Below are 72089 nucleotides of genomic sequence, written 5' to 3' on the forward strand. Positions count from 1 at the left end.
TGTACTCGAACTATAGTATTTCCAGTCAATATTTGGAAAGTTAAAGTCCCCCATAACAACTACCCTGTTACTCTCGCTCCTGTCGAGAATCATCTTCGCTATCCTTTCCTCGACATCTCTGGAACTATTCTGAGGTCTATAGAAAACTCCCAACAGGGTGACCTCACCTCTCCTGTTTCTAACCTCGGCCCATACTACCTCCGTGGAAGAGCACTAGCAAATCTCTCCCCCCCAGGATATTGGTACCCCTCTGGTTCAGGTGAAGACCATCCTGTTTGTAGAGGTCCCACCTACCCCAGAAAGAGCCCCAATTATCCAGGAAACCAAAACCCTCCCTCCTGCACCATCCCTGCAGCCACGTGTTCAACTCCTGTCTCTCCCTATTCCTCACTTCGCTATCACGTGGCACGGGCAACAACCCAGAGATAACAGCTCTGTTTGTTCTCGCTCTTAGCTTCAACCCTAGCTCCCTGAATTTCTGTCTTAAAACCCCATCTCTCTTCCTACCTATGTCGTTTGTGCCTGTGTGGACCACGACTTAGGGCTGTTCCCCCTCCCCCTTAAGGATCCCAAAAACACGATCCGAGACATCACGAACCCTGGCACCTGGGAGGCAACACACCGACCGTGAGTCTCTCTCGTTCCCACAGAACCTCCTATCTGTTCCCTTAACTATGGAGTCCCCAATGACTAATGCTCTGCTCCTCTTCCCCCTTCCCTTCTGAGCAAACAGGGACAGACTCTGTGCCAGAGACCTGTACCCCATTGCTTACCCCTGGTAAGTCGTCCCCCGCAACAGTATCCAAAACGGTATACCTGTTGTTGAAGGAAACGGCAGGGGATCCCTGCACTGCCTGCTGGTTCCCTTTCCTTCCCCTGACGGTAACCCATCTACCTACTTCTTTTACCTGAGGTGTGACTGCCTCCCTATAACTCCTCTCAATAATCCCCACCGCCTCCCGAATGATCCGAAGTTCATCCAGCTCCAGCTCCAGTTCCCTAACGCGGTTCACGAGGAACTGGAGTTGGGTGCACTTCCCGCAGATGCAGTCAGCAGGGACACTCTTGGCGACCCTTACCTCCCACATTCTGCAGGAGGAACATACAACTGCCTTAACCTCCATTCCCACTATTCTAAATTCCCAAAAATCTACTGAATAGGCAAAAAAAATGTCAAAACATGTTAGCTTTGCAATCTGACGGACAGAAGTTTTTCAATAAAAAGCTTACCTTATCAACACACCAGAGTCCTTTTTTTTTGGTTAGAGGAGGAGGATGGGTGGGAGACACTACCCGAGTAGTGTTTCGGGAAAAGCAACCACCCAAATATGTAACCTCACTTACCCAGCAGTCCCCTGGTCCGCCGAAACAAAAGGTAATTAACTTTAAACTGAAACTGACCTCCTCGCTGTTCGCTCGCTCGCACTATCAGCTCCCGAAAAAAGCTGCTGTACCAAAGGGTGAATGCAGAATTGAGAGAATCCATCAAGGAAGGCTGCAATTGTTATAGATAGGTGGGTGGCAGAGCACCTGAAGAACTCTTAAGTTTGGACTGTTTGGGGGGAGGGAGAACAGGCCGGAAGACTTGGGCGGGGCTGCCAAATCCAGTAGGGGGCCCCTGTATTTGTATTGGTGCTTGCACACAGGGAGCTCCGTTCCCACCCCAATTACCTGCTCGGGACAGCTGGAGTTGCCTGGGGAAGACTTTTTTTGTTAAAAGCAGAAGAGGAGAGTACCGGGCGGCTTCAGCCATCCCGGGCGAAGAAGCCTCCCCCAACTAGAAGACAACAAACAGTTTTGGAGTAATTGTTACAAAGGTGCTCCAACTGGCAGCTGGATCAAACATCCCTGTCAGCCTTTCTCTCCCTTCCTCCACTCAGTCGCCTCAGTAATCTATCCTCCCATTTTCTTTTACCTTCCTACCCCTATCCTCCTCAACTCCCACTCCACTTTGTTTACAGTTTGTTTGTTTATTGTTTCAATTGTAAATTTGCTTTGTTTCTTGGGAGTGGACGTGGCTCTTAGACCCCATGGCAAGCCCTCCTTCGCCGGTGGCGGGGCCTTCCCGTTCATATGCTGCTGCGGCTGCTGCAGCTGCACCTGTTGCCCCGTCACCGTTTGCTTTATTAACATCGAAACATGGGGTCAATAGCGACAGCCACCCGAACATGACTGTAGAGGCATGTGTGAAAGCAATGGCCGAGGTTGTCGGCCCTTCGGCCATTGTTGCAGCCTCCAAAATGTACGGGAAAGCAGTGTTATTCCTGAAGACCGAGCAGGCGGTGTCCCTGGCTCTGAGCAAGGGGCTCACCGTGGGCGGGACCTTCCTGCCAGTGGACCACCTGGAGGAAACTGTGCAAAGGCTCACTCCATCCAATGTCCCGCCCTTCATTCCTGGTGAGCTCCTCCTTCCCCACCTGCACCGTCTGGGGCAGGTAAAGACGGGGCTCACCCCAGACCTGCTCGGTCTTCGGCAGAACAGCCTCTGACACGTGTGCTCCTTCCGCCGCCAGTTATTCATGCAGCTCGCGTGGGAGGAGGTTACAGAGGGCCACTTTAATGTAGAGTTCCAGGGGACGGCCTACCGCGTCTTCTGGACCTTGGACGGGGTGCGGTGCCATGTCTGTAAAGGGGTGGGGCATGTTCGTAAGAACTGCCCCAACCTCCCTGCTGCCAACACCAAATCGGCGGCCCAGGGTGGCATCGCTGCACCTCCTCCCACCCCCCCCCCCTACTCCTCTACCAGATACCATACAGTCGGTACAGGAGGCTGTGGTTTTCACGGCCTCTGGCAGGGAGGGGGTGACCGTCCAAGTGGAAGGAAGGCGCGGAGGAGAAATCAACATCGAGAGGCACGTCCCCTGGACATAGAGACACTACCCGAGTCTGAGCTCAGCACAAAGCCCGATCTCGGGGAGTCAACTTGCCCCAGGGCTGGGCTCAAGCCCAGGGTGAATAAAAAAAAAGTGAGTGCGGAGGTGGAGGCCTCTGATAATATGGAGGTCTCTGAGCCTCCGCACCCAACTGGGAAAAAGAGGAGAAGGCAGCCTTCCACAGAGGTGACAAGGGGCCCTGAGGCGCAGGGCCCATCTGCTGAAGGTGAGCTGTCTCCGGTTTCGGGTCCACAGGTTTCCCCTAACGCCACCACCAAGGCCACAAAGTCTGGGCAGGAGATCCCTATTCCTCAGGATGGAGTGGAGGGGGAGACACCTGTACATGTGACCACTCCAGGGGAAGCCAGTGTAGCCCTGCTTGTGATGGAAGAGCCTGGGGACGCCACCCATTCTGCCACTGCCACTGGGTCGGGTGCCCTGAGTAAAGGGGAGGGCGGGGCCTCAAATTGTCGGCCCTCCCAGCCGGAGTCCACCACCAACCAGGATACACCCGAGCCGGTTGTAACCGAGAACGCTGCCCCATCCGCTGGGCCTGTGGGTGCTGGCAGAGGGGGAGATGGCCTCCTCCCTCCGCCTCCTGTGGTCTCGGCTCCGGCTGGATTTCTGGAGTCGGGAACGCCTGTCTCCCCTGGACCACTCATTGGCCTGGGGATGGAGGTGAAGGGGGGTCCTGAACTGCTGGCGCCCACAGGCTCCAGTTTCACAATAGAACCCAGAGAGGACTCCTCCGCCATCGATCCTGGGGGTGGGATCGTGATGGAAGCGGGATCAGCTGGCGCTGCCGGGACGTCCGCCCCACAGTGTGTGGTGGGTGTGTCGGCCAGTGGCGGTGATGACCCGGAGGAGGATGGGGATCCGGTGTGGGTCACGGAGGATGATCTTGATTCCATCGCCAGTGAGGTGGTGGAGTCCCTCGTGCCTCCCACTGAATCTCCTCTCATCCCCACGGCGGAACTCCGGGATTTCCTCGCGGTTTGCAGGGGTTGCCGCAATAAAGTTCAGCTGGCCCTCGGTCGTTGGTCGAATCTGGCGCTGATCATACAGTCCGTCCGTGCCGCCCTTAAGAAAGCAGGCAAGCGCGCGGGCGTGAAACTGCTTGAGAGGCGCCGTTTTAATGTGTTCCTCAATGGATTGCTGGGGGAGTGGAGGGCCAGGTGCACTTCCAGTCCCTCCTCACAGTGAGGTGTTGGTGACGGGTTTTTAGTACCTTTGACATGAAGATAACCATAGCCAGCCTCAACATCAACGGCAGCAGGGGGTCTCACCACAGATTTGCCAATCTCTCAGTCCTCAGGGAAGGGAGATACGCTGTGAGCTTTCTGCAGGAATCCCACACCGTTCCGGGAGACGAAGCAACCTGGCTCCTGGAGTGGCAGGGTGGGTTCTACATGAGTCACCTCACCCCTATTTCTAATGTGGTGGCTATCTTTTTGGCCCCAACTTTTCAGCCGGAGATCTTGGTGGTCAAGGAGCTAGTGCCTGGTTGGTTGCTCCACCACGCCGTTCGCCTGGGGACCGTGCTGCTCCACTATGTGAACGTGTACGCGCCCAGGCCCGGCGCGTTGCAAGCGCGCTTCTTTGAAGAAGTGTCTGCTCTCTTGAGCTCCATCGATAGCAGCGAGTGCATCATCATCGGGGGGGGGGTGGGATTTTAACTGCACCTTCGAGTTGAGGGATCAGTCAGGTCCCCAGCGCGGCCAAGCGTCGGTGGAGAAGTTGAGGGGCTGATCAGCTCCCTTAACTTGGTGGACGTCTGGCAGAAACTCCATCCCGACTCCAGCGCCTTCACGTGGAGGTCTGGAGGGGGAGGGTCGCGAAACGACCGCCTCTACTTTTCGCAGGCGTACGTCTCACGCGTCTCGGCGGCCTCCAGGTGGCTGGTGCCATGCTCCACCACCTGGTGTGGGCAGAGTTCTTTCCGCTCCGCACGCTGGCGGGATCTGCGTACTGGCACATTAACAACTGGCTGCTGGAGGACGAGCGGTTCCGGGACTCGTTCTGTCGATTCTGGGCCGACTGGAGAAGGAAGCAGGGGAGCTTCCCCTCCTTGAGGCTATGGTGGGATGTGGGCAAGACTCACATCCGCGTCTTCTGTCAGGAGTACGCGAAGGGGTCGACCAAGAGGCGGGAAGCCGAGATCGGGCACTTTGAGAGGCAGGTGCTCGACTTGGAGTCCCTCCTCGGTCATGCCATCATGGGCCTGGCCCTGTGACAGGCGTACAAAGAGAAGTAGGGCGCGCTGAGGGACCTGCAGCTCATAAGGTCCCGAGGCGCGTATGTGAGGTCGCGGATCCAGATCCTGGAAGATCTGAACCGCGCCTCACCCTTCTTCTACTCGCTGGAAAAATGGCGGGGGGTTGGTAAGCAGCTCGTCGAGCTGCTGGCCGACGGAGGATCCTCCATCACGGATCCGGAGAGAATGGGCCTCCTGGACCGTACTTATTGCAGTGCGTTGTTCTCTCCGGATCCGTCCAGCGAGGATGCACGCAGAGTTTTGTGGGAGGACCAGCCGCAAGTCAGCCCGGAGGGCGCCGAAGGATTGGAGGCTCCGCTCACGTTAGAAGAGCTGACCGGCGCCCTCCACCAGCTCTCGAGGGGCAAATCCCCAAGGTTGGATGTGTTGACCGTGGAGTTCCTCAGGGCGTTCTGGGACATCCTGGGGGACGATTATGCGCGGGTCCTGGGGGTAAGCCTGGCGACCGGGGAGATGCCCCGGCGGTCGTCGTCCTGCTGCCAAAGAGGGGCGATCTCCACCTGCTTAAAAACTGGCGTCCGGTCTCCCTCCTCAGCACGGATTATAATATCTTTGCCCGGGCTATGTCTACCCGCCTGGGCTCCATGGTGGCCCACATGATCCAACCCGACCTGTCCTACACGGTCCAGGGCCATTCCATCCAGGACAACTTCCACCTGTTCTGGGACCTGATCCATCTTTCCCAGAGGACTGGTCAGTTGGTCGCCTTACTCTCCCTCGAACAGGAGAAGGCGTTCGACAGGGTGGATCACAAAAAAACTTTTCGGGACTCTGCGCACTTTTGGACTTGGGCCGCATTTGCAGGAGGTTGACGGGATTGACTCTGCGTGAGCCGGCCAGAGGGTCGTCCTCTCAGCTTCCGCCGATGACGTGCTCCTCGTGGTCACAGATCCCGTTGACTTGCGGAGGATGCGTGACTGCCAGCAAACCTTTTCTGCTGTGTCCTCCGCGAGGAGAAATTGGGAGAAATGTTCCGGACTCCTGGTTGGTCAGTGGCGGGTGGACTCCCTGCCGGAGGAGATGACACCTTTTGCGTGGAGCACCACGCACCTCCTTTATCTGGGAGTCCACCTGAGCCCCGCTGAGGAAGCCTGGCGGGCAAACTGGCAGGAGTTGGAGGCGAAAGTCACCACACGGCTGGGGCGTTGGTCAGGACTGCTCCGAGTGCTTTCCTACAGGGGCCGAGCGTTGGTCATAAACCAACCTCCATGTTGTGGTACCGGTTGGTCACTTTGGCCCCGCCCCCTGTATTTGCCACCAAGATCCAGAAGAAACTCGTCGATTTCTTCTGGGGCAGGAGGCAACACTGGGTCTCTGCCGCGGTCCTGAGTCTCCCGAACGAGGAGGGCGGTCAGTCGCTGGTGTGCGTCCACACCCAGGCTGCAACTCTCCGCCTTCTGACCCTGCAGAGATACCTGTACGTCGAGCATCCTCCCAGATGGTGTGCGCTGGCGACGTATTTTTTCCACCAGTGTCACTGCCTTCAAGACGACACGCAGCTCCCGGTGGAGTCCGTTAGCCGCGCCTCTCTGAGGGATTTGCCTGTCTTTTACTGGGATCTATTCTGCGTCTGGAACATGGTCGCCTCCAGTCAGGGCGCTCCCCCGCCGGCGGAGGAGAGCGCCTCGGCTGTCCGGGCGGCCGACTCCGGGGACTGTCCGGCGGGCGGAGGAGTAGCCGAAACCCCCGGGACGCCCTTCACTGCGGGTGGCGAGGGGGCTTGGGAGTGCGGGGCGAGTCCGGCGGAGCTGACCCCCGCTCGGCCGGAACTGCTCATCGCATCCAGGCCCCGAAACCCTCCTCATGAGTCGGTCCCGCACAACCCGAGCCGCTTCTCGGAAATGCCCTCCGTGCCATTCCAATCGGCGCGGAGGGGTTTCCTGTACGGGATGCTCAAGCACACTCTCCACTTCCTCGCCCTCGTCAGCCGGCCGGACAAGCCCTGGCGGTCCACGTTGCCATCTGGCAGCGAGGGGAATCCCCGATTGACGTCTCTCTACGCGGGAGTCTTCCCCCTTTACATCAGGGACCTGGGGTGGAGGGTGCTGCACAGAGCAGTCCCGTGCAATAGACTTTTAAGTAGGTTCATGGACTCCCAGGCCGCCAGTACATTCTGCGGCCTGGACGAGTCCGTGTTCCATGTTTATACGGATACTGCGAGGTTGCAGCCCCTCTTTGAGTATCTGAAGGGGCTGCTCCTCAAATTCTGGCTGCACTTCAGTCCCACGCTCCTGATCTTTGGGCACCCAGTGCGGAGGGGCTTGGGCCGGGAGGAGGATCTCCTTGTCAGTCTGCTCCTGGGCCTGGCCAAGGTGGCAATTCACAGGTCCAGGTTGCGGGCCGTCGGGGGGTCCGTCCTCCCCGATTACCTGCCCCTCTTCCGTGGTTACGCTCACGCCCGGGTGTCTCTGGAGAAGGAGCATGTGGTGTCCGCCGGTACGCTTGAGGCCTTCCATGGTCCGTGGGCACCGCAGGGATTGGAGTGCATTGTCGACGCCGAAAATGGCATTTTAATTTGAGTTTTTGTTTATTTCTGTTTTTAATAAAGTTATTTTTAAAAATATAAGTGTGTATATAAAGGTGGCCTGAAGAATAAAGGCCCCCTCGACATAAAAGATATAAAAGGGGCCTGGGGTATAAAGGCCACCTTGGAAAAGAGAAAAAAAAAAACGGGGTTAGAAAAAAAAAACGGTGCTTAGATACAGAGTAAAGCTCCCTCAACACTGTCCCCTATCAAACATTCCAGGACAGGTACAGCAAGGGGGTTAGATACAGAGTAAAGCTTCCTCTACACTGTCCCCATCAAACGCTCCCAGGACAGGTCATCACGGGGGGTTAGATACAGAGTAAAGCTCCCTCGACACTTTGGGCACCCGGTGCGGAGAGGCTTAAGCCGGGAGGAGGATCTCCTCGTGGGTCTGCTCCTGGGCCTGGCAAAGGTGGCAATTCACAGGTCCAGGCTGCGGGTGGTCGGGGGGTCCGTCCTCCCCGATTGCCAGCCCCTCTTCTGCGGTTACGCTCGCGCCCGGGTGTCCCTGGAGAAGGAGCATGTAGTTTCCGCCGGTATGCTTGAGGCCTTCTGTGAACGGTGGGCACCACAGGGACTGGAGTGCATCATCGACGCCGCGAATGGCATTTTAATTTGAGATTTTGGTTTATTTATCTGTTTTAAATAAAGGTATTTAAAAAATGTAAATATGTATATAAAGCAGGCCTGAGGAATAAAGGCCCCCTCAATATGGGATATAGAAAAGGGGAAGAAAAATAAACAGGGTTAGATATAGAGTAAATCTCCCTCTACACTGTCCCCATCAAACACATACAGTGCAGGAATGGCACGGGTTTACAAACAGAGCAAATGTCCATCTATGTGTGCTATCGATGTTACAAGGTTAGTTTGGATAAGCTGGAGTTGTTCTCCCTGGAGTGTAGGAGATTGAGAGAGATTCGATAGAGGTTTACAAGATTATGACAGAAGTAGATAAGATAGACAAGGAAAAACTATTCCCATTTACTGATGAAACACGGACAAGGGGACACAGATGGAAGGTTTTGGGTAAGAGATACAGGGGGAATATGAGAAAGAACTTTTTTACACAGTGAATTGCAATGAGATGGAACTCACTGCCCAGGAGGGTGGTGGAAGATAAGACAATCAATGATTTCAAAAGGAAACTGGATGGGCACCTGAAGGAAATGAACTTGCAGGGATAGGGGGATTGAGAGGGGGAGTGGGAATGACTGGATTGTTCCAGATTGAGCTGGCATGGAGGGGTAAAATGGCCTCCTTTTAAGTCGGAAATTATTTTATGACTACATCGATTTGTACATCCCTACGTTAGATTTGTCTCATGCTCCTGCCTGTAAAAATCCAGATACATAGACGTTCAATGAAACTGTGACCTTAACAGCCACTGACAGCTCCGTCCTCACCCTGGTGTGAGGCTCCAGGTCGTGTTACAGGAGGTGACACAGCTCTGTGACCACATCCTTATTGAATCAGAGTCACCTCACACACTGCTCCTGGGTTAGGTGTAGGTAGGAAAAGTGCTCTTGCAAAACCGGGGTGGGTAAGGCAGAGCCCCCTCCTCTCCATCTTTACAGAGCTTCCCCTCTCTGCAGCCTCTGCTCCATTTGTTGGTCATGTGACAGACCCAGAAACACTGTAACTACAGTCCCCATACCTCGTCCAGAGTTGGTTCACCAAATCCTCTGCCGTCCCTGAATGTCTGCAGCAGCTCACCACACAACCTTGAGAAAACCATCCACAGCACCTCCACTAACTTTACAACAGCAAAAGTAAATCACAAGCCCCTCACCTGTACGTTGGATTCCTGGTCCTTTTAAATAACACCAGTGGAGGTCCTTCGTGCTGCTGAATGTATGTTCAGCTGAGAGTGACTAACACAGGCGGTCAGTCGACATACACAGATCAAGATTTAAAGACGTACATCAAAGCTGTCGGAATGGCAGATTGACGTCAATTCAAACCCTTCCTCACACTAACAGCACATGCACAGTATACCCAGGCTAGTTCCCTGCCCAGCACGGGGCACTGTGCTGGCCACACTAGAAGTGGCCGGCTGTGGAGTTCACATCATTTTACAGATCCAGGTTTCCATAGCGTTGGCACCAGTGCCATCATAGAGTGAAACGTCATAGAGTGAAAATCACAGCAGGGGAAGATATAGAGTGAAAACAGCTCACTTCTAAAAGGGAATTGGAAAAAGACTTGAAGGCATTAGATTGACAAGAATATGTGAAATGCAAAGGAAATGGGACTAATTTGAGGGGTGAGGCCATGGAGGGATTCAAGCACAAGAATGAGAATATTAAAATTTAGGTGCTGCTAGACCCGGAGCTAATGTCGATCAGTGAGCACAGAAGTAATGGGCGATCGGGATTTGGTCTGAGTTAGGATATAGGCAGAAGAGTTCTGGATGGGCTGTTGTTTATGCAGGTTGATATCTGGGAGGGTGACCAGGATAGAATTGGAATAGTTAAGTGTGGATTTAACAACGGCACAGATGAGGGTTTATTAGCAGATGGGCAGAGGTGGTGACGGGTGATATTACAGAGGTAGTAGCAGGTAGGGTTGGTGATAGGCGGAATATGGCAATGAACTCAGCTCAGGTATAAATATAACAAAGAGGTTCCAAATAGTCTGTTTCAGCCTCAGACATTGGGTAGTGAGGGGAATGCGGAAAGTGGATGCAGTGTGGAATGTGAGACGGAGACTGAAGACTGTGGCTTCAGTCTTCCCAAGATTTACATGACAAGAACACTAAATCAGTGAAATATGATTTATAGATCTAATAGTTGGATACAGAGAATTACCAGGGACACCAATGATAGCGAGGATGGGATAGCAAATCGTTTGAATCATCTTCAGAGCATAATAGATCCGCAAATCTAATGTTATCCAAAAATAATCTGCAGTAACGAGGCTAAACCAATAGGAGAAACTCTTGCTGTCCATTGTTTTAACATTCCAATCTATTGTTCCCAGATTCTGATCCATTGTTTTAACATTCCAATCTATTCTCCTCAGATTCTGACCCAGTGTTGTAACATTCCAATCTATTGTTCGCAGATTCAGATCTCTCCTCTCTCGCTCCCTGGAGCTGCTGATCTCTGTTAGTGCCAGGGGTGATGCTCCCACTGACACTATGAGCAAGCACATTGGAAGGAGTCCGTTATTAATAGAAGAGGGAAACCCTCCAGTGACACAATTCGGGCCCTTGGAGACTGACGTTAATTACAGTCAATGAACAAGAAGGTTCAGTTAACACCTTTCAATCCAACACTATTTACAACACAATAGTGTCGAAGATTTACCCAGTCCAGATGGGATATATGAGGTTTGTTGAGGGAAGGAATGTGGAAATAGTAGAGGCACTTGCCAGAAGCTTTCAATCGTCTTTGGATCTGGGAGTGATGACAAAGCTGTTACAAGCTGTTTAAATAAGGAGACATTCGATAAACCCGATAACTACTGACCAGTCAGTCTAATGTCGGTGGTTGGAAATTTCTGGAGGCCATGACCCACTACAAAAATATATCATTCTTGGAAAAACATGTGATATTAAATGATAAACAGTACGGATAGGTTAATGGAAAATCATGTCTGATAATCTTGATGAAGTTCGTTGATGATATAACTGTGAGAGTTGATGAGGACAGTGTGTTTCCTGTTATCTATCTGGACTATCAAAAGGCCTGTGATCAAATGACATTTCATAGACTTGTTATGAAAAATGAAACACATGGATTAATGTGAGAGTGATAGAGTGGATATGACACTGACTCAAGGACAGAAAGCAGAGAGAAGTGGTGAACAGACATTGTTCAGACTGGGGGAGGGGGAGAATACAGTGCTGTTTCTCAGGGGTCAGTATTAAAACCAGTGCTCTTCCTGACATATAGATAAATATACAAGTGACATAAACTTATATGTAAAACAACATAATTTAAACCCTTGCAGATGACATGACACTTATAAATAAGGGAGGCAAAGGCGCAGACCACAGAATTACCCAATCTCACAGATTTTGGTTTATTTTTAATTTATTCTGGACTCTAATCCGAATAGAAATTTAGTTCTCACTCTATAATTTATTTCTCTGTGATTTGCAGGTCTGTGTGTGTGTGCATCAATGTGTGTATGTTTATTATTTTATTTAGATTCAGTTTAGATTGTTAAGTATAATAAACTCACCTCTTGTTTAAACTCAAGAAAACTTGTCTGATTTGTTCTTTCACGATCACAACAACGGTAAAAGGTGGTCAGCATGTCCACTGCTAATCAGGAATAAGCCCCGCTGCAGTGAAATAAAAGATAGGACAAGAGGAGATCCTGGGACCCCTCCTCACCTGGCTGTAACAGAAATCTGGAGGTTCTAGTGATCCTAACGCAACAACAAATGAGAAATTGGATGTGTCACAGATACACAGAGTTTTACAGCACAGAAACAATCCCTTCGCCCCACTCTATCTGTGCCGGCCATCAAGCCTGTCCATTCTAATCCCCTTTTCCAGCACTTGGCCTGTAACCTTGTATGCTATGGCATTTCAAGTGCTCATCTAAATACTTCTTAAATGTTGTGAGGGTTCTTGCCTCTACCATCTTTTCAGGTAGTGTGCTCCAGATTCCAGCCACCATCCGAGTGAAATATTTTTTTCCCTCAAATCTCCTCGAAACCACTTGCCCCTTACCTTAAATCAATGCCCCCCTGTTATTGACACCTCTGCTAAGGGAAAAGTCTCTTCTTCTCTACCCTATCTATGGGCCTCATAATTTTTCCTGCTTTCTGTCTCCCTCCCTTTTTGAATAAAGGAGTTACATTGGCATAAAAGGAGTTACTTACAGAGAGAAGTAACTCGGTACAGTTTAGAATCCCTCTCTGTTGAAAAGTTGAGTAATGTAGCTGGACAGTTAGGGATTACTCTCCGCCCAAAAGCTAGGAAACCCAAAATTCTAAGACCTGTGGCCAATCATTTTTCACTTGAAGCTGAAGACTCAAGCAGAGTTAGAATCACTAACAGATAGAGTAATGTTAGCTAAGGTAAAACTAGAACAGAAGAGACAAGAATTAGAATTCCAGAGAGATCGAGAAAGAACAGAGTGAGCGTCAAGAAAGGGAAAACGTAAGAGTGTTCCAGAAGGAGAATGAGGAAAGGGAGTTAAGGTGGCTCAAATAACTAGAGGAAGACCCAGTACACCCAGTGAAGGCACAGCTAGTGAGGGAGCAGCCCATAGCTCAGGACCATGTGCTGAGCTCTTACAGTTATCCCAGTTCATTCTAAAGTTCAATGAGGAGCATGTGGAAGAATTTTTTGTCACTTCTGAAAAACTTGCAAAGCAGCTGAAATGGCCGGCAGAGAACTGGACACTGTTTTTATAAAGCAAAGTAACAGGAAAAGCTCATGAGGTGTATTCACTGTTGCCAGATGAAAGTTCATCAGATTCTGAGATGACTAAAAACGCTATCCAGGGTGCATATGAGATAGTATCAGAAGCGTACCACCAAAAATTCGGAACACTCCAAAAGTAGCCTGAGCGAACTTCCCTCCAGTTTGAAAGAGTTAAGCAGCTTCGGAACATAGGAGCAGGAGTAGGCCATTCAGCCCATCTAGTAGCCCCACCGTTCAATACGATTATGGTTTATCTTCTATTTCAATTCCTTTTTACCACACTATCCCCATATCCCTTTATGTCATTTGTATTTAGAAATCTGTCAATCTCTGCTTCAAACATACTGAATGACTGAGCTTCCACAGCCCTCTGGGGTAGAGAATTCCAAAGATTCACAACCCCCTAAGTAAAGAAATTTCGCCTCATCTCTGTCCTAAGTGACTTCCTCCTTATTTTAAAATTGTCTCTGCTGGTTCTAGACTCCCCAACCAGGGGAGACATCTTAGCTGTATCAACCCGTCTATCCATTTAATTATGTTGTAGGTTTCAATGAGATCACATCTCATTCTTCGAAATTCTGGAGAATCCAGGCCCAGTTTTCCTAATCTCTTCATAGGACAGTCCTGCCATCCCAGGAAGAAGTCTAGTGAATCTTCGTTCCTCTCCCCCTATGGCAATAATATACTTCCTAAAGTAAGGGGACAAAGCTGCACACAGTACTCCAGGTGTGTTCTCACAAGGTTCCATACAATTGAAGCAAGACTTCACTACTCCTGTACTCAAATTCTCTTGTGATAAAGGCTAACATACCATTAGCCTTCTTAAGTGCTTGCTGTCCCTGCATGTCAGCCTTCAGTGACTTATTGACAAGGACACCCAGATCCCTTTGTACATCTACACTTTCTAATTTCTTACCATTCAAGCAATACCCTGCACATCTATTCCACCTTCCAAAGTGGATAACCTCATATTTTCCACATTATATTCCATCCGCCACGTTCTTGCCCTCCCACGAAGTCTGTCCAAATTCCCTTGAAGCCGCTTTACACCTTCCTCACAACACATACATTCCCACATCTTTTTGTATCATCTGCAAACTTGGGAATATTACTCTGGTCCCCACATCTAAATCAATGATACATATTGTGAACAGATGGGGCCCAAGTACTTACCCAAATGTTTCCTTTTTACTTACCCCACTGGTCACAGCCTGCCAAAGCGAGAATATCCCATTTATTCCTACTCTCTGTTTTATGCTTGTTAACCAATCCTTAATCCATGCCAGTATATTACGTCCTATCCCATGTGCTTTAATTTTACTAACCAACCTCTTGTGGGGGACCTTATCAAAAATCCATCTGAAAATCCAAATATACTACATCCACCGACTCCACTTTATCAATTCTGTTACTAATATCCTCAAAAAACTACAACATGTTCATCAAACATGATTTCCCATTCATAAATCCATGTTGACTATGCACAATCAGATCATTATTATCCAATTATCCATTTATCACATCCTTTATGATAGATTCTACCATTTTCCCTACTATTGATGTCAGGGTAACAGATCTGTAATTCCCCGTTTTCTCTCTCCCTCCCTTCTTAAATTGTGGGGTGACATTTGCAGCCTTCCAATATGCTGGAACCGTTCCAGAAGGTGATCACCCATGCACTCACTGTCTCCATAGCTACCTCTGTCAACACTCTGGAATTTAGAATATCAGGTCCTGGGGACTTATCAACCTTCAACCCCATTAATTTCTCCAACACAAACTTCTTACTAATATTAATTTGCTTCGCTTCCTCATTCCCCCTAATCCCTTGGATCTCTAATTCTGGGATATTTCTTGTATCTTTCTGAGTGAAGACAGACACAAAGTGATCATTTAGCTTCTCTGCGATTTCTCGATTCCCCATTATAAATTGCCCTGACTCTGCCTGCAATGGACACATACACGTCTTACCCAAACGTTTCCATTTTACGTACCTATAGAAGATTTTACAGTCCGCTTTTATGTTTGCCTCTGACTAGTAGATACGGAAAATCAGGATACAGCCCACATATGTAAACCTCAGAGCGGTGATCCTTCTCGAGGAGTTCCAAAGCTCGCTCCCGCTCCCGCTCCCATTAAAACCCACACAGAGGAAAAAAAGGTTCAAAGAGCCAGGAAGGTTGCAATTCTGGATGATGATTTTTTTCCATGTACACAAGGCCTTAACCCCAAAGGGAATGCATTCCCGAGTCACCCCAAAGACCCGGGAATAAAAGGTGGGAGGGTGATAAGAGCCTGAGCAGCCACGGGCAAGGAGGAAAATCTGGACACCCAGGGGTCCACGCTCAGGCCAAATAGAGCGGTACTGAGAGCAGGAGTAATGGCCAATGATCTGTATGTTTCCACTGTAGCAAGGCAGGTCACCATCGAGTTGAATGTTGTAAGTGATGGGGAAAACCTGTAGGATTACTCAGGGTCCACCAGATCAGTGCAGGAAAACGGGCGCTGATGGAATTCACAGCAGGTCAGGCTGTGCCTTTAACTGCAACAGTCAGACACAGTAACCCTACCACAGAGAGTGGGGGAAAACTTAACAAAATCCTTGAGCGTTACTAGGATTTTGAATCCCAGGGAAAAGTGACCCTATACCCGATTAGTGAGGTAAGCAAGCCCTGGTCATACTCAATGATAAAGGGGCCACCCAATCCCTTCTGATGGTAATAGGCATGACCTTTCTCCGAGAGTGCAGTGAATGCTAGAGTGTTAGAGAATGGTATTGGAAGGCACTATATGTCCATACCTTTATATTGGGTGCACTTGGGGTGCGACCTATTTTCAGGACCAGTGGCCATGGGGACCTGCTCCTGGGTATTGATCTGGCAGGGAAAAGGTGGCAGCTTCCGCAAAGGTTCTGGAGAGACCACAAGAGATCAGGGACACAGAGCAGTTACAGGGGAAGGTCCCCGGCATTCTCCCTGATTCTGTGGTGACTCGGTCCATGGCTAAACAATCCCCATCAGAGGTGGCTGAACTGACACTGGAGACGGATGACCCTACTGTCTGGTTGGCTGAAACCTTCTTTGGGAAGGTAGAGAACACAAAGGATGTGTTAAACAGATCTTCCTTAGTTGAGGCTCAGCAACTCGACCCAGTGTTAAAATATAGCACAGACTGTCCAAACCAAAACTGAAGCAGAGGGAGTTGCAGAGTGCCACTATTTAAAGAATGAGGTGCTGGTGAGGAAGTGGAGACCCCCTCACAGACCTGCAGATGAAGATTGGACAGTGCTTCACCAGATAGTGGTGCCGCTGTGGACCCTTAAAGAAATATTAATGGCCCACGAACTTCCAATGACTGGACATGTTGATGGATGAAAATTTAAAGCCCACATAAGACAGTATTTTGACTGACCACAACTGCACAAAGATGTGGTGGAGTTCTGTAAAACTGGTCACACCTGCCACCTTTTGGGGAAGCTCCAACCTGCAATAAAACCTTCACCCTAATTCCCATACCAGATTTTGTAGAACCCTTCAGCAGACGGCTGGTAGATTATGTGGGACACCTGCTGAAAACAAAACGGGACAACCAGTATCTTCTCACCATTATGAATGTGGTGACCCGATTCCCAGAAGCCATTCCCCCGAAGAACTATCTAGGCCAAGGTAGTGGTGGAGGGGCGAACCCGTTTTGGGCTACCTGCTGAGATTCAGATGGATCCAGTATTTTTGAAAATGTCATGGGTATTCTAGACATAACCCAGCTAATGTCTGCCACCCACTGTCACAAGGGGCTTTGGAGCAGTACCACCAGACCCTAAAGACAATGATCAGGCCATACTGCTATGAGTTACCCCACGACTGGGACAAAGGGATGGGATTTCACCTGTTGGTTACCAGGAACATATCCACTGAGTCCACTGGCTTTAGTCTCTTTGAATTAGCTTATGGACACGAGGTGAGAGTTCCTCTTAAACTAATCAAGGAGAAGTTTTGGGACACAGGGTTGAGTCTTCCATGTTAGACTACATTGCCATGCTCCGGAAGTGGCTCACGACAGCGTGTGCAATTGCTCAAGAACACCTAAAGATCTCCCAGGCAGTTATGAAAAGGTAAGCAGGCAAAAATGCCAAGGCCAAAACATTTCAGGACAGAGACCATGTATTGTTACTACTCCCAATGCAGGGTGAACCCCTGAAATCCCGGTTCAGTGGTCCATATCGAGTGGCAAAAGGAATAGCGGGTCAATTATTTAATTGACACCCAGACCAATGGAAAAAAGCAAAGGCTGTGGAGGGAACAGACACGTACAGATCTGGCAGACTGTCAGGAGAGAAGGATTGAAAAGGACAGTGAGGAGAGGTTAGAGGAGGGCCAGGAGGATTCCCAACTGGAATCCCCTACTCTCCCATTTGCCAACCCTGAATTGTTAGATAAATTGGACCACACACTGTCCTTCTTAAATGCAAGTCAATGAGGCAACCTAAAAAGTCAGCTAACAGCATTTACAGAAATATGCAAAGACAAAGGAAAGTTCCCAAAAAGGCAAGCCAATAGTGAGGGCGATGCTTCACCGAGTCGAGGTGCCGGAGGAGAGTGCAGTGAAAGATGGACAGCCACCTGCGAGCCATAAAATCCCAGAGCACATGGGGCTGGTTAGAAAAATGATGCTCCCCATAGTAGAGGGAAAAGGGAAGGGAAAATACCCTAAAGTAAACAGCACTTGTGTACCTCACCAGAAAGCTAAAAGTAAGGTCAGTGTGGATCTACCCACTGAAGAACACAATGATCAGGTCCCAAACACAAAGCTAATCAAACCCAACAATTGCAAAGCCAAACTCAGCAATAACAAAGGCCCAGAGGAAATCCCAGACACCTCACAGGGTCTAAAAAGACAATTTATTACACACTGTCGGTTTAGGGAGAATGATTATCAAGGTGAAGGAACCTGAATGGTTAAAGATTCATTGCAGGTGATAAGAAAAATCAATGTAATCGCTGATGCAATGTCCAGGGTCGAACCCGACACATAACCATCCCAGACAAAACACCAAAACATTAAATCAGTCCAACTGTAACAGACAATGTCAGCTGCAGTAATTCTAAGATTAATATGTCAGTTTGGGAAGTGATTATTGAGAATGAATGAGTGCTTTCTTCTTTTTATTCCCACAATTCTGCAATGAAATGTTCTTGTTATCACATTTTTTCCCCGTGTGCTGTGGCAGTGTCAAGATAACACAATATGCCAAATTATGAAATTTAATTCATCGTTTGGAAACTTACAGTAAACGTTTAATAGAAAAAAAATCTTGCAGCTATCCTTGAAAAAAACTGGCAGCCAAGATGGCCACCGCAATTGGCATCTGAAACACCTTTTCACATTCTAAATCCGACAACAGGAGACATATGTCTGATGAGCCTGGACCCAAATCATTGGCTTGCTCCAGTGATTGAATTACCTAAGATTACATTCATTAACACGGCATACAAGGCCATCCTGACACATTGACTTTGAAAGAACAAACTCCTCCGAGAGTGAATACTGGTATCCTGAGCCCTGGACAGATAGAAGTTCCAAACCTTGAATCTCATTGTTAAGGGTCCAGCGAATGCACTGAGGCAGTCAGGAGACTGTCTATCTCTGTGAAAACTGAGAGTTTCCCCTGGACAAAAACAGACAAGTCAGTGATTCAAAATGTGCTGAAGCAGAAGGGCTTTGTTCCCCCCACACCCCTCCCTCTCTCTGTGTCTCTCTCTCCAGATAACATCACAAATTTGTAAACCACATGCGACTGTGGGCCCTCCAAGCCTCCAGATTGCTACAGAAAGAGTAACCAGGGGAAGAAAGCCTGCTACATGTCTGCCTCAAAGAAATCCCTGAGCCATGTGGACCATGTGACAAACTGCACTTTGACCAGAAAAGGACTTCAAGGTTACAACTTCAGCAGGAAGACCACGGAATAGTCAAACCTCACAGAATGAGTTTTTTTAAAAAATATTTCTTCTGGACTCCAATCCAACCACAAATTTACTTCTCACTCTGTAATCTATTTCTGGGTGATTCTCGTGTGAGTGAGTGCATAAATGTGTTCTATTTATTTTAATGATTTTATTTAGATCGGTTTTATATTGTTAAGTATAATAAACTCACCTCTTTCATGTTTAAACTCAAGAGAACCAGTCTAATCGGTCCCTCCACCATCACACCAAAGGTAAAATGTAAAACACTCACTCAGATGTTCAGCATATTCACTGTTTATAAAGGACAAACACAGTTGTGGTCAAATAAAGACGATCGACTTTGACCCCTCCTCACCTGGCCATAACAATAGGCAGGGCTGGGGATGGAGAGAATATGGGGATGAACTCAGCTCAGCATTAAACAGATACCAGAGGTTGTAAACTTCCTGGTTCAGCCTCAGACAACGGCCAGTGAGGGGATGCAGATCATGGACCGGGAATGGAGTTTGTGACAGAAACTGAAGATAATGGTTTCAGTCTTCTCACGATTTAAATGACAAGAACACTAAATCAGTGAAATATGGTTTATGAATCTAATAGTTGGATACAGAGACTTACCAGGGACACCAATAATAGCGAGGATGGGATAGTAAATACATTGAATCATCTTCAGAGCATAATAGAGCCGGTATTCTAATGGTATCCAATAATAATCTGCAGTAACCAGGCCAAACCAATTGGATAAACTCCTGTCCATTGTAGTAACATTCCAATCTATTGTTCTCAGATTCTGACCCATTGTTGTAACATTCCAATCTATTGTTCTCAGATTCTGACCCATTGTTGTAACATTCCAATCTATTGTTTTCAGATTCTGACCCATTGTTGTAACATTCCAATCTATTGTTCAGATTCTGATCTATCCTCTCCCTCTCTCTGCAGCCGCTGATCCCTGTTAGTGCCGGGCTTGATGCTCCCGCTGACACTATAGGATAACACATTGAAAGGAGTCCTTCTTAATAGAAGAGGGAAACCCTCCAGTGACACCATTAAGGTCCATGGAGACTGACATTAATTACAGTCACTGAACAAACAGGTTCAGTTAACACCTTTCAATCCATCACATTTTGTGCCGCAGTAAAGTAGACCATTTATCCAGTCTGGATGGGATGTATGATAGTTACTGAGGGAAGGAATGGTGGAAATAACAGAGGCACTGGACAGAATCTTTCAATCCTCCTTGGATATGGGATTGATGCCAGAGGACTGCAGGGTTGTAAATGTTACACTGTTTAAAAAAGTAGAGGTTGGATAAACCCTGTAACTATCAGTCTAACGTTGGTGGTTGGAAACTTCTAGAGGTCATAACCCAGCACAAAAATATATCTGGCTTGCAAAAACATGGGTTAATCAATGACAAGTAGCATGGATAGGTTAATGGAAACTCATTCCTGATAATCTTGATCGAGTTCGTTCAGGACGTAACTGTGAGTGTTAATGAGGATAGCATATTTCATGTAATATACTCATAGAATGTTTAAGACAGAGAAAGAGGCCACTTGGCCCATTGTGTCTGTGCCGGCCGATAAATGATCCATCTATTCTAATCCCACCTTCCAGCATTTGGTCCATAGCCCTGAAGATTATGGCACTTGAGGTGAACATGCAGACTCCTTTTGAATGAGTGCAGGGATTCTGCCTCAACGATCCTTACAGGCAGTAAGTTCTAGACCCTCACGAAAAACAGGGGACCCAGGACTGCACACTGTGGAATGCCAAAGGAAGCAGTCCTCCAGTCACTAAAATACCCCTCAACAATTACAGTTTCATAAAAACAAGAAATGCTGGAAATACTCAGCAGGTCTGGCAGCATCTGTGGAGAGAGAAGCAGAGTTAGCATTACAGGTCAGTGACCCTTCTTCACTGACCTGAAACATTATCTCTGCTTCTCCCTCCACATATGCTGCCAGACCTGCTGAGTATTTCCAGCATTTCTTGTTTTTACTTCAGATTTCCAGCATCCGCAGCATTTTGCTTTTATTATAACTAACCCTTTGTTTCCTGTCACTGAGCGAATTCTGTATTTTTGGGTGAACAAGTTTCTCCTCAATTCCCCGCTAGTCCTTCTACCAAGCACTTTAAGTCACTGCCCCCTATTCACTGATCTCTCTGCTAAGGTGAATAGACGCTTCACCTCCACTCTATCCAGGCCCCACGAAATTATGTCCATTTCAATCAGGTCTCCCTTCAGCCTTCTCTGTTCCAAGCAGAGCAACCCCAGCCTATCTAATCTTTCTTCACAGCTGCATTTTTCCAGTCCTGGCAACATCCTTGTAAATCTCCTCTGTACCCTCTCTTGTGAAATTACGTCCTTTGTGTAATGAGGTGACCAGAACTGCACACAATAACCAATGGTTTATACAGTTCCAGCATAACCTTCCTGCTCTTGTATTCTGTACCTCAGCTAATAAAGGAACGGAGTTCATATGCCTTCTTAACCACCTTATCGACCTGTCCTGCTACCTTCAGGGATCAGTGGATATTGCCTCCAAGGTCCCTCACTTCCTCTACACTTCTCAGTATTTTCCTTTTAATCGTCTATCCCTTTGCCTTGTCTGACCTCCTCAATTGCATCACCTTAGACTTATCCAGGTTGAATTCCATTTGACACTTTTCTGCCATCAATATCTTCCTGCAGCTCACAGCTATCCTCCTCGCTATCAACCGCACGACCAATCTGTGTACCATCTGCACAAATCTTGATCATGCCCCCTACATTTACGTTCAAATCGTTAATATATACTACAAAAAATCAGGAAGTCCAGTACTGAGCCCTGTGGAACGTCACTGGAAACAGACCTCAAGTCAGTAAATCACCCATCAACAAACAGCCTTTGTTTCCTGTCACTGAGCCAATTTTGCATCCAGCTTGTTGAATTTCCCTGGATTCCATGGGATTTTATTTTTTTAACCAGTATGCCACATGGGACCTTGACAAAAGCCTTGTCAAAATCCATGCAGACCATATCAACTGCACTACCCTCATCCTTGCTACTTCTTCGAAAAATTCAGTCAACTTGGTCAAACAATATCTTCCCTTATCAAATCCATGCTCAATATCCGTGATTAACCTGTGCCTTTCTAAGTGACACTTTATCCTGTCTTTCAGAATAGATTCCAATAATGTGCCCACTACTGAGGTTAGACTGACTGGCCTGCAATTATTCGGTCTATCCCTTGCTCCCTTTTTAAAGAGGTACAATGTTAACACTTCACCAATCCTCCGGCACTACACCTGTATCCAGTGAGGATTGGAAAAGGATGGTCAGACCCTCTGCTATTTCCTCTCTCACCTCTTTTGACAGCCTAGGATACATTTCAACTGGCCCTGGTGATGGATCAACTTTCAAGGATGCTAATCCCATTAATACTTCCTCTCTCCCTATGTATATCACATCCAATAATTCACACTCCTCCTCTTTAACCACAATATCTGCATCGTCCCCCCCTTTTGTTAAGACAGATCCAAAGTATTCATGAAGAACCATACCAACATGTTCCGCCCCTACTCGTGTATATCAATTTGGGTATATAGACTTTCAAAAGGCCTGTAAACAAATAACATTTCATAGACTTGTTATGAGAAACGGAAGACATGGGTTAATGTGACAGTGATGGTGTGGATATGACAGTGACTCAGGGACAGAAAGCAGAGAGAAGTGGTGAAAAGTCATTGTTCAGACTGGAAGTGGAGGGGAGTATACAGTACTGTTTCTCAGGGTTTGATTCACTCCGCGTGATATCAAGATATGACAGAGGGCACTGTATACTGCAATGGCTATGAGCCCTGACAATATTCCAGCAATAGTACTGAAGACCTGTGCTCTAGAACTTGCCGCACCCCTAGCCAAGCAGTTCCAGTAGAGCTACAACACTGGCATCAACCCGGCAATGTGGAAGGTTGCCCAGGTATGTCCTGTAGACAAAAAGCAGGACAAGTCCAACCCGGCCAATTACCGCCCCATCAGCCTACTCTCAATCATCAGGAAAGTGATGTAAGGTGTCATCAGCAGAGCTACCAAACAGCACTTGCTTAGCAATACCCTGCTCAGTGACGCTCAGTTTAGGTTCTGCTAGAGCGACTCAGCTCCTGATCTCATTACCTCATTATCTCAAACCCTCCACTGGCTGGAGTCATACCTAGTGCAAAGGAAGATGGTTGTGGTTGTTGGAGGTCAATCATCTGAGCTCCAGGACATCACTGCAGGAGTTCCTCAGGGTGGTGTCCTAGGCCCAAGCATTTTCCGCTGCTTCATCAATGACCAGCCTTCAATAATAATGTCAGAAGTGGGGATGTTCGCTGATGATTGCACAATGTTCAGCACCATTCCTGACTCCTCAGATACTGAAGCAGTCCGTGCAGAAATGCAGCAAGACCTGAGCAATATCCAGCCTTTGGCTGATAAGTGGCAAGTAACATTCGTGCCACACAAGTGCCAGGCAATGACCATCTCCAACAAGAGAGAATCTAACCATCTCCCCTTGATATTCAATGGCATACCATCGCTGAATCCCCCACTATCAACATTATGTGGGCTACTATTGACCAGAAACTGAACTGGAGTAGCCATATAAATACCGTGGCTACAAGAGCAGGTCAGAGGCGAGGAATCTTGAGGCGAGTAACTCACCTCCTGACTCCCCAAAGCCTGTCCACCATCTACAAGGCACAAGTCAGGAGTGTGATGTCTGGAGTACTCTCCACTTGCCTGGATGGGTGCAGCTCCAACAACACTCAAGAAGCTCGATACCATTGAGGAAAAAGCAGCCCACTTCATTAGCACCCCATCTACAAACATTCACTCCCTCCACCACCGACACACAGTGGCAGCAGCATGTACCATCTACACGATGCACTGCAGAAATGCACCAAGGCCCCTTCGACAGCACCTTCCAAACGCACGACCTCTACCAACTAGAAGGACAAGGGGAGAAAATACATAAGAAAATCACCACCTTCAAGTTCCCGTTCAAGTCACACACCATCCTGACTTGGAACTATGTCGCCGTTCCTTCACTGTCGCTGGGTCAAAATCCCTTCCAAACAGCACTGTGGTCTATCTACTCCAAATGGACTGAAGCGGTTGAAGAAGGCAGCTCACCATCACCTTCTCAAGGGCAACAAGGACAATAAATGCTGGCCAAGCCAGTGATGCCCAAATCCCATGAATGAATATAAAAAAGAGAGAGGGTGTGGAACTAACTGGTAGATCTTCGAAAGGGCCAGCACTGACATGTTGGACCAAATTGCCTTCTTCAGTGCAATGCTATTCTATGTTTCCATGATTGTTCTTGCCTCGACTTTCCTGATATTCCTATCCTTTAAACAGGGGTCTGATAAAGTACCACATAACAGCCATGTTACCAAGTTAGAAACACATGGGATTAAAGGACCAATGTCAGCAGTGGCTCAGTTTGTAGCTCTTCCCCTTTCAGTCACAAGCTTCTAGGATCAAGTGTCATTTGATCGCAAGAAACAAGTAACAGGACTTGATCACAAGATTCAAGGCTGACACTGCAGTGACATTACTGTGGGAGTGTTGCACTGTCAGATGTACCGTCTATCGAATTAAACATTAAACAAACATTTGCCCTCTCAGGTGGATATTAAAGATCTGATCATTATCACATTGCTGCTTGTGGGAGATTGCTGTGTGGAAATCTTCTGCCATCTTTCCTACATTACTCTAGTGACTAGGGTTTAATAAGTACTCATTGATTGTAAATCGCTTTGGGACATGCAGTGATCATGAAGGCGCTACATAAATCGAAGTTTTTTTAAAAATTTACAATGACAGCATGCAGGAAATTAGCTCAGTGACAGAAAGCAGAGAGTAGTGGAGAATGGTTGTTGTTCAGTCTGGAGGGAAGTACATTGGGGTTTACCCAGGGTCACTGTTGGGATCACTGTTGCTGTATGTTAATGCAATGGGCTTGTGTACAGAGAGGATAATGTCAAAGTTTTCAGATGGCAGGAAACTCAGAAATGTTAACAAACAATGAGAAGGATAGTAACAGACTTCAGGAGGACAGAGACTGACTGGTGAAATGGGCAGGAACATGGCAGATGTAATTTAACACAGTGAAGTCTGAAGTGAGACATTTGGGTAGGAAGTATGTGGAGAAACAATATAAACTTAATGGTACCATTATAAAGTGGGTGCAGGATTGGAGAGACCTGGGCTGTGCACACACAGATCTTTGAAGGTAACATGTAGTGTCCTTGGTGTGTGAGAGAGAGGCACAGAGTAAAAAAATATCAGGAGGAAATGCTGATCTTTATACATCATTGGTTAGATCCCAGCTGGCGAATTGTGTCCAATTCTGATCACCACACTTTGGTAAGGATGTCAAGGACTTAGTGAAGATACTGAGGTGATTTTCTGGAATGGTACCAGGGATCTGGGTACCAGTTACGTGGAGAGATTGGAAAAGCTGGGGTTGCAATGAAGGGTAAGAGGAGATTTAATATAGAATTCAAAATCATGAAGGGTTTTGATGGGATAATTAATGTGAAACGGTTTCCAGTGTCAGAAAGTTCAGTATTAAGAAGACACAGATTGAAAAATAACCAGAGGTGAAATGAAAAGAATTTTCTTATACAGCGAGTTGTTGGGATCTGGCATTCACTGCCTGAAAAGATGGTGGAAGCAGATTCAATAATATATTTCAAAAGGAAATTTAACAAATACTTGAACAGGAGAAAAACGCAGTAGTCTGGGGAAAGAGGAGGGGAGAGGAACTAATTAGATAGCTTTAGTTTAGTTTAGAGATAAGCAATGAAACAGGCCCTTTGGCCCACCGTGTCTGTGCCGACCATCAACCACCCATTTATACTAATCCTACACTAATTCCATATCCCTACCACATCCCCACCTATCCCTATATTTCCCTACCACCTACCTATACTGGTAGCAATTTATAATGGTCAATTAACCTATCAACCTGTTAGTCTTTGGCATGTGGGTGGAGATCGGAGCACCCGGGGGAAAGCCACGCAGAGACAGGGAGAATTTGCAAACTCCACGCAGGCAGTAACCTGGGTGGCTGGAGCTGTGAGGCTGCGGTGCGAACCACTGCACCACTGTCCTGCCCCTGCGCCACTGTGCCGATTAATACCAGCTGGAGTGGTACTGAGTCTCACTCACACACCAGGAAAGAGCCAATTCAAACCAGACCTCTATTAATAGCAGCTGGAGTGGAACCGAGTCCCACTCAAGCACCAGGAAAGAGACAATTCAATCTAGGCCTCTATTAATACTAATTAGATAGCTCTTTCAAAGAGACAGTACTGACACAATGGGCCGACAGACCTCCTTCTGAGCTGCATCAATCTCGGATTCTATGAGCAATAAACAGAGAGTGAAGAGAGAGAGAGAGAGAGGGGAAAGTGTGAATGACGGAAAGGGAAATAGCAAGAACGAGAAAATCGGGTTTGCATCGCTTTGTCGGCAGAGGGATCATGATCCGCACATGTCCGCTCCTGTTGAGGCAGGTGACACATAAAGCTCCTGCTATGTCCTCATTTCCATGAAAAATTCGTGTCGCCCATGGTGACCCGCGCAGCTATTTGCCTGCACATTTAACAGGAGCCTAACTGTGTGTGAGACTGGCGCGTCTTTCATCTAGCATTCAGCTCTTAAAGACAGTCTGTTCCTCTTGAAGGGAAGCTGCACTGAATCACAGGAGGCTGCTGCTGCTGACTGTGAATGCTGCAATTGGAGACAAGGTAAATGGAATACTGGGACAGAGAGAGGGCTCTGCGGCTAACGAATGAGGTGCTGGAGGCCTTAGTCATGGAGAGTAACAGGAGAAGAGAGCCCATGTTTCTGTAGGGTGGTGTGGAGACCCTCAAGAAACACCCTTCGAAGGGAATGGGAGCAAGTGGCCACGGAGGTGAATGCAAGATGTATGGCCCCGATGACCTGGCAGCAGAGCCAGAAGAAGTTTAATGAGCTCACACGGGTGGTAAATGTCAGTGACCTCATCACCACATGGCATCTCCTACCCTCAACACCACCAACCTCTCACACTGCTCAATATAACACACCCCTATCACTCACCCATCAGCGGTACCTAACACTCAGGACTCACACCTAACATGCACATTCTCCACCTTACCCTCACACGCCTTCCACTGATAACCAGCCTCACACCCATCTCTCACTGCCTCCACATATCTCCAGCTATTCAGCTATGGAAGGCACAGCACCCAAACACAGTGCAACACAGTCACTGACATTCTGCCCTCTCTCTTACAAGGCAAGGTGGCCCATAATCATAGAGAGCAGCAGTGACCCGGCGGGGACCAGGCATACCTTAATCCCCTGAGCCTGAGGGAGGAGGTGGTTCTCCACATCATGGGACCGGCTGTGACAGAGCCCGTAGCATGCGGCATCACCGAGAGCATTCAGGATGATGCAATGTTCCTGCCTTATGTCCCTTCTTAACTCCCACCTCCCCCTCATCCTGCTGTCTGGGATGATGTACAAGCTGCAGATGGCGGGACCATGGACCTCTTGCTTTCCATCCCACCCTCAATCCCTGACCGAACCCTCCCTTTTATACTTTCTCATAATAACCCAAAACTGCCAGTTTCCCAGTCACAGCAGATCCAGGAGACAGAGGGAGAGCAGCAGCACAGCACTGATGGTGAAGCCCCATCACTTGGTCTGATACTCACAGTCACCAGATCAAATACTTGCATTGTGTCAACCTTAGTGGCTGGTATAGAGACACAATCTGCACTGGGTGAGACGCCGAGCACAAGTGAGCTGCAGACAGGCCGGGGGAAAAGGATAGTTCATGTGTCAGCTCACCAGAGGGCGAGGTCACAAACGAGTTATAATAAGGAGGACTCAGATGTGAACATTGCTGGAACAGCATGCAGGAGAATGCTGACGGACATGTACACTGAGATACTTGGTCCATTGACAGGCCTGTCAGACATTCTGTTGTCACTGTCAAGGAACACGGAGGAGTCCAGCTCCAACATGGCACAGGGCATTTCACAGAGCTTGAAGCCCATTCTTTCCCCTGTGGAAGTGGTCACTAACTCCATGACAGCACTAGTGGACCCAGCCGTGATACAGTGTCTGATACCATTGTCTCAGCTTCCACTGCAGCACAGACGGCAGACACCCAAAGTCTCAGTGCTGCAGTGGAAGCTCAGATTGAGGACATGAGATCCATGTTTGCTGCCAGGCAGGATCAGACTGCTGTCATCATGGCTGTGGATCTCAGTGTTCAAAGGGGTTTGCAGGCTCTCACAGCATTCCAGCAAACTGTGATCCAGTAGATTACCAGGATTGCTGAGGTGTCGCCCCTTGGCAGTGACAGTGTCTCTGTGGAGCATGAACTTGCTGTCCTCTGCAGGATGACAGTATTTGTCCTCCATTCACTGTCACTCCACCAGTGTCCTTGCTATTCCCCACCAGCCAGTCCAGGCTGCTGCTGCCCATGTCGAGGAGGTGCAATCCGACTACGAACCCGCAAAGCCCTGTGCTGCTCGAGGACGTCCTGCAAGGCCATCTGCAGTCTCCCCACTGAAAGTCAGCAGCCTTCCACCAGCCATGCTGCAGTCACTGGGGAAACACTGTGTCGGAGCACTAGACAAGTCAAGGGAACCCACAAGACAGGCACTAAGGGAATACACAAGGGTGAATGGTTCAGTTTTGTTTGTATAATTGGATGTGTTGTTGGATAAAGATGTTAATGAAAAGGTTTTTGCTGGTGGTTTTTATTGCAGGATGGTGACCAAGGGGACACTGTGATGGGGCGTCACAGATGGGTGTAATGGGGGAGAATGGGGGATCCATGTTGGGAAATGGAAGTTGTCCTATGGAACCAGAATCTTAGCAGGGACTCTCCGACAGCCTGTCCGGGTCGATGGCATCCAGGAAATATCCTCCCGGTCTCCTCCTCCTCCTCCTCCTGAGGTGTCCTCCGGATTCCTGTTGCCAATGCCTGTGTCCTCATGATAGTGATGATATGAAGGGTGCAGCAGAACACCATGAACTTGGACAACTGCTAAAGTGTGTACTGGAGGGCTCCCCCCGAGCGGTTCAGACATCGGAAGCATTGCTTCATCACACCGATGATCTGTTCCACCATGTTCCTGGTGACTCCATTGCTCACGTTATACACATGTTAATTGTGTGAGGTTGGTTGGCGGTGGGAGGTGGTTTGGGGATGTAGGAACATGAGCTGTGTCTAGAGAATGGAATCTTTCATCTCCGAGGAGCCACATTCTGGTTCTGCATGGCGGACAAAGTGTTGGAACCGGGTGACTGCATCAGAATGAATGTATGGTGGCTGCTGCCAGGATAGTGGACATTCGCCAACATGATGTACTGGGCATGCTCACACACCAACTGTACATTCATGGAGAGAGAATTTTTCCAGTTCCTGTACCTCTCCCCCTTGACAACGGGGGCCCCGCAGAGACACCCACACCATCAGGAATCCCTCTATCCTGACAAAGCCACGGGATCTCTCATCCTGCTTCCCCTTGCTGAGGGAGAAAATGATAACATCGATGGTCACCGTCACCTCCCAGAATTATCAATGGACAACACACAGACGAGTAACTACTGGTCAGTTAGTTTAACATCAGTGGCGAGTAAGGTTTTAGAAACAATAATCAGTGAAAAAGGACAACACACACTTGGAGAGGTTTGAGTTAATTACGGATTGTCAGCACGGATTTCTAAAAGACAGATTATGCTTGATGAACTAATTGAATTGATTTCGATGATCAGAGAAGGTTGATGAAGGGAATGTGGTGGATGTTGTCTCCCTGGATTTTATTAAAGTATTTGATGAAGAACCACACAAAGCTTGGTTAACAAAATTGAAGCTCATGGAATAGCATCCAAATGGATCAAAAATTGTCCAAAGGACAGCAAAACGAGTCTTGTGTTAAATGGCTGTTTTTCAGACGGGAGGATGGTAGATTTTGATGTTCCCCAAGGGTCAGTGCTAGGAACGCTGATTTTTTTTCCTTGCTATATATAAATGACATGCACCTTGGAATGCAAAGTAGAATTTCAAAATTTTCCGATGATACCAATCTTGTAGGTGTGATAAACAGGGAGGATGATACAAACCATCCGCAACAGAACATAGATAGGCTGGCAGAACGGACAGAGAAGTGGCAGGTAGAATTTATTACAGAGCAGTGTGCGGTGATGTATTTCGTCAGAAGGAATAGGAAGGCAATGTAGACTTAATGACACATTACTAAAGATTGTGCAGGAACAGAAGGACCTGGGCCTCCATATGCACTGATCTTTGCAGGTGGCAGGACATATTAGGAGAGTGTTTAGCAAATCATATCAGATCTTGGGCTTCATAATGACAGACAAAGATACAAAGGCAGGGAAGTTATGCTGAAACGTTATAAAGCTTTGGTTAGGCCTCAACTGGAGAACTGTGTCCAGTTCTGGTCACCACACTTTGGGAAGGATGTGAAGGTCCTTGGGAGGGTGCAGAGGAGATTTACCAAAATGGTTTCAGGGATGGGGGTTGCGCGACAAGGTTAGTTTGGAGAAGATGGAGTTGTTCTCCCTGGAGTAAAGGAGATTTAGAGAGCTTTGGTAGAGGTGTACAAGATTATGATAAGCTTAGATAAGACAGACAAGGAAAAACTGTTCCCATTAACTGATGAAACACGGACTTGGGGACACAGATGGAAGGTTTGGGTAAGAGATGCAGGGGGAATATGAGGAGGAACATTTTTACACAGTGGATGGTAATAAGCTGGAACTCACTGCCCATGAGGGTGGTGGACGCTGAGGCAATTAATGATTTCAAAAGGAAACTGGATGGACACCAGAAGGAAATGAACTTGCAGGGATACGGGGACTGAGCGGGGGATTGGGACTGACTGGATTGTTCCAGGGAGAGCTGGCATGGAGGGGCCGAATGACCACCTTCAGTGCTGCAAATGACTAATTCACTCTCTGTGACTCTATGTTGGATATGTCTCCTGCTCCTGTCTGGAAAGATCTCGATACACAGAAGTTCAATGAAACTGTGACTTTAATGGCCACTGACAGCTCCTTCCTCACCCTGCTGTGAGGCTCCAGGTCGTGTTACAGGAGGTGACACTGCTATGTGACCACATCCTTATTGAATCAGAGCCACCTCACGCACTGCTCCTGGGTTAGGTGTAGGTAGGAAAAGCGCTCTTGGAAAACCCGGGGTGGGTAGGGCAAAGCCCCCTCCTCCTCCCTCTTTACAGAGCTTCCCCTCTCTGCAGCCTCTGCTCCATTTGTTGGTCATGTCATAGACCCAAAGACACTGTAAATATAGTCCCCATTCCTTGTCCAGATTTGGGTCACCAAATCTTCTGTCCTCCCTGAATATCTGCAGCAGCTCACAACACAACCTCCAGAAAACCATCGACAGCATCTCCACTAAGTTTACAATAGCAGAAGTAAGTCAAAAGCCCGTCACCTGTAAGCTGGATGCCTGGCCCTTTTAAATATCATTAGAGGGGATTCATTGTGATGCGAAATGTATGTTCAGCTGACATTGACTAACACAGGTGGTCAGTGAACATGCACAGACCAACTTTCAAAGAAGGACATCAAAGCTGCTGGTATGGTACATTGACATCACTTTCAAATCCACCCTCAAAAGAACAACACATACAAGGTACAATTAAGCTAGAGCTCTGCCCAGCATGTGATATTGTGCAGGCCACAGTAGAAGTGGCCGGCTGTGAAGACCATGCTGACAGCACATAGATGATACGACTGGGCTGGAGCCCCGCTCAGCATGGGATATTGTGCAGACCGCACCGTAAGTGGCCAGCTGTGCGATTCACATCTCTTTATGGATCCCAATTCTGTACTGTCAGCTGCAGAGTCTAAAATCGTGGCTCGGGACAGATGCAGAGGGAAATAAATTCACTTTACAAGGAGAAATGAAAAAAGATTGAAGTCGAAAGATTTGCAGGAATATGTGAAATGGACAGGGGAAAGTGAATAAATGGAGGGGTGAGGCCATGGAGAGATTCAAACACAAGAAAGAGAATATTAAAAATAAGGTGCTGCCAGTCCGGGAGCCAATGTAGATCAGTGAGCACAGGGGTGATGGGTGATCGGGATTTGGTGTGAGATAGGATACAGGCAGCAGAGTTCTGGATGGGCTGTGGTTTATGGAAGTTTATAACTGGGAGGGTGACCAAGATGGAATTGGAATAGTCAGCTGTGTATCTAACAGTGATGCAGATAAGTGTTTACGCAGTAGATGGGCTGAGGCAGTGGTGGCGAGGGGTGATATCACAGAGGTGGTATTAGGCAGGGTTGGTGATGAAAAGAATATGAAGATGAACTTAGCTTAGGTTGAAATATAACACAGAAGTTGCAAAATGTCTGGTTGAGCCTCGGATATTGGGCAGGGTGGAGTATGTGCTTCCCAGATAGGGGATGGAGTTTGTGATGGAGACCAATGACACTGGCTTCAGTCTTTCCAAAATTTACATAACAGAACAGTATTTCAGTGAAACAGGGTTTACAGATCTCCTGGCCTGAAATAGAGACAGCAACAGGAGCAACGATGAGCGAGTATATGACAAGAACTGTAATACAGCTGACAATGGTTTATAGAGCTCATGGCTGAAGATATTCACCAGGAATACAAATGCAGCAAGAAGGGCAGAGTAAATTACAGGAGCAGTAATGCAGTTAAACATGGTTTAAAGAATTAATAGCTAGATAGAGAGACTTACCAGGGACACCAATAATAGCCAGGATGGGATAGTAAATGTATTGAATAATCTTCAGTGCGAGATAGATACGAGAGTTTAATGAGTACCAATTATAATATGTAGAAAGAGAGTAAATAACCGAGGATAAACTCCTGTCCATTGTTGTAACATTCCAATCTATTGTTCTCAGATTCTGACCCATTGTTGTAACATTCCAGTCTTTTGTTCTCAGATTCTGACCCATTGTTGTAACATTCCAGTCTTTTGGTCTCAGATTCTAACCTATCCTCTCTCTATCTCTCTGGAGCAGCTGATCTCTGAAAGTGCCAGGGCTGATGTTCCCACTGACACTATGGAATAACACATTGAAAGAAGCCCCTTATTAATAGGAGATGGAAAACGTCCAGTGACACAATTAGGGTCCATGGAGACTGACATTAATTACAGTCACGGAACAAACAGATTCAGTTAACCCTTTTCAATCCAACACTTTTGTACCACAACAAAGTTGAACATTTATCCAGTCTGGATGGGATGTATGAGGGTTGCTGAGGGAAGGAATGGGGGAAATAGCAGAGGCGCTGGCCAGAACCTTCCAATCTCCCTTGGATATGGGCGTGATGACAGGTTTCCACAGGCTCACCATTCTCTGGGTGAAGAAACGTCTCCTCATCTCAGTCCTGAAAGTTTTCCCCCATATCCTGTGGTTCAGGAGTCCCCCACCATCGGGAACATCCTTCCTGCATCTACCCTGTAAAGTCATGTTAGAATTTTATAGGATTCGATGAGATCCCTCCTCACTCTTCTGAATTCCAGTGAATACAGTCCTAACCGACTCAATCTCTCCTCATACGGCAGTCCCGCCATCCCAGGAATGAGACTGGTAAAACTCTACTGCACTCCCTCTTGCAAGACCATCCTTCCTCAGATAAGGAGACCAAAACTGCACACAACATTCCAAATGCGGCCTCACCAAGGCCCTGTATAATTGCAGTAAAACATCCCTGCTCCTGTGCTCGAATCCTGTCTCTATAAAGGTCATCATAACATTCACCTTTTCCTACCGCCTGTTGCACCTGCATGCTTACCTTCAGTGACTGGTGTACGAGAACACCCAGGTCTCGCTGCATATGCCCCTCTCTCAGTTTATAGCCGTTCAGATAATAATCTGCCTTCCTGTTTTTGCTAGTAAAGTGGATAACTTCACATTTATCCACATTATACTGCATCTGCCATGCATTTGCCCACTCACTCAACTTGCCCAAATCACCCTGAAGCCTCTCTGCATCCTCCTCACAACTTATCCTCACACTCAATTTTGTATCATCTGCAAACTTGGAGATATTACATTTAGTTTCCTCATCTAAATCATTAACATATATATTGTGAACAGCTGGGGTCCTAGCACCGATCCCTGCGGTACCCCACTAGTCATTGCCTGCCATTCACAAAAAGATCCGTATGTTCCAATGCTTTGTTTCCTGTCTGCCAACCAATTTTCTATCTATTGCAATACACTACCCCCAGTCTCGTGCACTTTAATTTTACATGCTAAACCCTTACGTGGAACGTTGTCGAGAGCCTTCTAAAAATGCAAATAAACCACACCCACTGGCCCCCTCTCATCCACTCTACTAGTTACATCCTGGAAGAATGCTTGTAGATTTATCAAGCATGATTTCCCTTTCATAAATCCATGCTGACTCTGTCCGATTCTACCACTATTCTCCAAGTGCTCTGCTGCAAAATATTTGATAATGGACTCCAGGATTTTCCCCACGACCGATGTCAGGCTGACTGGTCTACAATTTCCTGCTTTCTCTCTACCTCCCTTTTTTAATAGTGGGATAACATTAGCTATATTCCAATCTGAAGGAACTGTTCCAGAGTCCATAGAATCTTGGAAGATGACCACCAATCCATCCATTATTTCTAGGGCCACTTCCTTAAGTACTCTGGGATGTAGATTACCAGGCCCTGGGGATTTATCGGCCTTCAATGCCATCAACTTCCCCAACACCATTTCTCTACTAATACTGATTTCTTTCAGTTCCACTCTCTCACTAAATCCTGTATTCACCAACATTTCTGGTATGATATTTGTGTCCTCCTTTGTGAAGACAGAACTAAAGGATGCATTTAGTTGGTCAGCCGTTTCTTTGTTTCCCATAATAAATTTCCCTGTTTCTGACTGCAACCGACCTGTATTTGTCTTCGCCAATCTTTTCCGCTTCACATAACTATAGATTCGTGTACAGTCAGTTTTTATGTTCCCCGCAAGCTTACTCTCGTACTCCATTTTCCCCTTCTTAATCAATCCCTTGGTGCTCCTTTGCTGAATTTTAAACTGCTCCCAATCCTCAGGTCTGTTGTTTTTTCCTGGCGAAGTTATATGCCTCATCCTTGGATCTAATGCTATCTCGAACTTTCCTTGTAAGCCATGATTTGGGTACCTTTTCCGTTCTACTTTTGCGCCAGACAGGAGTAAACAATTGCTGCAGTTCATCCATGCGCTCTTTGAATGTTTGCCATTGCCTATCCAGGGTCATCTCTTTAAGTAACGTTACCCAATGTATCATCGACAACTTATGCCTCATACCTTCGTAGCTTACTTTATTAAGATTCACGACCCGAGTCTCAGAATCAACTAGGTCATGAAGAATTCTATCATATTATGGTCGTTCATCCCCAAGGGATCTGGCACAACTAGATTGTCAATTATTCCTCTCTCATTACACAATAACCAGTCTAGGATAGCCTGTTCTTCAGTTGGTTCCTCAAAGAATTGGCCCTGAAAACCATCCCGTATATTCTCCAGGAATTCCTCCACAATGTATTGTGACCAATTTAATTTGCCCAATCTATATGCAGATTCAAGAAACCCATAATTACAGATGTTCCTTTATCGCATGCGTCTCTAATTTCCTGTTCAATGCCATTCCCAAATTCAGCACTACAGTCTGGGGGTCTATATACAACCCCCACTAACGTTTTCTGCCCCTGAGTGTTTCTCAGCTCGACCCATACATATTCGACATCGTCAGAGCTAATATCCTGCCTCACCATTGCGTTAATTTCCTCTTTAACCAGCAAGCAACTCCACCAAGGGTGGAAATCGGCCGTTTTACTGATGGTGAGAAAATTCGGTAGGAAGCTCATCTCAAGGGATCTCAAGGTTAGCTATGTAAACAAGTTTGTGAACCGTTTTACTTAGTCTCAAACATTCACAAAGGAGAGGGATAGAGTGTGTAACTAGGAAATGTTTGGAGCAGAGACAGAAAACAATGGCTTCAATCTTCTCAATATTTAATTAGCATTGCAGATGTGTGAGGTAATACATTTTGAAAGGATGAATGAAGAGGGACAATACAAGTTAGATGGTACAACCATAAAGGTCGTGAAATAACAGAGACACATGGGGTGTTTATATACAAATCTTTGAAGGTGGCAGGAAAGGTTAACTGGACAGTTAATAAAAATATGGGATCCTTGGGTTTATAAATAGAGGCAAAAAGAACAAAAGCAAGGACATTATGTGAAACATATATAAAATACTAGTTCAGCTGCACCTGGAGTCTTGTGTCGAATACTGGGAACCACACTTTAGGAAGGACATGAAGCCTTCAGAGAGGGCACAGAACTGTTTTACTAGAATTTGTCAGGGCATGAGGGATTACAGTTATGTAGCTGGGGTTGTTCTGCTTAGAGCAGAGAACTTTCAGAGGAGATTTGATTGAGGTGTTTAACATTCGAAGGATTTAGATAAATTAAATAAAGAGAAACTATTTCCAATGTCCAAGAGACACAGATTTCAGGCATTTGGTAAAAGAAGCAGACATGAGGATTTTTGTTTCTGAGTGGTTTGGATTTGGAATACACTGTCTGATAGGCTGATGGATACAGATTCAATAGTAGATCCCAAAAGGGAATTGGATAAATATCTGAAGGAGAAAAAATGCAAGGATATAGTGAAAAAGCCTGGGAGTGGGACTGACTGGATTTCTCTTTGAAAGGGGCAGCACAGACATGATGGGCCGAATGACCTCATTCAGTTTGTGCCATTCTATTATTTCTCCTGCCTGTACTTTCACAATATCCCTATCCTTTCCACAGGCATTTGAGAAAGTACCACATAACAACCGTGTTACCGAATTAGAAACACATGGGATTAAAGGGTTAATGTCAGCCGTGGCTCAGTTTGCAGCTCTCTCCCCTTTCAGTCACCAGCTTCCAGGATCAAGTGTCACTGCAGGACTTGATCACAAGAATCAATGCTGACATTGCAGTGCAGTACTGAAGGTGTGCTGCACTGTCAGAGGTGCAGTCTATCGAATGAAACTTTAAACCAAGTTGCAGTCTGCCCTCTCAGGTGGATGTTAAAGATCCCATCGCACTATGTAGAAGCACAGCAGGGGAATTATTTCCGGTGTCCTTGTCAATATTTATCCTTCAATCAACATCACAAAAACAGATCTGATCATCATCACATTGCTGCTTGTGGGAGCTTGCTGTGCAGAAATAGTCTGCCTGTTTCCTACATTACAAGAAGGACTTCGCTTTAAGAAGTATTCATTGGTTGTAAATCACTTTGGAACATGCAGTGGTCATGAAAGGCGTTTCATAAATGTAAGTCTGTTCTTTTATTTTCAATGAAAGCATGCGGGAAATTAGCGCAGTGACAGAAAGTAGAGAATAGTGGAGAATGGTTATTCTTCAGTCTGGAGGGAAGTACTCAATGGGGTCCCCAGGGTCACTGTTGGGATCACTATTGTTGTATGTTAATGCAATGGGCTTGTGTACAGTGGGGATAATGTCAAAGTTTTCGGATGGCAGGAAAGTCAGAAATGTTAATAAACAGTGAGAAGGATAGCAGCAGACTTCAGGATGATGGAGAGTGACTGGTGAAATGGACAGGAACATGGCAGATGTAATTTAACACAGTGAAGTATGAAGCGAGACATTTGGGTAAGAAGTGTAAGGGAAGACAACAGAAACAAATGGGTAATATAAAAGCAAAATACTGCGGATGCTGGAAATCTGAAACAAAAACAAGAAATGCTGGATTCACTCAGCAGGTCTGGCAGCATCTGTGGAAAGAGAAGCAGAGTTAACGTTTCGGGTCAGTGACCCTTCTTCGGAACTCTTCGGAACCCGAAGAAGGGTCACTGACCCGAAACGTTAACTCTGCTTCTCTTTCCACAGATGCTGCCAGACCTGCTGAGTGAATCCAGCATTTCTTGTTTTTGTTTCAGAAACAAATTGGTATTGTTTAAATGAGGAGACAGGAACAGAGAGACTTGGTGTGCATTCAGACAGATCTTTGAAGGCCGCACGAAAGGTTGACAAGTTTATGCCTGATATAACAGACATCAGGTAGAAAATACTATTGAGAAGCAGGCTGAATACAGAAGGTCCAGAGGGGAAGTGAAAAAGCAAATAAGAGAAGCAAAGAGTGAGCATGAAAAGAGGCGAGCATTAAAGGAAATCCCAAAGTTTTCTATTGGCATCTAAATACTAATAGGGTAGTAAAAGGAACAATGGGGCCGACTCAGGACCATAAAGGGGATTTGCACATGGAGGCAGAGAATATAGCTGAGGTAGTAAATGAATAATTTCCACCTGTCTTTACCAAGGAAGAAGATATGGAATCCTTTCCTTTATTAGCCGAGGTATAGAATATACGGCCAGGGAGGTCATGCTAGAATTCTATAACTCATTGGTAAGCACACAACTTGAGTACTGTGTGCAGCTCTGCTCACCTCATTACAGAAAAGATGTAATTGCACCAGAGAGGGTGCAGAGGAGATTTATGAGGATGTGGCGAGGACTGGAAAAATGCAGCTATGAGGAAAGATTGGACAGGCAGGGACTGTTCTCCTTGGAATAGAGAAGGCTGAGGGTAAATCTGATTGAAATGTACAAAACTGAGAGGGGCCTGGGTAGAGTGGAGCTGAAGGGTCCATTCACCTTAGCAAAGAGGTCAGTGACGAGGGGGCATGGACTTAAAGTGATTGGTAGAAAGATTAAAAGGGAGCTGCGGATTTTATTTTTCAGCCAGCGGGTGGTCAGAGTCTGGAACTCACTGTCCGAAATGGTCGTTGAGGCAGAAACCAACAACTCATTCAAAAGGTGTCTGGATATGCACCTCAAGTGCTGTAATCTATCAAATGCTGGAATATAGGATTAGAATGGATGGATCGTTTTTTGGACAGCATAGACACGATGGGCCAAGTGGCCTCTCTCTGTGCCATAAACTGTCTATGATTCCAAGATGCAACCCAGGCAATGTTGAAAGAGGAGGTAAGTCAGACACTAGTGGGGTTTAAAATTGATAAAGAGGAAGTATTAGATAGGCTGTCTGGACTTAAATTGAATAAAGCACCAGGAAAAGATGAGATGCATCCAAGGATACTGAGGGAAGTGAGGGTGGAAATTGCAGAGGCACTGGCCATAATTTTTCCGTCTTCCTTAGACTTGAGGGTGATGCAAGAGGACTGGAGAATTGTAAACGTTACACCCTTGTTCAAAAAGGGTGTAAAGATAAGGCCAGCAACTACAGGCCTGTCAGTTTAACTTCGGTGGTGGGAAAACTTCTAGAAATAAATAATCTTGGACAAAGCAAATAGTCACATGGACAAATGCGAGTTAATTAAACAAGCCAGCATGGATTTCTTGAGAGTACATCATGTTTAACTAATTTGCTGGAGATGTTTGAGGTGGTATCAGAGAGAGTTGATGAGGGCAATTCTGTTGATGTGGTGTACATTGACTTTCATATAACGGTCTATTCAGTTTCAAATGAACCTGCCTCCACCATTCTCAAGCAGTGCATTCCAGACATTTAACTATTCCCTGCATGCAAAAACCTTTTGATACAAAGCCACACAACAGACCTGTGAGCAAACCTGTAGCTCATGGAATAAAAGGGACGGTAGCAACATGGATACGAAATTAGCTAAGTGACAGGAAACAAACATTAATGATTAATGCAACAAAAACAAGAAATGCTGGAGTCACTCAACAGGTCTGGCAGCATCTGTGGAAAGAGAAGCAGAGTTAACGTTTCGGGTCAGTGACCCTTCTTCGGAACTAATTAATGGATGTTTTACAGGCTGGAGGAAGGTTTATTGTGGAGTTCCCCAGACATCCTTGCTTTTCCTGATATATATTAAGGACCTAAACCTGGGTATGCAGGCACAATTTCAAAGTTTGCAGCTGATACGAAAGTTGGAAGAATTGTGAACTGTGGGGGGGGGATAGTGTAGAACTTCAAAAGTACACACACAAGTTGGTGGAATGGGCAGGCAGGTGACAGATGAAGTTCAATACAGAGAAATGTGAAGTGATTCATGTTGATAGGAAGAACATGGGGAGACAATATACAATAAAGGGTTCAATTTTCTAGGGTGTGCAGGAGCACACCTGTGTGTATATGTGCAGAAGTCATCGAAGGTGGCAGGACAGGTTGAGAAAGTGTTGAATAAAGCATACAGTATCCTGGGCTTTATTAATCGGGGCATAGAGTACAAGAGCAAGGAAGTTATGTTGAACTTATATAAGACACTATTTCAGCCTCAGCTGTGGCATTGCGTCCAGTTCTGGGTGCCACACTTGAGGAAAGACGTGAGGGCATTGGAGAGAGTACAGAAAATATTCACGTGAATGATTCCCGGGATGAGGATTTTCAGTTATGAAGATAGGCTGGAGAAGTTAGGACTGTTTTCCTCGGAGAAGGCTGAGAGGTGCTTTCGTAGAGGTTTCAAAAATCATGAGGTGTCTGGACAGAGTAGATAGAGAGAAACAGTTCCCACTGAAAGGATCGAGAACGAAAGGGCACAGATTTAAAGTCATGGGTAAAAGAAGCAAAGACGACCTGAGGAAAATATTTTTTCACACAGTGAGTGGTTAGAGTCTGGAATGCACTGCCTGAGAGTATGGTGGAGGCAGGTTCAATTGAAGCTGAATAGACTGTTATATGAGAAGGAAGAATGTGCAGGGTTGCAGGGAGAATGCAGGGAACGGCATTCGGTGAATTGATCATTCGGAGAGCCAGTGCAGACACGAAAGGCTGAATTGGTCCTTCTGTGCTGTAATAATTCTCTGATGTTTTTATTACAGGATGATGACCAAGGTGACACTGTGATGGGGCGTCTCAGATGGGTGTAATGGTGGAGAATGGGGGATCCATGGTGGGAAAGGGAAGTTGTCCTATGGGAACTGGAATCTTAGCAGGGACTCTCCGACAGCCTGTCCGGGTCGAAGGCATCCAGGAAATATCTTCCCTCCCACCACCTCCTGAGGTGGCCTCCGGATTCCTGCTGCCAATGCCTGTGTCCACATGCTGCTGATGATATGAAGCGTGCAGCAGAACACCATGAGCTCAGACACCTTCTCCAATGTGTACTGAAGGGCTCTCCCCGAGCGGTTCAGACATCGGAAGCATTCCTTCATCACACCGATGGTCTGTTCCACCATGTTCCTGGTGACTCCATTGCTCACATAACACACGTTAATTGCGTAACTAACAGTTGACGGTGGGAGGTGGTTTGCGGGTGTAGAAACATGAGCTGTGTCTAGAGGGGGTTCATTTGTCTCCAAGGAGCCACATTCTGGTTCTGCATGGAGACCCGCAGTGTTGGGACCGGCTGACTGCTTCAGAATAAATGTATGGTGTCTGCTACCAGGATAGTGGACATTCACCAGCATGATGTACTGGGCATGCTCACACACCAACTGTACATTAATGGAGTGAGAGTTCTTCCAGTTCCTGTACCTCAACCCATTGACATGGGGGCCCCGCAGATCAACCGAAACCATCAGGAATCCCGCTATCCTGACAAAGCCACGGGATCTCTCATCCTGCTTTTCCCTGCTGAGGGAGAAATTGATGACATAGATGGTCACACTCACTTCCCAGAATTATCAATGGACAACACACAGGCCTCGCAACTATTGGCCGGTTAGTTTAACATCAGTGGCGAGTAAGGTTTTAGAAACAATAATCAGGGCAAAAGGACAACACACACTTGGAGAGATTGAGTTAATTAAGGATTGTCAGCACGGATTTCTGAAAGGCAGATCATGCATGATGAACTAATTGAATTTATTCGGAAAATGAGAGAAGGTTGATGAAGGGAATGTGGTGGATGTTGTCTACGTGGATTTTATGAAATTATTTGATGATGAACAACACAGAAGCTTGGTTAACAAAATTGAACCTCATGGAATAGCATCCAATTGGAAAAAAATTGTCCAGATGACAAGAAAAAGAGAAATGTGTTAAATGGTTGTTTTTCAGACCGGAGGATGGTAGACAGTGATGTTCCCCAAGGTTCAGTGCTTAGGACCACTGTTTTTCTTTTGCTATATATAAATGGCATGGCTCTTGGAATACAGAGTAGAATTTCAAAAATTTCCGATGATACCAATCTTGGAGGTGTGGTAAACAGTGAGGATGTTACAAACCACCTGAAACAGGATACAGATAGGCTAGCAGAATGGACAGAGAAGTGGCAGGTGGAATTTCATACAGAGGAGTGTGAGGTGATGTATCTTGTCAGAAGGAATAGGAAGGTAATATAGACTTAATGACACAGTTCTCAAGATTGTGCACGAACAGAGGGACCTGGGGCTGCATATGCATTGATCTTTGAAGTTGGCAGGACATATTAGGAGAGTGTTTAGAGAAGCATGTCAGATCTTGGGCTTCATCATTAGAGGCAATGACTTCAAAAGGATACTGGATGGACACCCGAAGGAGATGATCTTGCAGGGATACGGGTACTGACTGGGAGAATGGGACTGACTGGATTGTTCCACAGGGAGCGGGCACCGAGGTGCCGAATGGCCTTCTTCTATGTAATAAATGTATCCATCACTCTCTATGACTCTATGTTGGATATGTCTCCTGCTGCTGCCTGGAAAGATTCAGATACAGAGAAGATCAATGAAACTGTGACCTTAACAGCCACTGACAACTCCTTCCTCACCCTGGTGTGAGGATCCAGGTTGTGTTACAGGAGGTGATGCAGCTCTGTGACCACCTCCTTATTGAATCAGAGTTACCTCACACACTGCTCCTGGGTTAGGTGCAGATCGGAAAAGTGCTCCTGGAAAACCCGGGGTGGGTAGGGCAGAGCCCACTCCTCCTCCCTCTTTACAGAGCTTCCCTTCTCTGCAGCCTCTGCACCATGTGTTGGTCATGTTACAGACCCAGAGACACTGTAACTACAGTCCCCGTACCTCGTCCAGAGTTGGGTCACCAAATCCTCTATCCTCCCTGAATGTCTGCAGCAGCTCACAACACAACCTCCAGAAAACCATCCACAGAACCTCCACCAACTTTGCAATAGCAGAGGTAAGTCAAAAGCCCCTCACCTGTAAGTTGAATGCCTGGTACTTTTAAATAACACTGCAGGGAGTTCCTCGTGCTGCTGAATGTATATCAGCTGAGAGTGACTAACACAGGCGGTCAGTGGACATGCACAGACCAAGTATCAAAGACGTACATCAAAGTTCCCGGTATGGTACATTGACATCACTTTCAACTCCATCCTCAAAGGAACAACACATATCCGGTACGATTGAGCTAGAGCCCTGCCCAGATTGGGACACTGGGCAGGCCACACTAGAAGTGGCCAGCTGTGAAGACCACACGAATGGAACATAGATGATCCGAGTTTGCTGGAGCCCTGCCCAGCATGGGGTATTGTGCACTAGCAGTGGTCGGCTCTGCGGTTCTCATCATTTTATGGATCCCAGCTTCTGTAACGTCAGCACCAGTAGTGCTGCAGAGTCGAAAATCGGGGCTCGGGACAGATACAGAGGGAAATAAATTCACTTTATCAGGAGAACTGAAAAAAGATTGAAGTCAAAAGAGTTGCAGGAATATGGGAAATGGACAGGGAAATAGGACTAACTGGAGGGGTGGGACATGGAGAGATTCAAACACAGGAATGAGAATATTAAAATTAAGGTGCTGCCAGACCGGGAGCCAATGTAGATCAGTGAGCACAGGTGTGATGGGTGATCAGGATTTGGTGTGAGTTCGAATACAGGCAGCAGAGTACTGGATGAACTGTGGTTTATGGGGGTTTATAACTGGGAGGGTGACCAGGATAGAATTGGAATAGTCAACTGTGGATCTAACAGTGACATGGATGAGGGTTTATGCAGCAGATGGGCTGAGGCAGGAGTGGAGATGGGTGATATTACAAAGGTGTTAGTAGGCAGGGTTGGTGATGGAAAGAATATGGAGATGACCTCAGCTCAGGTTTAAATATAAGCGGGCAGAACCCGCTCCTCCTCCCTCTTTACAGAGCTTCCCCTTTCTGCAGCCTCTGCTCCATTTGTTGATCACGTTACAGACCCAGGGACATTGTAACTACAGTCAAGAACAAAGAACAAAGAACAGTACAGCACAGGAACAGGCCATTCGGCCCTCCAAGCCTGCGCCGATCTTGATGCCTGCCGAAACTAACACCTCCTTCACTTCTGGGGCCCATATCCCTCTATTCCCTTCCTATTCATGTATTTGTCAAGATGTCTCTTAAACGTCGCTATCGTATCTGCTTCCACCACCTCCCCCGGCAGCAAGTTCCAGGCACTCACCACCCTCTGTGTAAAAAACCTGCCTCGCACATCCCCTCTAAATTTTACCCCTCGCACCTTAAACCTATGTCCCCTAGTAACTGACTCTTCCACCCTGGGAAAAAGCTTCTGACTATCCACTCTGTCCATGCCGCTCATAACTTTGTAAACCTCTATCATGTCACCCCTCCACCTCCGTCGTTCCAGTGAAAACAATCCGAGTTTTTCCAACCTCACCTCATAGCTAATGCCCTCCAGACCAGGCAACATCCTGGTAAACCTCCTCTGCACCCTCTCCAAAGCCTCCACATCCTTCTGGTAGTGTGGCGACCAGAATTGCATGCAATATTCCAAGTGTGGCCTAACTAAGGTTCTGTACAGCTGCAACATGACTTGCCAATTTTTATACTCTACGCTCCGGCCCATGAAGATAAGCATGCCGTATGCCTTCTTGACTACCTTATCCACCTGCGTTGCCACTTTCAGTGACCTGTGGACCTGTACGCCCAGATCTCTCTGCCTGTCAATACTCCTAAGGGTTCTGCCATTTACTGTATACCTCCCACCTGCAATCGACCTTCCAAAATGCATTACCTCACATTTTTCCGGATTAAACTCCATCTGCTATTTCTCCACCCAAGTCTCCACCTGAACTATATCCTGCTGTATCTTCTGACAATCCTCATCATTATCCGCAACTCCACCAACCTTTGTGTCGTTCGCAAACTTACTAATCAGAGCAGCTACATTTTCCTCCAAATCATTTATATATACTACAAACAGCAAAGGTCCCAGCACTGATCCCTGTGGAACACCACTAGTCACATCCCTCCATTCAGAAAAACACCCTTCCACTGTTACCCTCTGTCTTCTATGACAGAGCCAGTTCTGTATCCATCTTGCCAGCTCACCTCTGACCCCGTGTGACTTCACCTTTTGTACCAGTCTGCCATGCGGGACCTTGTCAAAGGCTTTAGTAAAGTCCATATAGACAACATCCACTGCCCTTTCTTCATCAATCATCTTCGTCAATTCCTCAAAAAACTCAATCAAATTAGTAAGACACGACCTCCCCTTCACAAAACCATGCTGCCTCTCGCTAATGAGTTCGTTTGTTTCCAAATGGGAGTAAATCCTGTACGGAAGAATCCTCTCGAATAGTTTCCCTACCACTGGCATAAGGCTCACCAGCCTATAATTTCCTGGATTATCATTGCCACCCTTCTTAAACAAAGGAACAACATTGGCTATTCTCCAGTCCTCTGGGACCTCACCTGTAGCCAATGAGGATGCAAAGATTTCTGTCAAGGCGCCAGCAATTTCTTCCCTTGCCTCCCTCAGTATTCTAGGGTCGATCCCATCAGGCCCTGGGGACTTATCTACCTTAATGCTTTGCAAGACGCCCAACACCACCTCCTTATTGATAATGAAATGACTGAGACTATCTGCACTCCCTTCTCTAGGCTCACCATCCACCAAGTCCTTCTCTTTGATGAATACTGATGCAAAGTACGCATTGAGCACCTCGCCCACTTCCTCTGGCTCCACACATAGATTCCCATCTCTGTCCTTGAGTGGGCCAACCGTTTCCCTGGTTACACTCTTGCTCTTGATATAGGTATAAAAATCCTTGGGATGTTCCTTAATCCTGTTTGCCAATGACTTTTCATGACCCCTTTCAGCCCTCCTAACTCCTTGCTTAAGTTCGTTCCTACTGTCTTTATATTCCTCAAGTGCTTCGTCTGTTCCTAGCCTTCCAGCCCTTACAAATGCTTCCTTTTTCTTTTTGACTAGGCTCACAATATCCCGTGTTATCCATGCTTCCCGAAACTTGCCAAACTTGTCTTTCTTCCAGAACATGCTGGTCCTGGATTCTAATCAGCTGACGTTTGAAAGACTCCCATATGTCAGATGTTGATTTACCCTCAAACATCCGCCCCCAATCTAAATTCTTCAGTTCCTGCCTAATATTGTTGTAATTAGCCTTCCCCTAATTTAGCACCTTCACCCGAGGACTACTCTTATCCTTATCCACAAGTACCTTAAAACTTATGGAATTATGGTTACTGTTCCCGAAATGATCCCCCACGGCAACTTCGACCACCTTGCCGGGCTCATTCCACAATACCAGGTCCAGAATGGCCCCATCCCTAGTTGGACTATCGACATACTGTTTCAAGAAGCCCTCCTGGATGCTCCTCAGAAATTCTGCCCCATCCAAGCCGCACAAAGCGAATCCCAGTCAATATTGGGGAAGTTAACATCACCCACCACCACAACCCTGTTACCTTTACATCTTTCCAAAATCTGTCTACATATCTGCTCCTCTCCCTCCCGCTGGCTGTTGGGAGGCCTGTAGTAAACCCCCAACTTCCTATTCCTTTGCTCCACCCATATTGCCTCGCTGCATGACCCATCTGAGGTGTCCTCCCGCAGTACAACTGTGATATTCTCCTTAAACAGTAATGCAGCTCCCCCACCCCTTTTACATTCCCCTCTATCCCGCCTGAAGCTTCTAAAACCAGCATCATTTAGCTGCCAATCCTGCCCTTCCCTCAACCAAGTCTCTGTAATAGCAACAACATCATATTTCCAAGTACTAATCCAAGTTCTAAGTTCATCTGCCTTACCTGTTATACTTCTCGCATTGAAACAAATGCACTTCAGACCACCAGTCCCGCTGTACTCAGCAACATCTCAGTTCCTGCTCTTCCTCTTCGTCCTACTGGCCTTATTTACTATGTCCTCCTCATTTATTTCACTAGCTGTCCTCCTGCTCTGGTTCCCACCCCCCTGCCACAGTAGTTTAAACCCTTCCGAGTGACGCTAGCAAACCTTGCAGCCAGGATATTAGTGCCCTTCCAGTTTAGATGCAACAAGTCCTTCTTGTACAGGTCCCATCTGTCCCTGAAGAGAGCCCAATGGTCCAGATATCTGAAACCGTGCCTCCTAAACCAGCTGCTCAGCCACGTGTTTAGCTGCACTATCTTCCTATTTCTAGCCTCACTGGCACGTGGCACACGGAGGAATCCAGCGATTACAACCCTCGAGGTCTTGTTTTGTAACTTACTCCCTAACTTCCTAAACTCCCCCTGCAGGACCTCATCACTCTTCCTGCCTATGTCATTGCTACCGATGTGTACCACAACCTCTGGCTGTTCACCCTCCCCCTTCAAAATGCCTCCTGTCCGTTCAGAGACGTCCTTGACCCTGGCACCAGGGAGGTAACAAACCACCCTGGAGTCTCGTTCACGTCCACAGAAGGGCATATCTGTGCCCCTGACTATAAAGTCCCCTATAACTATTGCTCTTCTGCGCTTTGTCCCTCCCTGCTGAGCAACAGTGCCAGCCGTGGTGCAACTGCTCTGGCTGCTGCTGTTTTCCCCTGATAGGCCATACCTCGTGCAAAGTTGGTTCACCAAATCCTCTGTCCTCCATGAATGTCTGCAGCAGCTCACAACACAACCTCCAACAAACCATCCACAGCACCTCCACTAACTTTACAATAATAGAAGTAAGTCAAAAGCCCCTCACCTGTAAGTTGGATGCCTGGTCCTTTTAAATAATACTAGATGTTATGTTATGCATAATCCTCATGCTGCTGAATATATGTTCAGCTGAGAGTGACTAACACAAGCAGTCAGTGGACATGCACAGACCAAGTTTCAAAGACGTACATCAAAGCTGCCGGTTTGGTACATTGACATCACATTTAAAACCATCCTCAGCTCAACAACACATACATGTTACGATTGAACAAGAGCCCTGCCCAGCTTGGGGCACTGTGCAGGCCGCACTGGAAGTGCCTGGCTGAGCAGCTCACATCTCTCTATGGATCCCAGCTTCTGTATCGTCAGCACCAGTAGTTCTATAGAGTCTAAATAGTGGCTCGGGACAGATACAGAGGGAAAGGAATTCACTTTAAAAGGAGAAATGGGAAAAGATTGAAGTCAAAACATTTTCAGGAATATGAGAATGGGCAGGAGAATGGGACTAATTGGAGGGGTGAGGCCATGGAGGGATTCAAACACAAGGATGAGAATGTTAAAATTAAGGTGCTGCCAGACCGGCAGCCAATGTAGATCAGTGAGAACAGGGGTGATGGGTGATCGGGATTTGGTGTGAGTTAGGATACAGGCAGCAGAGATCTGGATGGTCTGTGGTTTATGGAGGTTTATAACTGGGAGGGTGACCAGGATAGAATTGGAATAGTCAAGTGTGGATTTAACAAAGGTATAGGTGAGGGTTTATGCAGCAGATTGGCTGAGACAGAGGTGGAGGTGGGGGATATGACAGAGGTGGTCGTAGACAGGGTTGGTAATGGAGAGAATATGGAGATGGACTCAGCTCAGGTTTAAATAGAACACACCGATTGCAAACAGTCTGGTTCAGCCTCAGTATTGGGCAGGGTGGTGTATTTGTCTCACAGATAGGGGATGGAGTTTGTGATGGAGACCAATGACACTGGCTTCAGTCTTCCCAAAATTTACATAACAGAACAGTATGTCAGTAAAACAGGGTTTACAGATCTCCTAGACGGAAATAGAGACAGCAAGGGCAGCAAAGATGAGAGATTAAATGACAAGAACTGTAATACAGTTGGCAATGGTTTATCGAGCTAATAGCTGGACATATTCACCAGGAATACAACGGCAACAAAAAGGGCAGAGCAAATTACAGGAGCAGTAATGCTGTTAAACTTGGTTTATAGAATTAATAGCTAGATAGAGAGACTTACCAGGGACACCAATAATAGCCAGGATGGGATAGTAAATGTATTGAATAATCTTCAGTGCGAGATAGATACGGAAGTTTAATGACATCCAATCATAATATGTAGAAAGGTAGTAAAGTTCCGAGGATAAACTCCTGTCCATTGTTGTAACATTCCCATCTATTGTTCTCAGATTCTGACCCATTGTTGTAACATTCCAATCTATTGTTCTGAGATTCTGACCCATTGTTGTAACATTCCAATCTATTGTTCTCAGATTCTGACCCATTGTTGTAACATTCCAATCTATTGTTCTCAGATTCTGACCCATTGTTGTAACATTCCAATCTATTGTTCTCAGATTCTGACCAAGTGTTGTTACATTCCAGTCTTTTGTTCTCAGATTCTGATCTATCCTTTCTCTCTCTCTGGAGCCGCTGATCTCTGTTGTTCCAGGGCTGATGTTCCGGCTGAAACGATGGGATAACACATGGAAGCCCCTTATTAATAGAAGATGGAAAACCTCCAATGACACAATTAGGGTCCATGGAGACTGACATTAATTACAGTCACTGAACAAACAGATTCAGTTAACCCTTTTCAATACAGCACTTTTTGTACCACAATAAGTAGATAATTTACCCAGTCTGGATGGGATGCATGAGGGTTGCTGAGGGATGGAATGGTGGAAGTAGCAGAGGCACTGGCCAGCATATTCCAATCCCTCTTGGATATGGGAATGATGACGTAATTTCACTGGCTCACCACTCTCTGGGTGAAGAAATTTCTCCTCATTTCAGTCCTGAAAAGTTTACCCCGTATCCTTAGACTATGACCCCTGGTTCTGGACTCCCCCACCATCGGGAACATCCTTCCTGCAACTACCCTGTCAAATCCTGTTAGAATTTTATCGGTTTCTATGAGATCCCTCTTCACTCTTCTGAACTCCAGCGAATATAATCCTAACTCTCCTCATACGTGAGTCCCGCCATCCCAGGAATCACTCTGATAAAACTTCGTTGCACTCTCTCTAATGCAAGAACATCCTTTCTCAGAGAAGGAAACCAAAACTGCACACAATATTCCAAGTGCGGCCTCACCAAGGCCCAGTATAAGTGCAGCAAAACATCCCTGCTCCTGTACTCGAATCCTGTCTCTATGAAGGCCAACAGAACATTCACCTTTTTCTACCACCTGTTGCACCTGCATGCTTACCTTCAGTGACTGGTGTACGAGAACACCCATGTATCGCTGCATATTTCCCTCTCTCAGTGTGTAGCTGTTCAGATAATAATCTGCCTTCCTGTTTTTTCTACCAAAGTGGATAACCTCACATTTATTCACATTATACTGCATCTGCCATGCAATAGCCCACTCACTCAACTTGTCCGAATCACCCTGAAGCCTCTCTGCATTCTCCTCACAACTCACCCTCCCACCCAGTTTTGTGTCTTCTGAAAATTTGGAGATATTACATTTAGTTCCCTCATCTAAATCATTAATATGGAGTGTGAATAGTTGGTGTCCCAGCACCGATCCCTGTGCTACCCCACTAATCACTGCCTGCCATTTGGAAAAAGATCCGTTTATCCCTACTCTTTTTTTCCATCTGCCAACCAATTTTCTATCTATTGCAATACACTACCACTAATTCCATGCGCTTTAATTTTACTCACTAATCTCTTATGTGGGACTTTGTCGAAAGCCTTCTGACAGTCCAAATAAACCACATTCTCTGGCTCCCCATCATCCACTCTATTAGTTACATATTTGAAGAATTCTAATAGATTTATCAAGCATGATTTCCCTTTCGTAAATCCATGCTGACTCTATCCGATTCTAACACTGTTCTCCAGGTGCTCTGCCAGAAAAGCTTTGATAATGGACTCTAGAATTTTCCCCACTACCGACGTCAAACTGACTTGTCTACAATTCCCTGCTTTATTTCTACCTCCCTTTTTAAATGGTGGGGTTACATTAGCTGCCCTCCAATCAGCTGGAACTGTTCCAAAGTCTATAGAATCTTGAAAGATGACCACCAATGCATCCACTATTTCTAGGGTCACTTCTTTAAGTAATCTGGGATGTAGATTATCAGGCCCTGAGGATTTATCGGCCTTCAATACCATCAACTTCCACAACACAATTTCTCTACTAATACCGATTTCCTTTGGTTCCTTCCTCTCACTAAACCCTGTGTTCCCCAACATTTCTGGTAAGATATTTGTGTCATCATTTGTGAAGACAGAATCAAAGTATGCATTTAGTTGGTTAGCCATTTCTTTGTTTCCCATAATAAATTCCCATGTTTCTAACTGTAAGGACCTACATTTGTCTGAACCAATCCTTTCCTCTTCACATACCTACAGAAACCTTTACAGTCAGGTTGTATGTTCCCCACAAGCTTACCCATGTACTTTATTTTCCCCTTATTAATCAATCCCTTGGTCCTCCTTTGCTGAATTCTAAACTGCTCCCAATCCTCAGGTCTGTTGCTTCTTTCTGTCGAATGTATATGCCTCTTCCGTGAATCTAATACTATCTCTTATTTTCCTTGTAAGCCATGGTTTGGCTACCTTTCCCATTTTACTTTTGCGCCAGACAGGAGTAAACAATTGTTGCAGTTCATCAATGCACTCTTTGAATATTGCCATTGCCTTTCCACCATCATCCCTTGAAGTAACGTTTCCCAATCCATCAGAGCCAACTCGTGCCTCATACCTTCATACTTTCCTTTATTAAGATTCACGACCCTAGTCTCAGAATCAACTACGTCACTCTCCATCTTGGAGTCATAGATTCGTACAACATAGAAACAGGCCCTTCGGTCCACTGCGTCCATGCCGACCATAATGCCGATCTGTACTGGTTCCACGTGCCTGCATTAATTCCATATCCGTCTATGCTTTGCTCATTCAAATACCTGTCCAGATGACTCTTAAATGTGGCTGCTGTTCCTGCCTCCACCACCTCATCTGGCAGCTCATTCCAGATACGCAATATTCTTTGTGTGAAAAAATTACCCTTTTAATCCCCTTTAAACCTACTCCCTTTCATCTTAAATCTATGCCCTCCAGTTTTAGTCACCCCTAGCATGGGAAACAGACTCTGGCTACCTGCTCAGTCTATGCCTCTCATAATTTTATATACCTCCATCATGTCCCCTCTCAGCCGTCTTTGCTCCAGGGAAAACAGCCCAAGCCTACCCAATCTCTCTTTATAACTCAAGCCCTCCAAACCAGGCAACATCCTTATGAATCTTTTCTGCACCCTCTCTAGCTCAATCACATCTTTCCTGTAGTGCTGCGACCAGAACTGCACACTGGACTCCAAATGCGGAATAACCAATGTTATGTACAACTGTAACATGACGTCCCAACTCTTGTACTCCATGCCGCATTTGATGAAGACAAGCATGCCATACACCTTCTTCGCCACCCTGTCTACCTGTGTTGCCACATTCAGGGAACTATGCACATGCACCCCAAGGTCTCTCTGCTCAACAACACTCCCCAGGCCCTGTCATTCACTGTATATGTACTGCACTGGTTTAACTTCCCAAAATGCATCACTTCGCACTTGTCTGCATTAAATTCCATTTGCCAATCCCTTGCCCACTTTCCAAGTTTATCTATATCCTGTTGTAACCTTACACAACCTTCTTCACTTTCTACTATCCCATCAATTTTTGTATCATCTGCAAACTTACCAATCATGCCCCCTACATTCATATCCAAGTCATTAATATATATGACAAACAAGAGAGGACCCAGAACCGATCCCTGTGGCACACCACTGGTCACCAGCCTCCAATCTGAAAAACAACCCCCCACTACCATCCGATCACAAAGCCAATTTTGTATCCAATTGGCTAGCACATCCTGGATCCCATGTGTTTGAACCTTCTGGACCAGCCGACCATGCGGGACCTTGTCAAAGGCCTTGCTAAAGTCCATGTAGACAACGTCCTTCGCCCTGCCCCCATCAATCCTCTTGGTCACCTCCTCAAAAAACTCAATCAAATTCCTGAGACATGATTCCCATGCACAAAGCCATGCTGACTATCCCTAATCAGACGTTGCCTTTCCAGATGTATATAAATCCTGTCTGTCAGAATCCCTTCCAATAACTTTCCCACCACTGATGTAAGGCTCACCAGCCTGTTGTTCCCTGGCTTATCACTGCTGCCCTTATTAAATAAAGGCACAACATTAGCTATCCTCCAGTCTTCCGGTACCTCACCCATGGCTAACAATAATGCAAAAATCTCTGCTCGGGCTCAAGGAATATCCTCCCTTTCTTCCCATAGCATCCTAGGATACACCTGGTCAGGCCCAGGGGATTTATCTATATTAATGCGCTTCAAAACCTCCAACACCGCCTCCTTTGTAATGTTGATATGCTCCAGGATATCACTGCTCCCTCCCTTGAACTCACTAGCTTCCATGTTGTCTCCATGGTAAATAAAGACGAGAAGTATTCATTTAAGACCTCGCCCATTTCCCGTGGCTGCACACGTAGATTATCACACTGATCCTTAAGGGGACCGACTCTCTCCCTACCTACCCTTTTACTCTTAATATACTCATAGACTATTTTAGGATTCTCCATTCTCTTATCTGCCAGGGAAATCTCATGGCCCCTTTTCTCCCTCCTAATTTCTTTCTTGAGTGCACTCCTACATCCACTCTATTCCTGGAGGGACTCGTTTGATCCCCGCTGCCTATACCTGACATATGCCTCCTTCTTTGTCCTGATCAGACCCTCAACATCCCTCATCAACCAAGGTTCCCTAAACTTGCCAGCCATGCCCTTTCATCTAACAGGAATATGCCGGCCCATAACTCTTCCTATCTCACTTTTAAAAGCCTCCCACTTGCCAGACGTCCCTTTCCCTGTACACAGCCCTTTCATTCAACTTTTGAGAGTTCCTGTCTGATGCTATCAAAATTAACCTTCCTCCAATTTAGGACTTCATTCTGAGGACCAGTCCTATCCTCTTCCATAACTATCTTGAAGCTAATAGAGTTATGGTCACTGGTTCCAAAGTGCTCCCTCACTAACACATCATCCACCTGCCCATCCTCATTTCCAAAGAGGAGGTCGAGTGTAGCCTTTTCTCTCGTCGGGCCATCCACATACTGTTTCATAAAACTATCCTGGACACACTTAACAAATTCTTGCCCATCTGATCCCTTAGCACCAAGGCAGTCCCAGTCAATATTAGGAAAGTTAAAATCACTTACTATTACAACCCTATAATTCCTACACCTACATGTGATTTCCCTGCATATATGCTCCTCCAATTCCCTCTGACTATTGGGGGGCCGATAGTATAATCCCATCAAAGAGATCACCACTTGCTTATTTCTAAGCTCCACTCATTTGGCCTCACTGGACGTTCCCCGCGGGATATCCTCTCTAACGACTGCCGTGATGTGCTCCCTAATCAATTGTGCAACTCCCCATCCTCTCTTCCCTCCAACTGAAGCATCGGTACCCCGTAACATTGAACCGCCAGTCTTGCCTATCCCTCAACCATGTTTCTGTAATAGCTATAATATCACAATCCCATGTACTGATCCATGCTCTGAGTTCATCTGCCTTACCTGTAAGGCCTCATGGATTAAAGTAGTTTAGTTTAGAGATACAGCACTGAAACAGGCCCTTCGGCCCACCGAGTCTGTGCCGACCATCAACCACCCATTCATACTAATCCTACACTAATCCCATATTCCTATCACATCCCCACCTGTCCCTATATATTTCCCTACCACCTACCTATACTTGGTGCAATTTATAATGGCCAATTAACCTATCAACCTGCAAGTCTTTGGCATGTGGGAGGAAACCGGAGCACCCGGAGGAAACCCACGCAGACACAGGGAGAACTTGCAAACTCCGCACAGGCAGTACCAAGAATGGAACCCGGGTCCCTGGAGCTGTGAGGCTGCGGTGCTAACCACTTGCAGTTTAGTCGACCAGACCTTCCACGCTCCCTGTCAGGCCACTGCCAGGCCCGCCTACTGGACTTGCTTGCATTAACCTCTACATTTACCTTAACTATGTCATCGGAGAGACTACTACTTTGAGTCCCACCTCTCTGCAAGACTAGTTTAAACCCTCCCGAGTAGTACTAACAAACCTCCCCGCAAGGATATTGGTCCCCTTCCAGTTTAGATGCAATCCGACCCTCTTCAACAGGTCACCTCTGCACCAGAAGAGATCCCAATGATCCAAGTCGCTGAAGCCCTCCCGCCTACACCAGCTCTTCAGCCACACTTTCATTTCCTTAATCCTCCTATTCCTATCCTCACTAGCACGTGGCACAGGGAGTAATCCTGAAATTCTTCTTCCTCTTTGTCTTTGGCCTCCTTACCTCGAGAGACAATGGGTAAGCGCCTGGAGGTGGTCAGTGGTTTGTGCAGCAGAGCCTGGAGTGGCTAAAAAGGCCAATTCTCGAGTGACAGGCTCTCCCACAGGTGCTGCAGAAAAATTTGTCTGTCGGGGCTGTTACATAGTTGGCTCTCCCCTTGCGCTTCTGCCTTTTTTCCTGCCAACTGTGAAGTCTCTTCGACTCGCCACATTTTAGCCCCTCCTTTATGGCTGCCCGACAGCTCTGGCGATTGCTGGCAACTGACTCCCACGACTTGTGATCAATGTCACAGGACTTCATGTCGCATTTGCAGACGTCTTTAAAGCAGAGACATGGACGGCCGGTGGGTCTGATACCAGTGGCGAGCTCGCTGTAGAAAGTGTCTTTGGGGATCCTGCCATCTTCCATGCGGCTCACATGGCCAAACCATCTCAAGCGCCGCTGACTCAGTAGTGTGTATAAGCTGGGGATGTTGGCCGCCTCGAGGACTTCTGTGTTGGAGATACGGTCCTGCCACCTGATGCCAAGTATTCTCCGGAGGCAGTGAAGATGGACTGAATTGAGACGTCGCTCTTGGCTGACATACGTTGTCCAGGCCTCGCTGCCATCGAGCAAGGTACTGAGGACACAGGCTTGATACACTCGGACTTTTGTGTTCCGTGTCAGTGCGCCATTTTGCCACACTCTCGTGGCCAGTTTGGACATAGCAGTGGAAGCCTTTCCCGTGCGCTTGTTGATTTCTGCATCTAGAGACAGGTAACTGGTGACAGTTGAGCCTAGGTAGGTGAACTCTTGAAACACTTCCAGAGCGTGGCCGCCGATATTGATGGATGGAGGATTTCTGACATCCTGTCCCATGATGTTCATTTTCTTGAGGCTGATGGTTAGGCCAAATCCTGAGATTACCCCGAGAGGTTCTACTTTTTAACCTTCTGCCTAACTCCCTATATTCACTTTGCAGGACCTTATCTCTCTTCCTGTCTATGTCGTTAGCACCAATATGGACCACGACCTCTGGCTGCTCACTCTCTCCTTTCAGAATTTCCTGCAGCCACTCCGAGACATCCTTGACCCTCGCAGCAGGGAGGCAACATACCATCCTGGTGCCTCTTTTGCGGCCACAGAAACGCCTACCTGCACCCCTTACGATAGAATTTCCTATCATGATAGCTCTTACACCCCTTTTCCTGCCCTGCTGTGCGGCAGAGCCCTCTGTGGTCCCATGGGCCTGGCTGTTGCTGCTTTCCCCTGGGAGGTCATCCCCCCCAACAGTATCCAAAGCGGTCTATCTGTTTGAGAGGGGGGTGGCCACAGGGGACTCCTGCACTACCTGCCTGTGCCTACTACTCCGTCTGGTGGTCACCCATCGCTTTTCTGCCTGTGCAGCGATTACCTGCGGTGTGACCACCTCGCTAAACATGTTATCCACGACTTCCTCAGCATTACGGATGCTCCACAGTGATTTCACCCGCAGCTCCTTCTCCATAATGTGGGTAACCAGCAGCTGCAGATGGATACACTTCCTGCACACATGGTCACCAGGGACACTGGAAGCATCCCTGATTTCCCACAAAGTGCAGGAGGAGCAGATCACGGGGCTGAGCTCTCCTGTCATGACCTACCCTTAGATTAATTAGTTACACCCTTAATTTAAAAAATACTAATTACATGAGGGGCCTTGTTCTTCCCACTTCAATCCAAGGTTCTTAATAATTAATAAAAAGAAACACTTCAGTAGTACTCACCTTATCACCAGAGTTTTTTATCCACAAAAATAAACTTTTCACTTTTTCAAAGATATCTACATGCACTAACAGCTGCTACTCACCCAACCAATCAGCTTGCAACTCCCCCCTGCAGACACTCCCCCCTGCTGTCATGCTCATTTCTCTGTCCTGGGATTGCTGCAGTGTTCCAGTGAACATCAACGCAAGCTCGAGGAACAGCATCTCATCTACCGATTAGGCACACTACAGCCTGCCGGACTGAACATTGAGTTCAATAATTTCAGAGTATGACAGCCCCCCATTTTACTTTCATTTTTAGTTATTTTTCTTCCTTTTTTTTACATTCTTTTTTACATTTTTTACAATCTTTTTTTGCATTTATTTCATTTCATCTTAGTTTGTTCAGTTTGCTGACCCACTGTTTTTTTCCAGGTTTTTTTTCAGGTTTGCACTTGCTGCTGTTCAATATTCAGTGTATTTACACCTAATCTGTACTAATGCTTTGTCTTTCAACACACCATTAACATATTGTTTGCCTTTGCTCCGTGACCTTTTGGTCAGCTATGTGGCCTGGTCCAATCTGCACCTTCTCCTTTGTTATCTCTTGCCCCACCCCCACCTCACTTGCTTTTAATTTGTGACTTTTCTAATATTTGTCAGTTCTGAAGAAGGGTCACTGACCCGAAACGTTAACTCTGCTTCTCTTTCCACAGATGCTGCCAGACCTGCTGAGTGATTCCAGCATTTCTTGTTTTTATTTCAGATTTCCAGCATCCGCAGTATTTTGCTTTTATCTTGGCCTGTTCTCTGGTTGGTTCCTCAACGTATTAGTCCTGAAAACTATCCCATATACATTCCATGAATTCCTCCTTGACGTTATTGTGACAAATTTGATTTGACCAATCTATATGCAGATTAAACTCACCCATAATTACAGATGTTGCTTTATCACATGCATCTCTAATTTCCTGTTTAAGACCATTCCCACATCACCACCACAGTTTGGGGGTCTATATATAACACCCACTAACGTTTTTTGCCCCTTAGTGTTTCTCAGCTCTTCCCATACAGACTCCACATCATCAGATCTCATATCCTTCCTCACTATTGCGTTAATTTCCTTTTTAACCAGCAATGCAACTTCACCGCGGGTGGAAATAAGCCGTTTTACTGATGGTGTGAATATTTGGTCGGAAGCCCATCGCCAGGCATCTCAAAGTTAATTATGTACCCACGTTTCTGAACAGTTTGACTTCGTCTCAAGCATTTACAAAGGAGAGGGATGGAGTGTGTAGCTAGGAAATGTTTGGAGCAGAGACAGAAAACAATGGCTTCAATCTTCTCAATATTTAATTGGCAATGGCAGATGTGTGAGGTAATACATTTTGAATGGATGAATGAGGAGAGACAATACAAGTTAAATGGGACAACTATAAAGGTGGTGAAATAACAGAGACACCTGGGGTGTTTGTACACAAATCTTTGAAGCTGGCACGAAACGGTAGCGAAACAGTTAATAAATATATGGGATCCTAGGTTTTCTAAAAAGAGGCAAAATGAACAAAAGCAAGGACATCATGTGAAACATATATAAAATACTAGTTCAGCTGCACATGAAGTCTTGTGTCGAATACTGGGAACCACACTTTAGGAAGGACATGAAGCCTTTGGAGAGGTGACAGAACTGTTTTACTAGAACTTGTCCAGGCATGAGGGATTACAGTTATGTATTTGGGATTGTTCTGCTTAGAGCAGAGAACTCACAGAGGAGATTTCATTGAGGTGTTTAACATTAGGAAGGGTTTAGATAAATTAAATAAAGAGAAACTGTTTCCAATGTCCAAGGGACCGCTAACCAGAGACACAGTTTTAAGGTGATTGGTAAAAGAAGCAGACATGAGGATTTTTGTTTCTGAGTGGTTTGGATTTGGAATACAATGTCTGATAGACTGATGGATACAGATTCAACAGTGGATCCCAAATGGGAATTGGATAAATATCTGAAGCAGAAGAAATGTTAGGATATAGTGAAAGAGTCAGGGAGTGGGAGTAAATGGATTGCTCTTTGAAAGGGCTAGCACAGAATTGATGGGCAGAATAACATCATTCAGGGCTGTGCAATTCTATGATTCTATGATTGCTCCTGTCTGTACTTTCCCAATATTCCTATCCTTTCAACAGGTGTTTGAGAAAGTACCACATAACAGCAGTGTTACCGAATTAGAAACACATGGGATTAAAGGGTCAATGTCAGCCGTGGCTCAGTTTGTAACTCTCTCCCCTTTCAATCACAAGCTTCTAGGATCAAGTGTCACTGCAGGACTTGATGACAAGAATCAAGGCTGACACTGCAGTGCAGTACTGAGGGAGTGTTGCACTGTCAGAGGTGCCGCCTTATCAAAGAAAAGGTAAAGCCAGGCCCCATCTGCCTCTCAGGTGGATGTAAAGATCCCATAGAATTATTTACAAGGTCAGGGGAATTATTCCCAGTGTCCTGGTCAACATTTACCCCTCAAATTAACATCACAAAAACAGATCTGATCATGATCACACTGCTACTTGTGGGATCTTGCTTAGGCTTTATTAATAGAGACACAGAGTAGAATAGTCAGGATGATATATTAATCCCATAGAAAAGACTAGTTCATCTGCACCTGGACTATTGTGTCCAATAGTGGAAAACCCACTTTAGGAAGGACATTAAACCTTTGGAGAGGGTATTTCACTGGAACATTTCCAGGGATGAGGGATTACAGTTATGTAGCTGGGATTGTTCACCTTAGAGCAGGGAAATTTAAAAGGAGATCTGATCGAAATGTTTAAGATTATGAAGGATTTATATAAATTAAATAAAATGAAATTGTTTCCAATGTGCGAGGGGCCATTAACCAGAGGACACAGATTTACGGTGATTGGAAACAAGAAGCAGAGGTGACACGGGGATTTTTTTATACAATGGGTGTTTCGGATTTGCAGTGTGTGGTCTGGTAGGCTGAAGGATACAGATTCAATAGTAGATTCCAAAAGGGAATTGGATAGATATCTTAAGGCAGAAAAAATGGAAGAATCTGGGAAAGAGCCCGGGTGAGGGACTAACTGGAAGCTCTTCAAAAGTGACAGCACAGACTTGATGGACCAAATGGCCTCCTTCAGTGCAATGCTATTCTATAATTCCTATGATTGTTCCTGCCTGTACTTTCCCAATATTCCTATCCTTTAAACGGGTGTTTGATAAAGTACCACATCACAACCATGTTACCAAATTAGAAACACATGGGATTAAAGGACCAATGTCAGCAGTGGCTCAGTTTGTATCTCTCTCCCCAATCAGTCACAAGCTTCAAGGATCAAATGTCACTGCAGGACTTGATCACAAGAATCAAGGCTGACACTGCAGTGCAGTACTGAGGGAGTGCTGCACTGTCACAGGTGCCGCCTTATCAAAGAAAAGGTAAAGCCAGGCCCCGTCTGCCCACTAATGGGATGGAAAGATCCCATGGAATTATTTAGAAGGTCAGCGGAATTATTCCCAGTGTCCTGGCCAACATTTACCCCTCAAATCAACATCACAAAAACAGATCTGATCATGATCACACTGCTACTTGTGGGATCTTGCTGTGCGGAAATTGGCTGTGTTTTCCCTACATTACAAGACTGACTAAACAGTAAAAGGTACGCGTTGGTTGTAAATCGCTTTGGGACATGCAGTGGTCATAAAGGCGTTACATAAATGGAAGGTATTTTTTTATTTTCAATACCAGCAAGCAGGAACTTAGCTCCGTGACAGAAAACGGAGAGTATTGGAGAATGGTTGTTGTTCGGTCTGGAGGGAAGTACACAGTGGGGTTCCCCAGGGTCACTGTTGGGATCACTGTTGCTGTATGTTAATGTAATGGGCTTGTGTACAGACGGGATAATGTCAAAGATTCCGGATGACAGGAAACTCAGAAATGTTAATAAAGAGTGTGAAGGATAGTAACAGACTTCAGCAGGACAGAGACTGACTGGTGAAATGTACAGGAACATGGCAGATGTAATTTAACACAGTGAAGTGTGAAGTGAGACATTTGGGTAGGAAATATGAGGAGAAACAATATAAACTCAATGGTACCATTATAAAGTGGGTGCAGGATTAGAGAGAACTGGGGGTGTACACACACAGATCTTTGAAGGTAACATGTAGTTTCCTTGGTGTTAGAGAGAGGCACAGAGTAATAAAACTCAGGAGGAAATGCTGATTTTTATACATTCTTGGTTAGGTCCCAGCTGGAGAATTGTGTCCAATTCTGATCACCACACTTTGGTAAGGATGACAAGGACTTAGTGAATATACAGAGATGATTTACTAGAATGGTACCAGGGACCTGGGAATTCAGTTACATGGAGAGATTGGAAATGCTGGGATTGTTCTCTTTAGAGCAGTGAAGGGTAAGGGGAGATTTAATATAGAATTCAAAATCATGAAGGGTTTTGATAGAGTAATTAATGTGAAACTGTTTCCAGTGTCAGAAAGTTCAGTATTAAGAAGACACAGATTGAAGGTAATTGACAAAGAACCAGAGGTGAAATGAGGAGAATTTTCTTACACAGCAAGTTGTTGGGATCTGGAATTCACTGCCTGAAAACATGGTGGAAGCAGATTCAATAATATCTTTCAAAAGAGAATTCAGCAAATACGTGAATTGGAATTTAAAAAGCTGGAATGTGGGGCAAGAGGAGGGGAGAGGAACTAATTAGATATCCCTTTCAAAGAGACTGCACTAACACAATGGGCCGAATATCCTCCTTCTGTGCGTCGGGTTTGTGATTCATGATCTGCCCGTGCCCGTTCTTGTTGAGGCAGGTGACACACAAAGCTCCTGCTGTCTCCTCATTTCCATGAATTCTACTTGCTGCCCAGGGTGACCCGCACTGCTGTCTGTCTGCACTGTTAACTGGGACAGAACTGTGTGTGAGGCTGGCTCGTGTTTCAGCCAGCATTCAGCTTTTAAAGGCAGTCTGTCCCTCTTAAAGGGAAGCTGCACTGAATCACAGGAGGCTGCGTGTGCTGACTGTGAATTCTGCAATTGGAAACAAGGTAAATGGAACATTAGGGCGGCACAGTGGTGCAGTGGTTAGCACTGCAGCCTAACAGCTCCAGCGACCCGGGTTCAATTCTGGGTACTGCCTGTGTGGAGTTTGCAAGTTCTCCCTGTGTCTGCGTGGGTTTCCTCCGGGTGCTGCGGTTTCCTCTCACATGCCAAAGACTTGCAGGTTGATAGGTTAATTTCCCATTATAAATTGCCCCTATTATAGGTAGGTGGTAGGGAAATATAGGGACAGGTAGGAATATGTGGTAAGAATATGGAATTAGTGTAGGATTAGTATAAATGGCTGGTTGATGATCGGCACAGACTCGGTGGGCCGAAGGCCTGTTTCAGTGCTGTATCTCTAACACTAGAACTAAAAAACTATAGAGGGCTCTGCAGTTCACGGATGTGGTGCTGGAGGCCTTAGTCATGGAGGGTGACAGGAGGAAAGAGGCCATGTTTCCATGGCGTGCGGCCGAGGCCCTCAAGTAACGCTCTCTGAAGGGACTGGGAGAAGGTGGCCAGGGATGTCAATGCAAGAGGTGTGGGCCCGAGGAAGTGGCAGCAGTGCCAGAAGAAGTTTAATGAGCTCACACGGGTGTTCGATGTCAGTGACTTCATCTCCAAATGGCATCTCCTACCCCCAACATCACCAACATCTCACACTGCTCAATGCACCACACCCCCATCACTCACCCATCAGGAGCACCTAACACTCAGGACTCACACCGAACATTCACATACTCCACCTCACCCTCACACACCTTCCACTGATACCAGGCTCATACCCACCTCTCACTGCCTCCACATACTTCCAGCTATTCAGCTATGGCAGGCATATCACCCAAATACAGTGAAACACAATTACTGATATTCCATCCCATCTCTTACAGGACAAGGTGGCCCATAATCACAGGCGAAGAAGTGAACTGGCGGGGGCCAGGCAGACCTTCATCCACTGAGCCAAAGGGAGGAGATGGTTCTCCACATCATGGGACCGGCTGTGACAGAGCCCGTAGCATCCGACATGACCGAGAGCATTCAGGAAGATGCTATGCACCTGCCTGATGTCCCTTCTTAACTCCCACCTCCCCCTCATCCTGCTGTCTGTGAAGATGTACAAGCTGGAGATGGTGGGACCATGGACCTCCTGCTTTCCATCCCACCCCCAATCCCTCAACCCAACCCTCCCCTTCTGATTTTGTACTTTCCAACGATAACTGAAAACTGCCAGCTTCCCAGTCACAGCAGCTCCAGGAGACAGAGAGAGAGCAGCAGCACAGGACTGCTGGTGAAGCCCCATCACTTGCTCTGATACTCACAGCCAACAGCACAAATACTTACACTGTGTGTGCTTTAGAGGCTGGTATAGAGTCAGAATCTGCACTTGGTGAGTCACCGAGCACGAGTGAGCTGCAGCCAGGCCACGGGGAAAGGATAGTTCATGTGCCAGATCACCGGAGGGCAAGGTCACAAACGAGTTATAATACACAGGACTCAGATGTAAACATTTCTGGAACAGCATGCAGGAGAATGCTGATCGACATGTACACTGAGATACTTTGTCCATTGACAGGCCTGTCAGACACTCTGTTATCACTGTCAAGGAACATGGAGGAGTCCGGCTCCAACATGGCACAGGACATTGCACAGAGCTAGAAGCCTATTCCTTCCCCTGTGGAAGTGGTCACTAACTCTATGACAGCATTAGGGGACTCAGCTGCGATACAGTGTTTGGTGACCATTAGATTAGATTATAACATGACAGCGCAGTACAGGCCCTTCGGCCCTCGATGTTGCGCCGACCTGTGAAACCATCTGACATCCACTGTTCCATTTTCATCCAAATGTCTATCCAATGACCATTTAAATGCCCTTACAGTTGGCGAGTCTACTACTGTTGCAGGCAGGGCGTTCCACGCAACTACTACTCTCTGAGTAATGAAACTACCTCTAACATCTGTCCTATATCTATCACCCCTCAACTTAAAGCAATGTCCCCTCGTGTTTGCCATCACCATCCGAGGAAAAAGACTCTCACTATCCACCCTATCTAACCCTCTCATTATCTTGTATGGCTCTATTAAGTCACCTCTCCTCCTCCTTCTCTCCAACGAAAACAACCTCAAGTCCCTCAGCCTTTCCTCGTAAGACCTCCCCTCCATACCAGGCAACATCCTAGTAAATCTCCTCTGCACCCTTTCCAAAGCTTCCACATCCTTCCTATAATGCGGAGACCAGAACTGCATGCAATGCTCCAGGTGCGGTCTCACCAGAGTTCTGTACAGCTGCAGCATGACCTCGTGACTCCGAAACTCGATCCCCCTACTAATAAAAGCTAACACTCCACATGCCTTCTTAACAGCCCTATTAACCTGGGTAGCAACTTTCAGGGATTTATGTACCTGGACACCAAGATCTCCCTGTTCATCTACACTACCAAGAATCTTCCCATTAGCCCAGTACTCTGCATTCCTGTTACTCCTTCCAAAGTGAATCACCTCGCACTTTTCCGCATTAAACTCCATTTGCCATCTCTCAGCCCAGCTCTGCAGCCTATCTATGTCCCTCTGTACCCTACAACATCCTTCGGCACTATCCACAACTCCACCGACCTTCGTGTCATCCACAAATTTACTAACCCACCCTTCTACACCCTCTTCCAGGTCATTTATAAAAATGACAAACAGCAGTGGCCCCAAAACAGATCCTTGCGGTACACCACTAGTAACTAAACTCCAGGATGAACATTTGCCATCAACCACCACCCTCTGTCTTCTTTCAGCTAGCCAATTTCTGATCCAAAGCTCTAAATCACCTTCAATCCCATACTTCCGTATTTTCTGCAATAGCCTACCGTGGGGAACCTTATCAAACGCCTTACTGAAATCCATATACACCACATCCACTGCTTTACCCTCATCCACCAGTTTGGTCACCTTCTCGAAAAACTCAATAAGGTTTGTGAGGCACGACCTACCCTTCACAAAACCGTGCTGACTATCGGTAATGAACTTATTCTTTTCAAGATGATTATAAATCCTGTCTCTTATAACCTTTTCCAACATTTTACCCACAACCGAAGTAAGGCTCACAGGTCTATAATTACCAGGGCTGTCTCTACTCCCCTTCTTGAACAAGGGGACAACATTTGCTATCCTCCAGTCTTCCGGCACTATTCCTGTCGACAATGACGACATAAAGATCAAGGACAAAGGCTCTGCAATCTCCTCCCTAGCTTCCCAGAGAATCCTAGGATAAATCCCATCTGGCCCAGGGGACTTACCTATTTTCACACTTTCCAAAATTGCTAACACCTCCTCCTTGTGAACCTCAATCCCATCCTGCCTAGTAGTCTGAATCTCAGTATTCTACTCGACAACATTTTCTTTCTCTACTGTCAATACTGACGAAAGATATTCATTTAACGCTTCCCCTATCTCCTCTCATTCCACACACAACTTCCCACTACTATCCTTGAGTGGCCCTAATCTAACTCTAGTCATTCTTTTATCAAAGTAATTCATGACAACGCTACTTCATCGGACACGTCATCAGGATGCGCCGCGGTGCGCACATGCGCAGACTGTCTCATGCCCCCTGCGCATGCGCTGCGGTCCGAATGACCTGATCCGCATAGCGCATGCGCAGATGACGCTGTACGCGCATGCGCACACAGTCTCCTCATCTCTGCGCATGCGAAGCGGTCCGACCTGCGAGGATCGTTGTGCGCATGCGCAGAGACGTCATCGCGTGATCTCGTCTTCCTCGCCGATGCGCCAGTTTGGCCTGTGAGCATGCGTCAAAGCTTCGGCGCGACTTTTTGAAAGTGGAAGGAGGGGAGGTTTCGTCGGGCATTTTCTCGCATTTTATCTGAATTATTTATTCGTTTTGGAGACTTGCTTCATTTTTATTTGACACAGGAGATTGTTCCAAGGTAAGTTGCTCTGCCTTTGTGAGTTGCTCTGAAAACATTTCCATTGTCTGGGCCACCGCCTGTTCTCCAGTCCCTGTTGTGAGTTGTTCTGAAAACATTTCCATTGTCTGGGCCACAGCATGTTCTCCAGCCCCTGTTGTGAGTTGCTCTGAAAACATTTCCATTGTCTGGGCCACTGCATGTTCTCCAGTCCCTGTTGTGAGTTGCTCTGAAAACATTTCCATTGTCTGAGCCACCGCATGTAGCAGGATGAAGGCACAGTGACTGTGATTTCTGGCGCCAAACAGTACACACTGCAGATACATGATGGCCAGGCTACCTGCAGCTGCATCTTCTCCATTCAGCCTTTGTTGCACTGCAAACATGCTGTTGTTGTGCAGAGGCATCTGGGTCTGCCTCTGGACAGGCTCGCCCCCAATTGTCGCTGGCGTGCATCTCAGACACCAACGACGACAGGCATGGCTGCTGCCATTGTGATTACAGAGGAACAGCCAAGGCCCCTCAGCCACAATGAAAAATACCGCTTGCTTTCAGATCAATTGTACCAGCTACAACAGGCCGTTCTGCAGAGTGGAACGGCAGCATTCATGAGGAGATTGGACTGGCTGCGGCAACAGACTCTCTGCTGGCAGCAAGGACTGGCTGATGAGATGGAGCCATTAACTATGCCCAACAATTGCCCGGAAGCACCTTCGGATGGAGGTGGCCGCGTGCTGGACATCAGTCACGTGTCACAAACCCTGGATCCTGAGCGTCTCACCCCCTGGCCTAATGATCTGATGGACCATACATATGCCTGCCTGTTCAAATCTCCACTTCCCCTACCTGCGGTACCCTCTTCTTGCTGCTCAGTTACACAGTCACCTGCTCCTACACCCATCAGGGCAGTGCACATGGACACACAGTTACCTGCTCCTACACCCATCAGGGCAGTGCTCATGGGCACACAGTTACCTGCTCCTACACCCATCAGGGCAGTGCACTTGGACACACAGTTACCTGCTCCTACACCCATCAGGGCAGTGCTCATGGGCACACAGTTACCTGCTCCTACACCCATCAGGGCAGTGCTTATGGACACACAGCCACCTGTTTCCCCATCCGACGTTGAAACAACCATGCAGAGCCTTGTGAGACTCCGCAATTGCCAGTTGCTGCCTGTCAAGCAGAGAGGGCGTCCAAAGGGGTCAAGCACTTGGGGAACATTCAGCAAGAAGAGACTGAGCACTAAAAGAAACAAGCATGCCGTGTCCAGTGGTAGCAGAAATGTGAATGCTCTTGCTGTGAACACAACTGGTGATAGTAGTAGGCAGGATTAAATGGGAATGGATGGAAAGACGCACGAGTAACATAACCACTGGCAGGGAACTGCTGGGCTAAATTGCCAGCTTTATGTTCATAGCCCAAAAGAAATGTGTTTCTTTTCCAGCACCCTCACATCATTCATGTTTTCCCTGAGAGCAGCATTGAACCATCACGAGATAGGGGCAGTAACATCATCCTGCCTCCTGCAGCTGAGGTGGGTACTAAGTGATTCATTGGCGGTGTTATCAGGACATGCCTTTACCGCAGAACACAAAGCATGCTCAACAGTAATTTCATTGGAGGGAGGGAAGCTCTGACACTGATGTTCTTTCCTTATTTTCTTTCATGTAAAACGTGCCCTTGAGAAAACAATCCTTGAGACTTAAGGACGGCATTCAAGCAAAGGAGGCAGTGCGGGAGAGGACGCAAGGATGTGCTGATTCCTGCATCTGAGGTGGATAATAAGTGCTTCATTGGCGACGTTATCAATTGGTGCCTTCACTGCAGAACTTAAAAAGGTGCGCACAACAGTAATTTCAGTGGATGGAGGGAGGCAAGCTCTGACTCTGATTTGCTTTATTTCTTTTCATGTAAAACATGCCGTCGAGAAAACAATCCTTGAGACTTAAGGTCAGCATTCAAGCAACGAAGGCAACTAGATCATGCTGCGGAGCTCATCACGATGTGGAAAGGAACATTGCATTTTTGGATGAATTGGGAATGCACATTGGGATGCGCTTGGGGAACATTCACCAAGAATAGACTGAGCTCAGACTCTTGTGACTTTGCCTTCTTCACATGGACAATACAGTAGTGGAATAGAGAGCCAAGCGTTTATTCACCACAAGGCTCTCCAGGAACAATCTCTTTAGCTGTGCATAGCAGAGACTCGGCCTGTCTGTCTAACGGGAATGCTGGACACAACACTCATGTATCCATGCACAGCAGTTCCTCGGATACTTAATGAACTTAATAAAACTGTTCAATAATTAAACCCAGAATTGTTGAGGTTTTGTTTTGCATGCTATTTCCCCGACTTTGCAACTGCACTTCAGATATTCAACTATGGTGGGGGGGTAGAGGGAGGGGTGGGTGAAGAGGGGGAGGGGTGGGGAGAGCGGGGAGGGGTGGGGAGAGGGAGCATGCAAAATGCAGGGACCAAACTGTTGCAATGCCTGAAGTACTGTGGAGAAGTAGAGAAAGCAACTGGGTAGGGGAGAAAGCAACTGGATTGGGCATCCGCAGCTGGAGGGAACGACTGAATGGAGAGGGCCGGAAGCGAGAGGCCGTAGAGAGCCGCGGGGAGCGAGCGTGCGAAGACCTTGGTGTCACCGGGTCCAGGGACTGGCCAGTAAGTCTTTTGCTGTTGTGTTTACGGCGCATGCACAGAAAAAGGCGCTCCTCTTCCGTTCCGCTGCTCCCCCCCCCACTCTCTGCCCTTCCTCCCTCTCCCCCAGCTCTCTCCCTCCCCCCTTCCTTACCCCTCCCTCTCCCTCTTTCTCTCTCCCTCCCCACTTCCTTACCCCTCCCTCTCCCTCTTTCTCCCCCTTCCTTACCCCTCTTTCTCCCCCTCTCCCTCTTTCTCTCCCCTCCCTCTTTCTCCCCCCTCCCTCTTTCTCCTCCCTCTCCCTTCCCCCCCCCTCGCCCCCCGGCACCGCTACCGCTGCTCTCCCCGGCCCCCGCGCTGCTCAACCCCGGCCCCCGCGCTGCTGTCCCCGGCCCCCGCGCTGATCTCCCCGGCCCCCGCGCTGATCTCCCCGGCCCCCGCGCTGCTCTCCCCGGCCCGCGCGCTGATCTCCGCGGCCCCCGCGCTGATCTCCCCGGCCCCCGCGCTGCTTTCCCCGGCCCCCGCGCTGATCTCCCCCCCCCCCCCCGCGCTGATCTCCCAGCCCCCCGCGCTGCTTTCCCCGGCCCGCTCCACTCTCTCACTCCGGCCATTGAATTCTGCCACGTGTTTGTCAGGTTTCATCTCTGTGATTCTTTGAGCAGCGCCATCTTTAGTCCTGGCAGCTGCGACAGTCGCAAGCTGTGACGTTTTCGTGGCACATGCTGTATTTGCGCATGTGCCAAAACAGCGCCACCTACCGATCGCGTTGTCAACAATTGCGGTCTTCTTTTATTCCTGATATACCTATAGAAAGCCTTAGGGTTTTCCTTGATCCTATCCGCCAATGACTTCTCGTGTCCTCTCCTTGCTCTTCTTAGCTCTCCCTTTAGATCCTTCCTGGCTGGCTTGTAACTCTCAAGCGCCCTAACTGAGCCTTCACGTCTCATCCTAACATAAGCCTTCTTCTTCCTTTTGACAAGCGCTTCAACTTCTTTACTAAACCACGGTTCCCTCGCTCGACAACTTCCTCCCTGCCTCACAGGTACATACTTATCAAGGACACGCAGTAGCTGCTCCTTGAATAAGCTCCACATTTCTATTGTGCCCATCCCCTGCAGTTTCCTTCCCCATCCTACGCATCCTAAATCTTGCCTAATCGCATCATAATTTCCTTTCCCCCAGCTATAATTCTTGCCCTGCGGTATACCCCTGTCCCTGCCCATCGCTAAGGTAAACCTAACCGAATTGTGATCACTATCACCAAAGTGCTCACCTACATCTAAATCTAACACCTGGCCGGGTTCATTACCCAGTACCAAATCCAATGTGGCATCGCCCCTGGTTGGCCTGTCTACATGCTGTGTCAGAAAACCCTCCTGTACACACTGGACAAAAACTGACCCATCTAAAGTACTCGAACTATAGTATTTCCAGTCAATATTTGGAAAGTTAAAGTCCCCCATAACAACTACACTGTTATTCTCGCCCCTGTCGAGAATCATCTTCGCTATCCTTTCCTCTACATCTCTGGATCTATTCGGAGGTCTATAGAAGACTCCCAGCAGGGTGACCTCTCCTCTCCTGTTTCTAACCTCGGTCCATACTACCTCAGTAGACGAGTCCTCAAAAGTCCTTTCTGCCGCTGTAATACTCTCCTTGATTGACAATGCCACACCCCCCCTCTTTTACCATCTTCTCTGTTCTTGCTGAAACATCTAAATCCCGGAACCTGCAACATCCATTCCTGCCCATGCTCTACCCATGTCTCCGAAATGGCCACAACATCGAGATCCCAGGTACCAACCCATGCTGCAAGCTCACCCACCTTATTCCGGATGCTCCTGGCGTTGAAGTAGACACACTTTAAACCAAGTTCTTGCTTGCCAGTGCCCTCTTGCGTCCTTGTAACCTTATCCCTGACCTCACTACTCTCAACATCCTGTACACTGGAACTACAATTTAGGTTCCCATTCCCCTGCTGAATTAGTTTAAACCCCCCCGAAGAACACTAGCAAATCTCCCCCCCAGAATATTGGTACCTCCCTGGTTCAGGTGACGACCATCCTGTTTGCAGACGTCCCACCTACCCCAGAATGAGCCCCATTGTCTCAGCTTCCACAGCAGCACAGACGGCAGACACCCAGCGTCTCAGTGATCCGGTGGATTACATGGATTGCTGAGGTGTAATCAAATGGGATTTACAGTGGCTCCATGGAGCATGAACCTGCTGTCCTCTCTCAGGATGACAGTATTTGTTCTCCCTTCACTGTCACTCCACCAATGTCCTTGCTGTTACTCATCAACCAGCCCAGGCTGCTGCTGCCCATATCGAGGTGGTGCAGTCTGAATCCGAGCCCTCAGTGCCCAGAGCGGCTCGAGGACGTCCTCCAAGGCAATCTGCAGTCACCCCCCAGTGAAAGTCAGCAGCCTTTCACCAGCCATGCTGCAGTCACTGGAGAAGCACTGTGTAGGAGCACAAGGCAGGTCGAGGGAACTCACAAGACAGGCACCAAGGGAATACACAAGTGTGAATAGTTCAGTTTTGTTTGTTTAATTGGTGATGGATAGAGATGTTAATGAAAAGGTTTTTGTTGGTGGCTTTTATTGCAGGATGGTGACCAAGGGGACGCTGTCACGGGGCGTTCAGATGGGTGTAATGGTGAAGAATGGGGGGGATACATGGTGGGACAGGGAAGTTGTCCTGTGGTATCTGGAATCTTGGCAGGGACTCTCCAACAGCCTGTCCGGGTCGAAGGCAACCAGGAAATATCCTCCCTGCATCCTCCTCTTCCTCCTGAGGGAGCCTCCGGATTCCTGGTGCCAATGACGGTGTCCTCATGATGGTGATGATATGAAGGGTGCAGCAGAACACCATGAACTTGGACACCTGCTCCAGTGTGTACTGGAGGGCTCCCCCCGAGCGGTTCATACATTGTAAGCATTGCTTCATCACACCGATGGTCTGTTCCACTGTGTTCCTGCTGGAGTGTTTGTTTGACTGGCAGTGGAAAGTGGGTTTGGGGGTGTAGGAGGTATAGCCATGTCTGGGGTGGGAGGGGGCGGTCCATTGTCTCTGAGGAACCGCATTCCGGTTTTCCATGGAGCTCCGAAATATTGGGACCAGCTGACTGTTTCAGAATGAAGGTATCCTGGCTGGTGCCAGTATAGTGGACATTCACCAACATGATGTACTGGGCATGCTCACACACCAACTGCACATTAATGGAGTGAGAGTTCCTCCAG

The sequence above is a fragment of the Heterodontus francisci genome, unplaced genomic scaffold, assembly GCF_036365525.1.
Source record: "Heterodontus francisci isolate sHetFra1 unplaced genomic scaffold, sHetFra1.hap1 HAP1_SCAFFOLD_85, whole genome shotgun sequence".
Classification (NCBI taxonomy): Eukaryota; Metazoa; Chordata; class Chondrichthyes; order Heterodontiformes; family Heterodontidae; genus Heterodontus; species Heterodontus francisci.